The 68,981-nt window shown below is 53.7% G+C and overlaps 2 protein-coding genes and 1 long non-coding RNA gene across 11 annotated transcripts in view; 2 read left to right on the top strand and 1 right to left on the bottom strand.

The window, feature by feature from the left end:
- The window catches only part of LOC121137918, a 1,131-nt gene extending 445 nt beyond the window's left edge, over positions 1–686 (top strand). The window contains exon 2 of the long non-coding RNA XR_005875187.1: positions 412–686. This is a non-coding gene — a long non-coding RNA (uncharacterized LOC121137918). The remainder of the gene's footprint in view (positions 1–411) is intronic.
- Positions 687–14,749: 14,063 nt separating this feature from the next.
- Kifc3 (kinesin family member C3) lies at positions 14,750–48,625 on the top strand. Of its 9 annotated transcripts, none has more exons than XM_021232156.2 (22): positions 14,771–14,854; positions 16,658–16,804; positions 18,746–18,950; positions 21,527–21,669; positions 27,278–27,416; positions 29,860–30,041; positions 37,539–37,604; positions 38,049–38,192; positions 38,322–38,561; positions 38,932–39,105; positions 39,504–39,651; positions 39,720–39,850; positions 40,711–40,822; positions 41,580–41,761; positions 42,667–42,771; positions 44,404–44,534; positions 44,910–45,033; positions 45,621–45,750; positions 45,839–46,068; positions 46,290–46,424; positions 46,943–47,051; positions 48,008–48,625. In XM_021232156.2, exons 3-22 carry the CDS (start codon positions 18,785–18,787, stop codon positions 48,031–48,033), a joined length of 2,817 nt encoding a protein of 938 aa, XP_021087815.1. In that variant the 5' UTR covers positions 14,771–14,854; positions 16,658–16,804; positions 18,746–18,784; the 3' UTR covers positions 48,034–48,625. The 9 variants fall into 9 exon arrangements, with proteins under 9 accessions (XP_012974936.1, XP_021087815.1, XP_012974930.1 ...); XM_013119476.3 differs by lacking the exon at positions 16,658–16,804 and adding an exon at positions 16,864–17,034 and having other exon boundaries at positions 14,772–14,854; XM_013119482.3 differs by lacking the exon at positions 16,658–16,804 and having other exon boundaries at positions 14,750–14,854.
- An 803-nt stretch (positions 48,626–49,428) lies between these two features.
- On the bottom strand, positions 49,429–68,602 carry Katnb1 (katanin regulatory subunit B1). Its single transcript, XM_005078628.4, has 20 exons — positions 68,476–68,602; positions 66,996–67,291; positions 62,804–62,934; positions 59,869–59,986; positions 55,037–55,137; positions 54,724–54,765; positions 54,093–54,176; positions 53,799–53,914; positions 53,367–53,438; positions 53,051–53,201; positions 52,756–52,946; positions 52,516–52,646; positions 52,202–52,252; positions 51,336–51,403; positions 51,104–51,223; positions 50,857–51,006; positions 50,545–50,621; positions 50,392–50,466; positions 50,125–50,241; positions 49,429–49,835 (listed from the first exon to the last, which is right to left on the bottom strand). The coding sequence occupies exons 2-20, from the start codon at positions 67,033–67,035 to the stop codon at positions 49,703–49,705; spliced, it is 1,968 nt and encodes a 655-aa protein (XP_005078685.1). The 5' UTR covers positions 67,036–67,291; positions 68,476–68,602; the 3' UTR covers positions 49,429–49,702.
- Positions 68,603–68,981: the final 379 nt, after the last annotated feature.

The raw sequence follows: 68,981 nt of genomic DNA, 5'->3' as shown, positions 1-68,981 counted from the left end.
TCGCAGGGGATGGCAGTCCAGGCAGCAGGAACAGCAAGTACAGAGGTCTGGTGACATGTCTGGGGGTCAGGAGGGACTCTGTGACTGGAGTTAATGGGAAGAGGACTGTGTCTTTGGGCCAGCTTGAGCAGTGTGGTTGGTACAATGAGGAATCTATCGTAAGCTCCACAGGAAGGCACTGGAGCTTTTAAAAACAAAGTAAATGAAAGGAAGGCATGTGCTGTGACTCATGCCTGTAATCTCACCACTCAAGAGGCCCAAGGCAGGAGGATGACCTTGAGTTTGAGGCCATTCCAGGGTTATAGAGTGAGCTTGAGGCACAGCCTATGCCTTAGAGTGATGGGAACTGGTATGAAGGGATTTAATATGGAGATAGGACTTAAGTTTCATCTTTAGGCTTTTGTTCTGAAGGCAACAGAGAAGTCTAGAGTGGAGGCGAGTGCTGCTTGAGTCTTGCAGCAGTCAGAGACGGGGCCTGAGAGAGAGCATCAGCATCACACAACCCCAAGAATCCATCCATGACTCCACAGCTGCCAAGGCCCTAACTGAATCTCTACAACTCACTGGTTAACCTGTTAGCAAAACGCATTCTGAAAACGGCACTCGTGATAGTTAAAAATCAACAAAAAGTGTGGTGATTGCTGCTGGAGATAAAAGTAAAGTAAGGCCTGTTAAGTCATCGGGAAGCTGGGAAAATCATTGTAAATAATCACGTATAATAGTAACAGCAACAACACAACCCAGGTCGCCTTACGTAGCCCAGGCTGGCCTCATCCTTGCTTCTCGCCTTGGTCTTTGCACTGCTGGGAATACACGCGTGTGCATCACGTCTGTGTCTCATGGATCCTTCTCTGTTAAGATTTGCTTTTACGTTTACGTGTGTGTGTGTGTGTGTGCGCGCGTGTGTATGTGTGCGTGATACACGTGCCCATGACCCCAGAAGACAGTGTCGGGAACCAAACTCAGTTCCTCTGCAAAGGCAGTATGTGCTTAAGTAACCTCTCCAGCCCTCCTTGTGGACTCTTGGTCAGATCTCCACTGTGTGACTACTCACACCATTGGCCCTGCTGCCCACAGAAAGTAGCAGGCACCTGTGTGACACCTGAGGAGCCCAGCTAGAGCCTTTTACAACCTTGGCAGGTGTGGCAGAAGTGGATGTTATCAGGACACACGGCAATGCCATCGATCACGCTGGGCCAATAGCTTTCCGACCGGCTTATTTCAGTCGCAGAGTGCTCCCGTGAGATTACCTGGTGGAGCCTACGTGGTAGAGTGTGCCCGACTGGGCCCGACGGACCTGCCACTTACTCACTGTATGAACCTGGACAACGAATGGAGTCCCTAGCAGCACCCCCATTTTCCTTTGTGAACTGTAAACCTGGCCCCTCAAGGTTGCACGGGAGGAGCTTTGTGGGTGACGGACGTGAGGAAGTGAGGAGGATGAGGTGAGAGACAATATTGCTGGATTCCCAGGTGTGGCTGTGTGACCTCTGGCTAGTTGTTGAGCCTCTCTGAATCTCTCGTCTGTGTGACACAGGTAAGAGCAGGGTCAGGTGTGTTAGAGAATTAACATGTGATTTACTGGGTTGAATAATGTATGTGCCCTGAACTAGTGACCGTGACCTTATTTAGAAATGTGATCTTTGCCGATGTATGTGAGGTCATATTGATTAGAGTAGGCCCTTGAGTACGATACGGTCAGTGTCTTTCTAAGAAGAGGGAACTCTGGACACAAGGGAAGCTCAGAGTATGAGACAGAGACAGGGACAAGCAAGAAGTATTCTTTCTTCCAGCCAAGGAAAACCAAGGGTTACCGCAGCAACCAGGGAGGCGAGGGCTCCCTGCTAGAGCCAGCCGAAGGAGCAGGGCCCTGCTGGAGACCTCGGCTGGAGACCCCAGCCTTCAGGACAGTCATTTTTTAGCTACCTGCTTTGTGGAAATTTTGTTTCAGGACCTTGAGACCTGGAACAGCACAGAAATGTGTGCAGAGCCCTCCTCGGCAAGGGGCTGGGACCAGCAGTTGTCATTGCTGTCACTGTCCTCCCTACTCATGGCTCGAGATTGACCACAATGCCTGCAGACTCCTCTGGGGAGTCCTCCAACTCCCTGACCCCGTGTCTTACCGGCATGGCGTAGGGTGGTAGCCTGGGGTCACATTCCCCTCTTTGCCTTGCCTGGAGGAGGTGGCTGACTTTTTTTTTAATCTCATTTATTCTGGGGGATATGTGTATGCCATGACACATGTGTGGGGTTCAAGGGACAACTTGTGAGAGCCAGATCTTTCTTTCCACCATGTGGTTCTGGGGAGCTGCAGGTCACCATGCTTGGCAGCAGGCACCTTTGCCGCTTGAGCCGTAGCGACAGCTCAGAGGTGGTGGCTGACTTCTTTGAGCCCTCAGAGGGTGTGTTGAGGTTAAGGGTCCTGCATGCATCCTTGTATGAGGGGGTGGGGGTTGTCCCAGAACACCGCCCAATGCAGCGCAACCCAGCCTGGTTTCGGAGCTGGGATGTTTCATAAACCAGTCTGGCAACAACATTCTTCCAACACCGAGCTGTCACTGTGTAGTCCGCTGTGGTTTTGTGAGGCAGCTCAGGCTGCTAACCCATGAAGCCAGCTGTGACTCACAGGGACCTCAGAACTGGGAGCCGGTCTCCCCGGTGACAGTGTCCAGAGAGAGCCCTTGCCTCTCAGCCTGGAGAGCTCAGATACTAAGGTTGGGTCTCGGAGGTCTTCCTCCCTAAGACAGAGGGGGGACCCCTGGGCTGACAGCTGGGGGAGGGAGATCACCTGGGCTGAGGGGAGAAACAAGCTCAGAAGACCCCCTTCTTGTCCTGGTCACAGTTTTAAAAATTAATTGGTGGTGTGTGTGTTTATAGATCAGAGGACAACATATGAGAGTCTTCCACCATGTGGGTTCCACCTCAGGTCATTAACCTTGACATCAGTCACCTTCATTCACCAAACAAACATCTTGTTGGGCCCAGGTCATCTTTTAGGGATTTGGCTTTTCTCACTTGTATAGGGATTGTTTTTTGTTGTTTTGTTTTTTGAGTCAGGGTTTCTCTGTGTAGCTCTGGCTGACCTGGAACTTACTCTGTAGACCAGACTGGCCTTGACCTCAGAGATCCACCTGTCTCTGCCTTCTGAGTGCTGGGATTAAAGGCGTGCTCCACCACTTCGCCAATACCAGCTGGGCCTTTTTTTGGTAGTGGTAGGTTGAGACAGGGTCTTTCTGTGTAGCCCATACTGGCCCCAAACTCCTTATGTAGCCTAGGTTAGCCTCAAACTCATGAGCTTGCTGCCTCAGCCTCCTGAGTGCTGAGATTACAGGTGTGCCCCACAGGTACAGCTTAACGAGAACGAAGACTTGCTACTAGAAGTAGGGGCACCCTTTCCTCACATTTTCATCTCTGTGTCGTTTATTAAGTAGCTGCAGGGAGTAGGTCAAATGGCTCAGATCTTCCAGGAAGAGAGTTGCCCAGCATCCTTTGGGGAAAGGGAGCAGGACTCCTAAAAGCCCTCAAGGATGCAGACCATTTGTAGCAAGGTGCCTGGCCAAGTCCAGGTGTGAATGGCATCGGGGACACTTGCAGCACTTGCGATGGGGTACAGACTCAGTTTAGGTACCCAGCTCTGTGTGGGTGTCTGTGGCAGGGAGTAACAGAAAGTCCGGGGGTGTTTGGGACATTTGTGGTAGGTCAAAGGAACTTGGTAGCACAATGACCAGGCTACCTTGCTGTGGACCAAGCCATGCTGGGCATTCCCAGGCTCCAGATAGACAGTTCTACATCCTGTCTCTCAGAGTTGGAGCCTGCACCTCCTGGGGATGGGGTCATGCATCATCACGACATTGAAGGGCATCCTAGTGGAAGAGGAAGGGCAGCAGGCTGATGTGGTCCAGCCTAGCTAGGTTGGAAACTAAGGGAAGAGACCCGTGGAAGGAGCCCCTGGGGCTTCTGAGAGATGGTTGGAGATGACAAGTGACTATGGGAAACGGGAGTGGGCCTGGGGAGGCGGCTCAGCGATAAAGTGCTTGAAGTACAGCATGAGGACCAGAGTCTGGAGCCCCAAAGCCATGTAAATGTCAGGTGGGCGGGTGGGATTCCCCAGAGCTCGCTGACTAGTCAGCATGTCATGTTCTGCGTTCACAGGTCAGAGACTGCCTCAATAAGGTGGACACTGACTGAGGACGACTCCTATATCAACCCAGTAGCTGCATGAACACACATGCGCCCACACACGTAAACACACAGAGCGAGAGAGACAGAGACAGACAGAGACAGAGAGACAGAGAGAGAGGAGATGTGTACGGGTGTACGGGTCATTCTGTCTCTAAGGCCTTGAGCTGGCAGCAGCTCCCAGAGCAACTGTGCTCACTGATGTGACTTAGACCCTCAAGGCTTGGTCACCACTGATCCAGCCAGCCTGTCTGCCTCTGGCTTTGCTCACTGCACAGCTGGTGTTGGTAGAGACTGTGGTGAAGACAGGGCTGATGGGAGAGGCAACAGCAGGTCACTCAGGTTCTCAGCTATGGTAGTCCTCAGCACCACGCTCCAAAGATGGTGGTGCCCCAGCCAGGTCAGCGCTGATTCAAGACTACCCCCCAAAAAAATCCCCCGCATTTTACCTACATTTGAATTTCACAGAATTAGAGTATTATTTATTAAAAATTCTCTCTCTCTCTCTCTCTCTCTCTCTCTCTCTCTCTCTCTCTCTCTCTCTCTCTCTCTCTGTCAGGGTCTCCCTGTGTAGCCCTGCTGACCTGAAACTCACCACATAGACCAGGCTGGCCTCAAACTCACAGTGATCCACCTGCTTCTGCCTCCTGAGTTCTGGGATTAAAGGTATGGCTACCACACTTGATCTAATGAACATCTTCATTATTTGTTTATTTGCATTTTCTTGAGTGTCTTTAAACCATTTTAAAATCAATTTTTATTTACTCTATTTAATTTGGCCATGCTTGCATGCATGTGTGCGTGCGTGCGTGAGCATGCCACGGAGCACAGATTGAGTACAAGTTGTGGGAGTCAGCTTTCTCCTTCCATGGTGGGAGTCCCAGGGGTTGATCTCACATGACCAGGCTTGGCTAGCAGGTGCCTTTGCCTGCTGAGTTGTCTCATAGGCCTGAATTTGAGGTCTCCTGGGGGTTAGCCTTTGTAGCAGGGTTAGGAAATGGTGAGGATGATGGTGGTGGTCCTTAGTAACAGTGATGCCCAACTCTAACATGGACAAATAGCACTATTTATTCTTGTTTCCTTGTTACTGCTGTGGTAAAACATGGAGGAAAGGATTCCTGGCTTATGCTTACAGGTCATAGTCTATCAACGAGGGAAGCCAGGGCCGAAGCCCCGTATGAACCTAAAGCAGAAGCCAGGAGCAACACTGCTTACTGACTCACACAGCAGGCTAGTGCATGGCTAAGCTTACTTATATAACCTAGGACCACCTGTCCATGGAATAGTTCTTGCTGCGGTGGGCTGGGCTTTCCGGCATCAGCTCATCAACATCATCTCTCCCTCAGGCATTTCCACCGGCCAATCTGATACAGACAGTACCTCTTCCTTCTCACGTGACTCCAGGCTGTAACAAGTGATGACTAAAGCTAACAATGACATTGCTCACTCTCTGAATGCTTTAAGGGTTAGCACACAGTAAGTGCTCAGTAAACAGTACTCACTTACAACACTGAGGCTCAGAGAGGCTAGCTGCCTTGCCCACAGTCACACAGCAGTGGGTAGGGGTGTGTCTGACTCGGAGTCCTAGGCAGCCTAATGGAGGCGACTCGTTCACACTCTAGCACTAAGTGAATCCAGGGAAGGGAGTCCTGGTAACTTCTGGCTGGGCAGAGTAGGGAAGGCCTCACAGAGGAGGGTTGTATCAGTTACTTTTCTGTTGCCATGGTAAAAATACCAGGACCAAAAGCGACTTACAAAATAATTTGTTTTGGTTTATGGCTGGTTCCAGATGACTGGAATCCATAACAGTAGGGATGGCATGGTATCAGGACAGGAAGTTGAGAGACCACAACTCCACTGCAAACAGGAAGCAGAGAGTGAATGGAAGAGGGACAAGGCAGTGGCCGCTCAAAGGCCACCCCCAGGGACGAATGTTCTCCAGCAAGGCCCTGAGTCTGGAAAGTTCCATAACCTCCTCAAGCAGCACCACTAACTGGGGACCCAGTGTTCAAACACACTCAAAGCACCACAGGGGATATGTTCTGGGGTGGGTACATGGTGAAAGGTCCTGCTAGGACTGGACCAGGGGACAAGGTCTGTTCTGCGAGGTGTGTAGCACAGGTTACAACCTGTGTGGGAACTAGCCTGCCCGGCGGCCGTTGCAGCGGGAGGAAGGTGTGCCCAGAGTATGTGCCTGGGCTGTTTTCTCCCTCTCAGTGTTTGGAGAGCAGCCTGGCCGGCCCTCTGCCCCTTCAGTCTCTGAGTGCTTGGGTGTCTTTCCTCTGGGCACATGTTACGGAAGGTGCTGAGCCCGCCTGGTGATAGCGGTGGGCTCCCTGGGAGTTTCTGGGTACGAAGCTGGAGGTGTGCTTCAGACAGTGACATCTCAGTTTCTTCCATGCGCGTGCCTGGAAGCCATGTGCGTCAGACCTGATGCTTCAAAGGTGAGAAGTGTGTCCAAAGAGCATCTGTCCCCCTGGGACTGCTCCTCTGCAGCCTTTGGCCCAGGAGGGAGTTTGAGAGGGTTAGGTCTGCAGGGCAGGAGGTCTGTTCTGGCTTGTGAGAATGAGCTGGTGAAGGCCAGGACTCTGGCCAGGACAGGTGCATTCTGGGTTGTCTTCTAGGGAAATTCAGATAGCCTAGGATTCTCTCTCAACAGGAAGTACCCTGACTGCCAGGGTGGTGGCATCTCCAGCCTCTTACTGGCCCATGCTGTCCTGTGTACCTGTGCTACTGGCTTGGGGTCAAGTTTGAGCTGGCGTTGTCCCGGGGGGAGGGGGCTATACCTCTCAGCAGTTCCCAGGGTTGTCACCACGGGGGTGTGCCAGCAGTGGCCTTTGGGAGCTGCATGTGCTTCTGACCTGCCTTCTGGAGTGAACCGAGGGTCCTGCTGCAGGGATTCCAGCCGCAGCTCTGTTTTCAGGCCCTGCCCTGATTCACCAGATCTCTCCTTTCAGGCCCCCTCCATTTCCCAGCTCCTCCCCACCCCAGGCCCATACACACCAGCTCTTGAATACCCAGAAAGGCAAATAGTAGAAGCAGGGCAGGGGCATTCCTGGTCCCAGTTGGCCACTGTCACTGTTGCCTGCTCTTTGGGTGACTTCACACACACCCTTCTCCAGTCCTAGAGTTGGGGCATATGGGGATGGTCACTGGAGTGGGCTAGGGGCTGAGCCCTCCCCAAAGACGGCAAACCTTAATGGCATCTTTGGCTGACATCTGGGTAGGCCTCTCTCTCTTCTGGCCCCTTTCTTCTCCCCGCTTTTCAACTGCAGCCATCCTGAGTGGTCCGTTGTCTTCCTTGTCACTACAGTGCTGGAAGGGTCACCAGCCTGTTCTGCTCTGCTTCTTTACCAGGAAGAAGGAGCAAGAACAACCAGAGGGTAGGGATTCACACAGTGGGCCAGGAGACACAGTGTATGTCTTGAAATGACCCCCCCTTTACAGCTTTTTAAGCTATCTTCCAACAGTGTCCCCCTCCTGGCCATTCTCACAATGTAGCTCCTCAGTTTCCCCACCTTTAGAATGGGAGTGATCATGCCTGCTGCACATGCCCCCAAAGGATGAGGTAAAACGTGCAGATAGAGTCCAGGCTGTGCTGGGGACGCTTGTCCTTAGGCGGATGACAGCTAAGCTGGCATTCCAGGCCCTGGACGCCTTGGCTGTGAGGATGGTTGAAGTTCATCCCTCCTCTCCCCTGGAAGATGGAATACAGAAACTACAGGGTTCCTTGTAATTTCTTCCCTGTCACCTGGAGGCTGGCAAAGTCCCATGCGGAAGGTTGGGACTTGTAGGGATGACTAAGAACTGGGTGCCGTGGGAGGCTGGTTAATCAGCAGCGTCAAAACTTCCGTTGATGTTTGCAAACAAGGGCCACCCCCAGAGGAGGAGGACAGGCTACAGGGAGCGGCTGGCAGTGGCGGCCTCAGCCAGACGATGCTGCAGGTTAATACCAGTGGTGACTGAGGCAGCCATGTCACAGATTGGCAGGGTTGTCAGGCACAGAGCTATATGTTCTAGAAGAATGAAGCCTCCTTGACCAGGTGCCACCCCTGGCCCCAGCCCCCAGGGGTTTCCTTTACAGGAGTAATTGACATTTTGCAAGAAGTCAAAACGTAGTGCCAGGGTGTTATGGGAGCAGGAATGATGTTGCTGGTGGCGGCCTGAAAACTGTTCCGTCCAGGATTTCCCTGTGTGCTCCTGGATCCTGGCTGATGGGATGTCACATGACCATCTGGGAAGGTGGCGGATATAAAGAGCAGGTGGGGAAGGGGAACCTGAGCCAGTGCCCTTAGCCAAACCTTCCCAACTCTGGTGACAAACACCCTCAGCCTCAGTACCTGAAGGCTCTGCCAGCCTGACACACCCTACTCTTGACAGCCAGTGATTGCTCAGCCTTCTCTTCCTGTTCCTCCTCAGAGAACCCGGCAGGGAGGGCATTCCAGAGCAAGGGAAGAGCTGTACATCCTAGTGAAAATGTTCTTCTCAGAAAGCACTGCAATAGAGCAAATTTGGTACAGCCCTCCTGAAAGCAATCTGGTGGAAAAAACAACAGCAAAATGCTCAAACTCTGTTCCAGAAGATTCCCTGAATTTGATAGCCCCTGCTCCTTACTCCTGCCCCAGGGGGATGCATGAGGTAGAGGGGGGAGTGTGGAGAGCATGTTCTTTATAAAAATGAAAAGGGGGAGCTTTGGGGAGGTAGGTAATAACTGGAGGACCAGGAGTTCAAGGCTGTTCTCAGCTACACATTAAGTTTGAAGCCAACCTTGACTTCAGGAGACTCTCAAAACAAATAAGGCAATAAATTAGCCAGGCAATCTGAGCAGTGGTGGCACACACCTTTAATCCCAGCACTCAGGAGGCAGAGGCAGGCGGATCTCTGTGAGTTTGAAGCCAGCCTGGTCTATAGAGTGAGTTCCAGGACAGCCAGGGCTACACAGAGACCCTGTCTCCACAGCAACACCAATTAGCCAGGTAAGGGTGCACATGTCTGTCATTTCAGTACTTGGGAGGTAGAGGCAGGAGGATCAAGAGTTCAAGACCACGCCTAGCTAGAAAATGAAGTTGAGGCCAGTCTGTGGAGTACATGAGATCCTATCTCAAATAACAAAACACATAAGACAGTGGTAGATGGGCTGAGGGTAGAATGCGTGAGGTTCTGGTTCAATTCCCAGGACCCCAACTAAAATAAAGCAATGATCCCTTTCATTAGGGCCAGTGTTTCTTGGGACCTGAGCCTCAGGCTGTACGGGGTTAAAACAGAACTTTTAAAAAGTGATGTGGAAGCCAGGTGTGGCAGCACTGATGGATCCTAGCACTCGGGAATCTGAGGCAGGAGGATTGCCAGCTCTAGGCAGCCTGGGCTATGTAGCAAGACCCTGTTGAGAAACAACAAAAGAATTACATGGAAAATATTTTAAAGTAAGAGTCCGGAGTAGAAAATGGAGTCTGACCTGTCTCCTATCAACTGCAGTGTGGGTTTTGGTACTGCTGAGTCCTGTGCAACGATGGCCTAAGGTGTTTCACGCTTGATCACATTTCTGTTCACAAATATAGTACAACAGTACAACAATAGCCCTGTGTTCAGAAGAAACTGAGTCAGGGAGGAAGAGGAGCCTTACACATACATTTGCATGCTCCTGGCCCCTGAGCCCACTTCTAACCATTGTCTCTGTCTCCTCTTGCTGTAGATCAGTATCATCTCACAGTCCAATACCAGCAAGAAATTCTAGAACAATGACCCAAGTAAAGGGTAGTGGGATTTGAGGACTTTTCCAAACTCTGTCAGCTTCTGTTATAATTATACTTTTTTTTTTTTTTTTTTTTGGTTTTTCAAGACAGGGTTTCTCTGTGTAGCTTTGTAGACCAGGTTGGCCTCGAACTCACAGAGATGCGCCTGCCTCTGCCTCCCGGGTGCTGGGATTAAAGGTATGTGCCACCACCACCACCCAGCTGATTATCCATTTAAAAAATATTCTTTTGCATACACCTGCAAATCCCAAGCATTTGGAGCTGGTAGCAGAAGGATTTCTTAAAGCCAGGGTTTTGAGACTGGCCTGGGCAAGAGGGCAACATAGCAAGTCACTATCTCAAGACAAAAACTTTGGTGTGTGTGTGTGTGTGTGTGTGTGTGTGTGTGTGTGTTGCTTATATATATGCCTGTGCATCATGTGCACGCAGTGCCCACAGTGGCCAGTAGAGGGCATCAAACACCCTAGAATTGGAGTTACTGGGGCTAACAAGTGGGTGCTGGGAACTGAACTCTGGTCTTCTACAAGAGCAACAAGTACTTAGCTATTCACCGTGAATTTCTTTAGCCCCCTCCCATTAAAAAATTCATTCATTTATTTATTTTGTGTGTGGGGGGCATGGGTTTGCCGTGGCACCCTGGGGAGGTCAGAGGACAGTTTATGGGAGTCAATTCTTTCCTTCCACTACGGGTGCCATGGATTGAATTTAGGGTGGGTGGTAAGTGCCTTGATCTAATGAGCCTTCTTGAAGTACCTCTAAATAAAAGCTTTCAAAACACAATAAGGTTTGCTCAGGAGTAGCACCATTTAAAAAAAAGCCCAACCAAACACCAAAACTTCAGATGGAGAGATTCTCGCGGGAGAAATGAAAATGTGAGCATCGAGGCACAGATGGCAAATGTCAAGGACTGAGGCACCGGAAACAGGAAGTGAAGCCAGAGCGTTTGGGGAGGAGCTAGGTGAAGCTTTTGTGCTTGGCTGAGTCTGGGAGGCGCGGTGGGGGGGCAGGGCAGGGCTTGTTCACCGCCTCTCCCAGGGTCACTCCTCGGTGTCTTTATCTAGTTATTCGTTTGTTTTTGAGGCAGGGTCTCACTCTGTAGCCCAGGATGGCCTGGAATGCAGTTATCCACCTGCCTCTGCCTCCAGAGTGCTGGGAGTGCACACACACACACACACACACACACACACTCTCTCTCTCTCACGCACACACACACACACACACCCTTCTCTGGGTCATTCTTGCTAAATCTTTTTATTACCTGGCACTTGAACACACTATGATCCAGTGTTTGCGTTCCTCTCATTCTTTAGACTACCAGAGATGATAAGGGAGAGAAAGCCTCTATTTGAATGCCAAATTCCTCAGCAGGCCAGAGGTAGATTTTTAGCTGCCTTCTTGGGAGTGGGGGGAGTGCCAATTTAATGAGGCCTCTGGGCAAGCGGTGAAAGGCCATGATGTCTGCTCTGCATTAGGTTTGGATGGGGCCAGTGTTGCCTTGTCTCCTGAAAAGGTGAGAATTGTTCCATCCTGTTAATGTGGCTTTTAGAAAGTGGGGACACAAAAGGGTCAGGTAGGGGGTGCAGGAGACAGGTGAAAGGTCTCCTGCACCCTTACCTCAGGAATTCTCAGGCACTGTGGGAACCAAGTCTACAGCAAACAAGGGTAGGAGGACTTTATACCCTGGCCCAGAGTGGTCCAAGCCCCTTGTCTCTGTGTGCTGTAAGGAGCTTGGCTTCTAATATGCTCAGGCTAAACATACTGTGGGACTGGGTGCAGACTGCTCTCACCTTCACACGGTCCCCTCGTTCCATGTTCATGATGGACAACCTCAGGAAGATGTGAGTTTCACTGGAGAGTCAACTCTAGAATGTTCCCTTACTTCAAGGGTCTGTTACCTGAGTACAGAGGCATGCTCCTGTAGTTACAGCTCCTTGGAAAGCTGAGGTAGGAGGATTGCTTCTGCATAGGAGCTTGAGGCTAGTCTGGGCAACATAGCAGGACAACCCCTCTCTGCTATGTCAAAGCAAAGCCCAAATAAACTAAAGTTTCTCCAGCATGAAGGTGATAACTTTCCCCAGATGCAGGGGCTTCTTCCTGACCACACTGAAATAGCTGTCTAAGCATCCTTCCGTCTTCTAGGAATGATCCTTCATTTGCATGGGAGCAAGTCTAATGGATGTGTTTCCTGCATCCTGCTCTCCAAATTCTACTGACCTGTGCATACTCGGTTATCATGTCCCTGACGCTAGACACCAGGCTGAAGCTTTTGAGGTTGTAAAGTCTAGAAAGGACCCTGACCTCAAGAGGGGAGTGGTGTTGACAGGACAGGCCACAGTGATGGCCCTGGAGGGGCCGCTGCTGGGGATGGGGAGTCTTCCGCAACTGGCTGGTGCCTGTGAAAGTGAGAGGAAGGCAGCTTGCTGGACTTGCAGAACTTGAAGGTCATCTAGAATTGATGAGATAAAGATTGGGGGAGGGGGTATAAAGGAATGAGGCCTCCTGGGGTGTTTGCACAGGCTGGAGGTGACTGGCCAATGGACTTCCAGAGGTTGCAATATCTTGTCGGCTTATCTGTGGTGGACTTTGGCCACTAGGAGAAAGAGAAAAAGAAATCACAGCAGAGTTTTCTCCATTCTCCTTTCTGCTTCCCTCTGGGAAGAGCTCTTGGACCCTTGGCTACTCGGATAGACCTGAGGGTTATGGCTTTCATGTCCTTTGAGCCACGGCTGCACCCTTTGCCCTGCAGATGTGGGTGTAGGTTTGCAGTGTTCTGGCCACTGCCTTTATCTGGCCCTAACAGCGCCATCTCTAAAGTGAGCAGGAAGCATCAGGGCCAGGGGCTGTGAAGGCCTGACCTGGTTCTCATGGCCAGGATTCTGGGAAGTCTTTTCCCAGGGTCAGGAGAGAGTTGGCAGCCTCTATTGAAACCACCCGGGAAAGGGAGTTGGTATGCAGTTCCTGGTGATACCAGCAGACTTTGAACTTAAGTCCTCCCACCAGCCTCCCGGGTGGTTAGGATGACAACAGGCCACCAAGACCAGCAGAGTGTGAATCCTTAAATCCTTCATAGTCGTTGAGCGATTTGTTTTTACATTTCAAGCTAGAGCCCTGTTGGAATTTTAAGAATGCTTCCTCCTAATTCTTGATCTCCGTTTTTCCGTGGCCGGCGCTTCCTATGTTCATTTGGAGGCACCCTATGTACGGTGCATGTGCTCACATCTCTGCTGGACCTGGAGCCTCAGCTCTGACACATTCTGGGTTTGCCAAGGAACCTTTCCTCTCTTGAACAAGTTCCCGGGCTGAGCAGTGTCAGACAGGATCTTGTGTCTAAAGAGCTCAAGCACAGTGCCTGGCACTATGCTCACTCTGAATAAATGGTGTCTATTATATGCACGGGAGGGGAAAGGCTGTACTAAATAAAGTGTTGGCAGCATTTATTCCCAGTGGGCGGGATTATGGTTACAATGAACACCCATTACTTTTGTAACCGCAGAAAAGGGAACAATAAATGTTTTTATTAATTAAAAAAAAAGAGCCTTGACTTTGGCTTTGCTAGAAGGAAGCTGAAGTTAATGTCAGTGTCCCAAACCTTAAGCAACACAAGGTTTCTGCTTTTATACTCAAACTTTAATGACAGACAACCCCCTGCCCCACGAAAAGAGCCTCCAATAAAGTAGACAGAGCTTGCTTCCAGCTGTAAGCTTACTGTCCTGTTCCAGGAGCGGACACTCTGTGGGGCCTAAGCCCTTGTCCCTGTTTTTGTTTTGGTCCAGATTCTTGACTCCCAGTCGCATGTCTCAGCAGCAGAAGCTGGAAACAGCCCGTCTGAGGCTGCTCTAGTTCCCTCCTCAGCCACCCTTGCCAAGCCTGAAGGGGCAGACCCCCCCACGCTTCTCAGGTCCTCTGGGGACCATCAGCCTCAGCTGGATAGGCTCCTGCGCCACTGTCTCCTTCCGCACCCTCGAGTGGGAACACTGGGGCTGAAATAAATGCTGCTCTGTTTGGGAGACAAAGAACAGAGTGGCTCCTCTGGGTCAGCTGTCTCTCTTGGCTGGCTGGGCCTGCTCTCCCCCAGGCCTTTTCTCAAGCTCCCAGGCGCCCCAGGAGGAGCGCTTCAAGACAGATTGGGGGCTCCTGCACTCTGAGCTTGTTTGGCTGGAGCTTAAGGGAATGCGTTACCTTAACAAACCCCCGAGCAGGCTTCTCAAGAAGATGCTCATTGGCTGGGGAGCAGGGGCGCAGCTGGAGAGGCACTATGGCAGGCAGGGCGAAGACAGAGAGTGTGCATGCCCGTGTAGCAGAGCATGCTTGATCTGGTGTGCAAGAGTATGCGTGTGAGCGTGCTAGAATGAAAAAATGCACTCCTAAAATGTGAGCCTGTCTGCCGGATGTTTGCGAATCTTAGCTGGAGTGTGTGAAACTTCTGCACCTGGGTTAGGGGGCGGAATGCCAACCATTTGAGGGTGAGTGTGAGCAAATGTCAACACCTGGGTGGGAATGAGAGGCCTGCGGTCCTGCAGGCTGGGTAAGGGCAAGTGTGCAGGCACCAGGTGTGCGCAGTGGGGGGCGTGAGCCTGATCCAAAGGCGCTGGCAGGTGTGCCAGGGCGCGTGCACCAGAGGGAGAGCGCATAAGTTGTACCAGCCTGCGTTGGGGGTAGGAGTAGAGGGGGCATGCGCCCCGGGCAGGCGCGTGCGCGAGACTGCGCGTGCCCCCTCCCGAGCCCGTTGCCATGGGAACGCGCCGCGGCCCGAGTTAATCATTTCCTGTGGAAAGTGCGGGAGGGGCGGGCGCGGGGCGGGCGCGGGGCGGGCCGAGGAGGCGGCGGCGGCGGCGGCGTGGAGCTGCCTCACGCGGGCGGGCCGGAGCGGGCCGGAGCCCTGGGCTCTGCGGCGACTCTGTGATCCTGTCTCCGCTAGGCCGGTGAGTCGGGGTCCGGGCAGGCTAGGACGGGTTGGGACCGGCTCCTCCAGGCGCGCCTGGTGGGCGCCGCGCCCACCCTGCCCGGGGTCCCCTCTGTCCTGATCCACAGAGGGCGCGGCGACCGGGCCCGAGAGACCCGGCTATGCGTGGGGTCCCACTGCGTCGTCCAGATGAAGAATCCCGCTGGGACCTGGGCTTGAGGGTGGCACGGCCTTTGGGGTCGCGCTGCCTAGACCCGCTTCGGATCTCAGTGGTGGGGAATGTGCAGAGCCTACCTGGGAGCTGCGTGTCAGCCAGCGCTCCCCCTTCCCCTGCATGGGTCGCTCCCCGGGAGGCTGCAGTTTGGCCCTCCCTCTGTGTTCCCGGGTAGTTGCTTTCTCTGGCCAGGCCCAAGGTGGGGTGCGCCAGTCCCTAGGTTAGGAGGAAAGGCCTCAGAGATAACCCTCACAAGCCCAGACGAATCAAGTCATTGACAGCTGCAGCTGAGGAATCCCGTCAGGGAGGGGGAGCCCAGAAGCTGTCTGTCCCCTTTCGGGCTTCCTGCTGCAAGTGACAGCGGAACTCTGGCTGGCTGACACAGTGAAAGGCCCGGTCCTGAGACAGTTTAAAGAGGAAGCTGGATTTTAATTCTTAAGTACATTTGTCACTCCACCCCACCCCCTTTAATGCATGTGTCAAGCTTGGGCATTGGGACTACCCCTAGCTTCACCTTCCTTGGTGTCCTTCTGCCCCAGACTGGGCGAGTGCCCTTCCTGGCCTGGTAGGATTTTTCCCCTGTGCCCTTCATAAAGGGGCCGTCTCCTTGGCCAGAGGGAGTCATTTGCTAGGAATGCAGCCCCAGAATGGTTCTGTGTATTTGTGAGGCTGGACTTCAGGATTTGGGGTGGTGAGTGGTGAGGCCTGCTGTTCGTATGGGTCCCAGGCAGCAGGGAATTTGACATCTGGACTCCCCAGAACATGTTCTGTGTGCCAGGGAAACCCTACCGCAGTCTAGCCACCCCAAAATGCTCACCCAGGAGAACCAAGCTGTCTCCAGCAGTGCTGTATAAGCGACTACGAAGTCTACCCCTAGTCTTTGCACTGTCTCTGGTCTAGAACAGGAGGAAGGCGGCTCTACCATCCTGGCCTAAACCCAGAGAGACCCATGCCCCTCCCCCAACATGCCTCTGCATTCACTCATTAATGGGACAGAACACCAAAAGATAGCCGAGCTCTTTGCACACTTCATATGGGTATTGTCTGATATGTGTGCCAACCCTATGAAGTGCAGCTCTCCACATGGAGATGATAAGACAAAGACTAGGTGATTAATTCTCCTAGGTGGCAAGGGCCAAGGCCTGGACCACTCTCGTAGCTCTACTCCATGAATTCCAGATGAGTAGGAGGCCCCCAGATGAAACACCTGTGTAGGAGGGCCTGTGCTGCTGTCTCAGCCTAGAACCCTGGGCTTGATTGAGATTCCTTGATATTCCTGACCTCACCCCGGGGTTTCCAGCTGCTAAATTCAGCTGCCTTTTCCTCTTGAGGGTCTAGCACACGCCCTTCCTCTTTCTTCAGGCTGCCTGTCCAACTCCCCGTCCTGATAGCACAGAAATAGGCTCTCCAGCTTCTGCCCTCCTGGACTGAGCAGATGTCCCCTAGAGCCCTCTGTCCTACTCGGTCTCTCCTGTAGGAGCACCTACAGAGGACGGTCCTCTCATGGTCCCCGTTGGCTACAGCGTTGGCTCTGTGCCAGCTCTGTCCAGCCAGCTGGAGAGGGCATTTGGTCCCGCCCTTCTTGCCTCTTACACCTTACGTCTCAAGGCACCAGCGGCGTGAGGCTGCTTATATGGGCGAGCATCTTCCCGACCTTCGTCCCACATTCCTGTCCCCGTCCCGTTGTGTACCCCACGTTGTCTTCAGTCAAGGAAGGAAGGGACCACGACCCCACTGTCCTCAGTACTTGGCCCTGTGAGTATCAGCCCTCAAGACTTCCATCTCTGACCCCCTTGCTCCCCCCTTGCTTCTAGATGCTTTGTTCCTGCCCCTCTGTCTACCCAGCATGCCACTCTCCCCGTCTCGGTTCACCTCCTTCCCCCAAAGAAGAAAACAGCCGCCTCCTCGGCCCTCTCCAGTTCCTTGAGCCACTTTGAACTTGCTTTGCAGCCTAGGCTGGTCTGGAACCTTTGAGTGCTGGGATGGTAGGTGTGTGCCGCCCCCCGCCCCAGGGTTCTCTCTGGCTTTCTTGGACTTTGCCATGACCACCTGGCCATCCTACTTATCTTCTCAGTCGCTTCTGAGGACTCTGCATGACCTTGGCAGTTCCTGCCACCTCTCTGACCTCCCTCTTGTTACTGTTCCCATTCCCACCCTTCCCCCTCCACCCCCCCTCTGTCCCCTGTCCACCCCCCCTCCACCCCAGCCCTGTTCTTACTTAATGCTGTCTCCCATCTTGGTCAACCTTGCCGGTTTCGAAAGCAGTGGTAGCCTTTAGTTCTGAGTCTTAGTGGCTAGCTGGTCCTCCTCTCCAGGCTTTGTGTGTGTGTGTGTGTGTGTGTGTGTGTGTGTGTGTGTGTGTGTGTGTATGTGTGTGTATGTATGTATGTGTGTGTATGTGCATGTGTGCAAGCCCCTCACTCACAGGGAGTCAGAGAGGGTGGGAGAGATTGACCCTGTTCAACACATGTTCCTGCTGCCTGGTAGGAGGTGGTCAGTGTGGTGAGGGATGGGAAAGCGGTCCAGGTAGCTCTGTAGGATGTCCCTTGGTGTTCAATTCAGTCGTCACATCAAACTCCACGACGCCTCTTTAAGCCGACTTTGCTTCTGCAACTGGCATCGATGCCTGAATCAAAGTCTGGTCAGCTTAAATGTTCTTGAGGCTAACCCGCACACAGTAGGAACTCAAGAAAGACTTTTGAGTGAGGAAGATGGTGATTCAAGAACTGCCTGATCAATATAGTGAGACCCTGTCTCAAATAACCAAACCCAAAACAAAACTCCAAATCCAAAAGTTTGCGCTTGAGCTCTGTCCATTTGTTCACCTGCTGTCCCGGACCGGCGTTCTTAGCACACTTCTCTAACCTCCCTGTGACCTGTTTGTACTGTGTACGTTCGTTTGTTTTCGAGACGGGGTTTCACAAGGTAGCCCTGGCTGGCCTTGAACTCATAGAGATCAGTGCCTCTGGCATGTTGGGATTAAAGGTAACCCTTTACCTAACGCCGTGAAGGTTTATTGAAGGTTTGTTCTCTTCCGACTGGACGTTTGAGGACCCATTTCTCCTAACCAGATGACTTCTGCTAGAGTCCAGTACATAGTAGGCACTCAATAAATGATTATGAAAGAGAACTGAATGAATGCCGGGCAGGGTGCCTGCCACACCCTCAGTTCTTAGTCACTTGAGTGAGTGAATGAACTGGCTCTGAGAATTTACTGAATGTAAACCCAGCTTGCCCCTGGCCCTAAGCCAGCCCCTTCTGAGCCCCTCCTCAGTGAGACGCTAACACTCAGGAGTTTTAGCTGCGGAGCCACTGGCTTGGGACACAGCCCGAAGGCTGAGACTTAAGCAGGCAGCTGAGTGCAATTAGAAAATGAGATGTCACGGAGGAAAAGGATTAAACTTACCAGTGCTTGAAAGCATAGGCTTGGAGCTCCCTCCACGTGGAGCTGCTACCCAGAGTTGCCCCCGCACCCATCTTCGCAATGAGTGGCAGAACACTGACTGGCCCCTGGCGCACTTGGAAGTGCCATAATCAGTACCGAGCACCCTCCAGGGCCCTTAGGGGTTGCTGCCCTTGGTTGGGGCTGCTATCCTGGGTATCGGGGGACCTTTGTTGGCACACCTTCCAGAAGGCACCGCATGTGGGCTACCTACCCACTCCTCTTAAACTCCTTAACCCTTGTTCTCCCCACAGGCTGCCCGGCACCCAGAAGAGGTTGCTGAGCCCCGGGCCATGGTCCCCTCTCGCAGGACGTGGAACTTGGGAGCCACGCCTTCACTGCGGGGTCTGTGGAGAGTGGGCCGGGTCCAGGAGCCCAAGCCTGGGATGGCTCGCCCCGCCCCAGCCAGCCCAGCCGCCCGCCCTTTCCCACACACCGGCCAGGGGAGGTTGAGAACTGGTGAGTCCGCATTTTTAGAATGCCTCTTCATTTCCCTTCCTTCCTCCAGATCCCAGAGATGAGACTGAGGTTTCTCGCGGTTCCTAAACTCAGTCAGAGCTGTCAGGTAATTACAGGGTAGCCAGCAACTCAGAGCCGGCTGGGCGTGGAGCGCAGTGCAGCGTCACCGGGTGCTCGTCCCTGCGTCCAGCCTGGGAGGAGGAGGAGACGGCTGGGGCCGGTTAAACTTTAACAGTCCATAGCACGGTGGCGTCAACAACGTTCCCGCCAGCCAAACCAGGTCAGGGACTCTGAGATCTCACTTGGGTGCTCCCTAATCTCAGCTGGAGGCCGGAAAGCAAGGTAGGTGAAGCGGCTGACCGCCTGGGTGCCCTGCTCAGCACCAACACCTGATTGTGCCAGGCTGCCCTGGTCCCGAGTGAGGAGTGAAGGCAGGCTTGCTCGGAGTGTTACCCGGCAGACTTTGGATGCCAGGCCCTGGGTTTTAGGTGTGGGTCAGCGAACGAGGCTTTCAAAGCGACCCCACGAGCAGGTCCATAGCGGGAGGGTCCTGGAGCCTGGGCCATTGCTGTACCCTGGGGAGCTGTCAGCAGTCAGCTTTCTGGGTCATGTCCCAAATGCTGAGCCTGTCAAGGAGCCAGCGGCTTCTCTGTTCTGGGTAGGGGCTGAATGTGGGGTGAGGAGCGGCTTTGACCCTTTCCCCAGCTCTGTGTGGGCAGGTGGGCAGGGTGCCCCGGCGGTGTGGGAAGGCAGGGTTATCCAGAGAACTGCCTTCAGGGGCCGGCTACCTTTTCACTCCTGACCTACCCGGGGAACTGTTCCAGCCTGGCCCTCTGAGCCGTGAGACCATGGGTTATGACCCCCCTGGTACACAGAAGAGGTGATAAGCTGAGACTCCAAGAAGGCTGGTAACAAGTTTCCTATTGTCTCCTTTCCACCTGTAATGTTCACTCTGCCAGTGGTAGCCAGGCAGTGCTTAGAAGCTCTCCAAGCGTCTGTGATCGCTCGGGTCTGCCAGGGGCTCTGTGGGGCCGTCAGAGCCGCCTGTTTGAAAGGGGCAAAGGATGGTCTCTGCAAAGTTGTCCCCAGGGTGTGAGTGTAATAGAGTATGGCTTTTCTGGTAAAACAAAACATGGCACCTTGGAAAACTCACTAAGTTCATCTGCGTGTGTGTGTGTGTGTGTGTGTGTGTGTGTGTGTGTGTGTGTGTGTGTGTGAAATGAGTACAGTGATCTTTAGAAATTTCTAGCCACTATAAGCTTGTGTGTGTGTGTGTGTGTAATGAGTACAGTGATTTTTAGAAATTTCTGACCACTATAAACTTAAGCTAAAGGTCCAGTGAATCCCATGTGTGACAGGCACAGGCTTGGCACCTCAGAGTCTCAGTCAACAAGTGCACCCCAGCCCTCTCCATATATCCCCCACGAGTCTTACTGTCATCCCGAGAGAGATGGTCAACCAGGCTTGGTTGGTACATGTGGTCTGAATACAATCCCTGGGTGACACTAGGCATATTGCTAACCATTCAGGGTCTCTGGTTTTTGGACTAGGGGGATGACCTCCTCCGCCCTGGGTGGTTGTGATGGCTATTGATAGCCTAATGGCTAATAGCTGTGGGTCCTTGCTGTGCCTAAGTCCTCTTTGATCCTCAGCATGGGGTTATGCCCCTCCTCTTTTTAATGCAGGGCCTTACTATGGCTGCCTGGAACTTGCTTTGTAGACCAGGCTAGCTTTGAACTTACTCTGCCTTCTGAGTGCTAGGGTTAAAAGTATGTGCCTAGAGAAAAAAACTTCCATTTATTGATTTAAAATTTTTATTAGTTTAATTGTTGTGTTATTTATCTGTGTGTAGTTAAATGTACATGATGCACAGAGTTCAGAAGTATTAGATCCCTTGGAGCTGGTCCTATAGACAGTTGTGAACCACCCAGTGCGGGTGCTGGAAGAAAACTCCAGTCCTTTGCAAGAGCAGTGTGTGCTCTGTGGCTGAGCCATCTCTCCAGCCTGGGGCTGTGCATTTTGACAGTGAGGCCTGTACTGTTCCCCACCTTTGGCCAGGTTGAGTGGGTGAGGGGGTGTCCTACCCCAATAGAGGCTCCAGAGGATGCAGTTAGCTGTTCCTGGGGGAAACTTCTGGAAACAGCAGGGACCAAGTCACCCAGTGTGGGTTTGGCCTTAATGAAGGCAAGGGAGAAATTGCCACCTAGAGGCAGCCTGGGTAATAAAGCCATGTCCCCGTGTACAGTGCACTCAGTGTCTTGGCTTCTTCTTGCCTCTGTAGAGGAACTGATGAGCAAGTGTGGACCCCAGAAGCCACTGTGGCAACTGGGGCAGGGCCTTGGGTACCCTTCAGGAAAGAATCTCAGGGTCCCTTTTGGTAAGAAAATCAGATAGCCCCATCCTGTCGCTCCCTGTGCTCCTGTGTGGAGAGAGCCTGTGAGACCACATGAGGCCCTGCCGGCCACACCTGGGCAGGTTGGAGGGGGCAAAGCTGAGCTCAGCTCCCTTTGGCCAGGGGTCTTTGGCCAGCAACCAAGTATGTCATCTCACCTGCCTGTCTGTCTGTCCTGGAACAGGGCGTGGAAGAGACACCCTAACTGGTGGGGAGGAAGACTCGTGCGCCCGAACTGTGACTCGCCCATCCCTGGCACAGTGTCGGGCCCTCAGCGTGGACTGGCCTGGCCCTAGGAGTCCCCATAGACTCTACCTGACAGTTCAGGTAAGCGTGGACTATCAGATGCGGGGCGAGGGTGAGTGTGGCCAGGGTGCTGGCTCCTCTGGGCTCCAGCAGTTGGGTCAGGTAGGGAGAAGAGCTGGGGACCTGCCAGGCACCTGTTGGCTAGCTGTCACAGCCGAGAGCCTGCGTGAAAGCAACAGGTTTCATCTCAGCTTATCTCAGGGACGATCTCTCAGGAGGTGACAGGAGCTTTTCAGCCACACCCTGGCTGAGGTGGGAGATGAGGCCTTTGCTAAGATGTGCGGAGCTGGAGGAGATATTGGGAAAACAGGCCAATTTGGGGGAGCTGTTTATATCTATGTAGGCAATGCCTGTGTTCTCTTATATGAAAAATCAAAGGGAATGCCAGGCTGGGCTTGGTGTGTGCATTTAATCGTAAAGGAGGCAGAGGCAGGCAGAGCTTTTCTGTGAGCTTGAGCCCAGCCTGATCTACAAAGCAAGTTTAAGACCAGTCAGGTATACAGGGAGACTGTCTCACAAAAGATGGAAAAAGAGTCCAAAGGAAGATGTCATTGACTTTCAAAAGGCATACTTACTATATATATGGGGAAGACTTTGATTGCAGAGATAATACAAAGGATTGGTGGCTTTTATTCAATGCCGTTTTGGAACCCAGGCATTAGATCTCATGTCTCAACAGAAAGATACTGTTTTGTGTTGATAGACTATTATTTGAAGTTGTGTGACTTTTGTTTATGCTGCATTTGTTTAACTCTGTGAAGCTGTGATTCTTTGCCTGTCTAAAACACCTGGTGGACCTAATATAGAGCTAAACAGCCAATAGCGAGGCAGGAACAAGGTTAGGCAGGGCTGGCAGGTAGAGAGTATAAATAGAAGGAGACCCGAGAAAGAGGAGGAAGGAAAGAACAAGGAGGGGACATCAGGGTGCAGCCACCCAGCCAGCCACGGAGTAAGAAAGATAAAAGCCCAGAGGGAAAAGGTAGATGGGATAATTTCAGAAAAGCTGACTAGCAACAAGCCAAGCTAAGGATGGGCGTTCATAAGTAAGAATAAGTCTCCGTGTGTGATTGGGAGCTTGCTGGAGGGCCCCCTCAAAAGGCAAAAGGCCAAAAGAGTAAAAAAAAAAAAACTTCAAACAACAGTTCAGTATGGATTTTATAGATGAGGACATGGAGGCTCAAAGCCCAGAGAGGTTAACTATCTTGCTGCTGGCTGCACAATCGGCTGAGATCCGAACTTCTGAACATGATTAGCTTGATTACGATGGTGTAAAGAGGTGTAAAAGGCGGTGGTGGCGGATGCCTTTAATGCCAGCGCTCGGGTGAGGGGAGAGCCAGGTGTGTCTCTGCGTTTGAGTTCAGCTTGGTCTACAGAGCAAATTCCAGGACAGCCAGGGCTACACAGAGAAACTCTGTCTCAACCCTCCTCAAAAAAAACCCAAACAAACAAACAAACAAAAAACCCAAATGGTGTAAAGAATTCAATTCCTAAAAGCTGTATGCCCCTTATGTCCTTCGTTGAGTCCACTATGGAAGGTTCATCTTCACAGTTTTCTTACTTGTACCACCATCAATTATATGGCTTTCCCATTTCCTTTTACATATTCTATGATGTGCTGTTTCCCTCACAGCCATCTTGGAGACTTCTTCATACACATCAGTCATAGAGAACCATTCTCTTATCCACTGCATAATATTCTACTTGAGACTTTACGGTAAACTTTAATTGGGCTGTGTGTATGGTTTAGCATCAGAGCACTGGCCTGGCATGCATGAGGTCAGTTCATCCCATCACTAACAAATAATGACGATGCTGGTGATGGTAAAATCCTCTGTATTTGCCCTGGGCGTTATCTCTGATTACAGTGAGCTCCTTTGACATTCAGTTATGACATTAATATTTTACACTCATTGTGTGTGTTTGTGGGTGAGGGTTCATGGGTGTGGGTGCAGCACAGTGGGCCTGTGGAGGTTTGAGGACAGCTTGTGGGAGTTGGCTCTCCTTCCACGGTGTAGGTTTCTGGGGATGGGAACTCAGGGCATCAAGTGTTTTCGTTCATTGAGCCATCTGGCTGGCCCATATTAGTTTGTTATTGTTATTTGCTTTGCTTTTAAATGGGATCTCACTATTTAACCCTAACTGGCCTTAAACTCAGAGATCTACCAACTCAGTCTCCTAAGTGCTGGAATTAAAGGCATGTGCCACCATACTCAGCTGTATTAGTTTGGTATGGCATTTGTTTGCTTTTAGATTTTCTGTTTGACTGTTTGCCCACATATATGTATGTGCACCATGTGCATACCTGGTACCTCCTAGCTGAGGATGCCAGAAGGAATCAGATCCCTGTAGCTACCGTGTGGGTGCTGGGAACCAAATCTAGGTTCTCTGTAGATCTTCAGATCTGCAGACACTCAGGTCTAGAACTAGTTACCAACATGAATTCCCATACAGGTGCTGGGAACAGAACCTGGGTTCTCTACAAAAGCAGCAAGTGCTGAGCCATCTCTCTAGTGCCTATGTCTTACTTAGGGTTTCTATGGCTGCAGCAAAACCATGACCAAAAAGCAATTTGGGGAGGACAGGGTTTATTTGGGTTTACACTTCAGCATTGCTGTTCATCACTGAAGGAAGTCATGACAGGAACTCACACAGGGCAGGATCCTGGAGACAGGAGCTGATGCAGAGGCCTTGGAGGGGAGCTGCTTACTGGCTTGCTTCCCGTGGCTTGATCAGCCTGCCTTACAGAACCCAAGACCAACAGCCTAGGGATGGCCCCACCCACCATGGGCTAGGCCCTCCCCCATTGATCACTAAATGAGAAAATGCCTTACAGCTGGATCTTACAGAGGCATTTCCTCAGCTGAGACACCTTCCTCTGATGGCTCTATAGCCTGTGCCAAGTTGACACACAAAACCACCCAGTACAGGCTACATTAGTGTATTTTTTAAGATTTTTATTTTTATATGTGTTTGCATATATGTCTGTGTACCACGTGTATGTCTGCTGCCTGTGGAGGCCAGAGAGGTATTGGATCTTCTCAGACTGGAGTTACTGATGGTCGTGAGCCACCATGTGGGTATTGGGAATTGAACCTGGGTCCTCTGGAAGAACAGCCAATGCTCTTACCTGCTGAGTAGTGGTCTCTTCAGCCCTCCTGCACTGGTATTTTAATATGTGTATTTGCTGAACAGATGTTTATGGATTGGCTGCCTTATGCCAATGCATCTAGCACAGGTGCAGGGGTGCGGAGAAGGGAAATCGGGAAGGCAGCCCAACAGAGAGCCACCAGTGACCTCAAATGCATGAATACCAATGGGAATACCAGGAACACAACTTCAGAGGATGAAGTGCCAGGGTTATCTGGGGGCGTTACCCAGATTTCCCTGAGAGAGGACTCAAAGTCCCTCCTGGCTTCTTTCTTTGTATTTGTTAGACAGGGATTCCCTCTGTAGCCTAGGCTGGTGTGGAACCCAATGGCAGATACTGCTGCCTCATGTTCCCATGGTTATAAGCGTAAGCCACCATGCCCGGCTTTTTCTCCCAGCTTCTATGGCCTCATGCACACACCCTGCCCTCCCGAGTGGCCTCTGAGCATAGCTGGGATGAAGCAAGTGCAGATGGTAGTCAGGATGGGTACTGGGGACACACACTCCTTTGAGCTGTCCTTCCTCTGGCAGCTGCAGCCCTGGGCCAGCGCTCTGGGCAGGACCCCAGGGGCGATGGCGCTTCAGGCACAGCCTATGGTTCACAGTTTCTTCGTTCTGGTGAGATTCTTCTGGGAGCTGAGCCGCCCACACTTTTGTCCTTTGTGAGGTCCGGGAGGAGAGCGGGTCTGGTGAGACAACAGTTAAAGAAACCAGAGGGAAGTTAAATCGGGAGGCTGTGGTGAGGAGCTGTAGCTCAGCTGGGTGGTGGCCCTGTTCTTGATCTTTGATGATGGGGTGCTGGGCTGTGGCTGCTGGGGAGGCCTGGGCTCAGCACTTCTGCTGACGCTCCACTCAGAAGCTGATAGTCGCTGGCCAAGTTCACATCCTTCCGGCCCCTGCCGAACTCTGCCATGTTTATGGGTATGGATATGTGACAAAGTGTGTCCCGAGCACAGGCAAGCGACCTGCAGGTCGTCACAGACTCAGTCACTCCAGCAACTAAAGCCTGAGCTGTACCCCCAGAGGCAGTGCAGAAATTCCCAGCCCCTGGGGGCATCTGTCCTTCCTGTGCTTCAGCCAGCAGCCCAGAAATAGTGTAATCTTTGCTCCCGTCTGAAGGCAAATGGAAACTTCCAGCTGCTGCCACCCCCACCTCCTCCAACCTGCTTGAGATGCTGTGCCAGTAAGGGTGGGGACAAAATCAAACTGAGCAGAATCTCCCTGAATACGAAGATGAGGGGGAAAGAGGCTAAGGTGGTGCCTAACCCGGCACCTGACCGATGCTTTTCACTCGCGCAGTTCTCTCGATTGGCCTTTTGATGCTCCAAGGAGAAGAGTGGAGACTAGGGAGGAGGCAGAGGCAGATAGATCTCTGTAAGATCCAGGCAGCCAGGGCTACAGAGTGAGACCCTGTGTATATAAAAAAAAGAGTAACACTTGACTTAAGAGGGCACAAAGATACAAACGCTTCTTCCCAGATGCATCCGTGGACATAAGCCAAACCAAACTGTGTTTATAAGGTGAAAAATTCAAACCCCAGACGTCTCCAGAATGACCGGGAAGGCTCTGTCTGCTCATCACCTTGCCTCTTCTCCTGGGTTCTCCAAGTTTAAACTGCATTTGTTTCTATCCCAGTACACACCCCACACAGAGCACACACAGAGCACACACTGAGCCTGTGAGGTCTCCGGTTCATTTTCACCAGTACACACCCCACACAGAGCACACACTGAGCCTGTGAGGTCTCCGGTTCATTTTCACCTGTATCTTGTGTATGGCTCTCAAATGGGATCACGCTTCCCCACACTGTTCCGACCCTTGCTCGGTGTCATTCTCTGGGGGCTACATGGGCTGTCTCTGAATGAAGCACCCCTTTCCCACCCTTCCGCTTGCCCGCTCCAGCCCATCTACCTTTGCCGCAGTCTCTGACCAGCACATGGGGTCACATTGCCCCTGGACAGCCTCATGGGACAGAACCTGAAGGAGGCAGGGCGGTCACTCTGCTGGCCCGATGGAGTCACGTGCAGCCTCCTAGTCTTGGGAGTGCCATCCTTAGGTGGAAGGCCGTCTGCCAAGGTGTTGCAGCAAATGACACTACAGGGGAGTTGCTCCCTCTACACAACCGGATGTGTGTAGAGCAGGACTGGATAGTTGCCTGTGATGAGGAGGCTTGGTGTGAGCCAGCTGTTCACATGCCAATGACCCCACGGAGCCTGCAGGGATAGCACCAGCTTCACCAGGGGACCATAGAGTCTCCGAACCTCTTTTCCTGGTGTAGAGACCGGTTACTGTGGGGCCCAAGGATAAACCACCACCATCTTCCTGTGGGGTGTTAGTCTGGCTTCCTCAGATCCCAGGCAGGCACACCATGGGGGTGGGGACAAGCTGCTGGGCCAGGGACCAGAGTGCTCACCATCCCTGGGCAAGGGTCCCTCCTCAGCACAGTCCCCTTCACGAGAGGATTCTGGTTGTGTCTTGGCAGCAGGCCCTACAGGACAAGGGGTGCGAGAGCAGGAGTCAGGGGACGAAAGAAGACAAGCTCCCGAAGAGGCAGGCGCTGGCCCCCAAGCGGGACCGGGAGGCCCCGGAAGCTGGTGGCGCCATGAATGTAGAAAACACAGGTAAAAGGAGGTCAGCCCACCATCTGTCAGCACACCCGGCTGCGCTGGTGCCGGACGGACGGACGGACGGAGCGGGGTCCCAGCTGGCTGGTGCTCTGCCCCTCGGCTGCAGGCCTGGCCACCTGACACGAACTTGAGACCCTAGACAGCCTCCTCCATCCAGGGACAGCCACGTATCTGTCCTCTTTCTTATCCTGCCCCTTGTCCCAGGGCCACCAGGGCTCCACCCCGTGATAAGAGACCTTGGCCACTGGAGGCTGGGGTTGGATTTCCCTTCTTTTTGTCTTTTCCAAGCACCCATCTAAAGCAGGGCCCAGGAGCAGCCTCCCGGACGCCACTGGTGCCTGCTGCTGAGGACTGGCTGTGTCTTTGTGGTCAGAGGGTCTAAAGGGCAGGGATTTGTTCCCTTCCTTCAAGCTGAGGAAACAGCTTGTGGTTCCATTATCCTCTGCCCATGGTGGCACCCAGAGCTGACTCGTTGTAGGAGGTTGTCCAGGCCCCTTTGCGGCCCTCTGGGTTTTCCTTAGTAAGCTCAGGCCAGAGATCACAGAGAGAGATCCTCCTCCTAGGAGGCAGCCTCAGGGCAAGGCCAGCGTGTGAGGGAAAGGTACCGCTTTCCCAGAGTCTGCTTGTCTGAACTTGCTGCGGTTGTTGGAGGAGGTCACTCCCTCCTCTGAGTCTAGGCTAGTGCCTGCTCTGCATGAGCCCCGGTCCACCTAGATTCAGGGCTCAAGTAGGGCCTGGCTGAGCAATGGGCAGCCAGGGCTTCAAAATGGCCACCATCTGGCCAGCGAGGTGGGATAGGCCCAGGGGAGGGAGTCTGGGTCAGTACCTGAGCCCTGGGCCCGGTGGTGGGTGTGCTTCTAGAAACTGGCCTGTCTGTCAGGTGGTAGCTCCCTCAGCACAGGGCTCGTTGTGCTCAGGGGCCTCACCTCTCCTCCCATTCTCAGACCTCCCTTAGCTTCAGGAGTGTTTTCTTCACTCTCCACGACTCTTGGGGCGCCACCCAACTCGTGGTCCTGCACAGGGTACCACACTGAGGTCTGGGACTGGGCCTCCCAGGACAGGAGCCCCGTCACGCATGACAGGCCTGCGACAGTCACCCACACCTGCGCTACCTATGGGGTCTCAGCTCCTCTCCCAGGGTAGCTTTGGGGTTCGGCACATTGTAACCCCGTTTCACATAGGAAGAGCCTGCAGGGTCCCTCCCTTGTGACTCAAGAGGCCAGGCCAGCTCTCAGCCGAGACAGCACATTTTGTCGCGCACCCATGCAGTCTGTGGCCATGCTGATCACATGGCACCCGTGGCAGCCCCGTGTGCTGGCCTGGAAGCATCGGGCTGCCCCTGTTGCCTCTAGAATAGATCCCAGAGGCTGGGCCAGCGCTGTGTGACTTTCCTGCTGTGTCACATGCAGAGCCACACGGCTGAGGCCCCTGGCCGAGCACAGATTGTCCAGCCCCAGCTCTCTGGCAGAAGGAGATAGCAGCCCCAGCCATGGGAGCAGAACCCCTTACCCAGCAGCCTAGCCGCTGCTGCTCAGGGGCTTTGCAGAACTGTAGTCGTGGGTGGGGGGTCAGACACAGGGAGGCCCCTCACCTCTGGAAACCAGGAGCTAAGGTCTCATCCAAGTGGAAGGCTACCAGCTAGCACCAGCCCTCCTCACTCCAGACACTTTGCAGGGCTGAGGGGAGAAGGCAAACCCTTGTCTTGTCTCCTGGACTGCTGCTGGCTCCTCAGTTCATAAGCCATGCTCCTCTTCAGTGCTTTGGAACACTGACCATGGCCCCGATGCTTGTCTTGTCCCCTATTCTGGCAGAACAGTGGAAGGTGTGGTGTAGGGAGGACTCGGCTTGAGGCCCTGCCTGCCTTGGCGTTTGTCCCTTTCTGGTGCATGTGTGGTCCCACATGCAGGCATAACCTAAGACTGTGCCTGGTTGCCCCTGCCCCATGCGCTGGTCTGTCAGTGCCCTGATCGGTTGCGCTTGCACCCCCCCTTGCCCCTCCTCCATTCACGGGTGACCCCTGCCCACAGAGCAGCTGGGAAAGCCCATTCTCCCTGCTGTGCTTTTGAGAGGCCTTGACTTAGCAGGAAGAGACATTTCTGAGTGAACCTCCCTTCTTTCCCAGTGGAAGTTGCTGGCCACTGGCTGCTGAGAGGCACCAGCCCTTTAGGCCTGGAACACATGCTTTGAGGGGATTCAGTAAAAACTGCTTTCCTAAGTCTTGGTTTAGACAGTTCTGTCCCCAGAAGCTGCTTACTGCTAAAGTGACTCCCTGAAGGCAGACCTGGAGGCCCCCTGCAAACCCAGTTTGCTGTAGCCTTCAGACCTCATCCTAGCCCCAGCTGCCTGCACCCTCTGAAGCGTGCCCTGTCGTGATGGCCACATCCCTCCTCCAGGTGACCTCCGCTGTCCTGCTGATCAGCCACTACTTTGCTTGTAGGTGGGCGGCTCTTTGGCATCGGGAGGTGCTCAAGCCTGTCGGGGTCACCAGGCCCAGACCCCGTGGTACATAGGACGGTGGAGGCCATGTCCCAGCTTCAGGAGGAGCTGGTGGTCCTTCGGGAAAGGCTGGCCCTCCACGACACTGACCGGCAAGCCACAACTACCCAGCTGCAGAACCAGGTACCTGGGGAGGCAGGGACGAGCAGAGGCCACTGCCTACTGTGGAGCAGGTCAGAGGACATTGTCAGGGTACCTGGAGCCCACAGGAGTCAGGTGGTGACATTCTTCTGGTTTGGGAAGATGTTACAGGGTGAGGAGGTGCAAACTCTCCGGTTAGCACCTGAGCATCTTCCCAGACAAAACATTTCCCCCTTTAACTGATGAAATCTCCTTGCTTATTAAGGAGTACATTGAAAGTGAAGTACCCAGCCCTTCTGGTGTCACTAGCCCCACTCTGGTGTCCCTAAAGCCCTACTTTAAGGACAATCTTCAACCCACCCTCAGGCCTCAGATGACTTGGGAATTCAAAATGGTATCTAGCCTTTGCCCAGGTTTACCTGCGAGCTCTTTGATTCTGTTTATAAAAATGTTCCCCAGGGATGGTTCCTGAAGCTCTGTACCTATGAGCTGCTCTCTGTAGGGTCCGATCCCATGGAGACATGGCCAAACTCCTGGACCTGGAGCTGGGAGGAAACCCTGACCCCGGGGCAGTACTTATGAGCCCCGTGTCCCCGGGCTAGGTAACTGCCAGTCTGCTCCAGTTCCTTACCTGAAAACGGTCTTGACAAGAGAACCCCAGTGTGCTGCTCTGGGCTTCACCGCGTCCTAGGGGCCGGTTGGACTGCGGAAATACACCTGTCTGAGGCTGTCTTGACTGTAGGAGCGTTGTCTATCCTCTGAACCCCGTCTTCTGGTTTCTAGCCAGCTGATGCGTGTGGCTTTGTGGGTATCAGATGGTCGGTCATGAGCGCGGGCAGGACATTGATTATGAACTATAAAGTGTGGTGCTATTCCTGTGGTCACTTGTCTCCCTGAGCCTCATGGTAGGTTTCATTGTTGTTTTGTGGTGTTAGCTGGTTTTGTTTTGTTTTGGTTTTTTTTCTGAGACAAGCTCTGGACCTAGCCCGGTGTGCCCTGGAACTCCATAATGGGCAGTGGGCACGTGAATAGGACTGCTACCAACAGCCACGTATAACTGTCCCTTCAAGTTCCTGCTTTCAGTTCTTTGGTGTATATGCCGAGAATTGGAGTTACCGAATCATGCAGGGTTTCTTTCTTTTCCTCTTTTCCTCAGTATGTAGCTCTGGTTAGCCTGGAACTCCCTATGTAGACTGGGTTGGCCTCAAGCTCTGAAACTTGTAGAGATCCATGTCTCTGTGCCTTGCAAGTGCTGGGATTGAAGTTGTGTGCTACTGTGCCTTACTGGGACAGGATCTTGATACTAGCTCAAGCTGCTGTTGACCTTGACGTGACTTCCTGCTTTCCGCCCCCTGAACACTGATGTTACAGGTGTAAACCACATACCTGACTCAATTTATTATAATTACCATCATACTTTGTTTTTCTTAGAGTCTTGCTATGTAGCCCTGGCTGGCCTGGATCTCACTGTTTAGGCCAGCGTGGCCTTGAACTCACAGACAATAATCCCGTCTCCGCCTATCGGTGTGCACCCCCAGGCCTAACTCAGTATTTGTTTGTTTGTTTTGAGGATCCAGCACACTGTTTTCACAGAGGCTGCACCTTCCATTTCTCAGTCCACCAACAGTACCCAGGGCTCTGGTGTCTCTGTATCCTCATTGACACAAATTTAACAGCCATTCCTGTGGGTGTGCGGTGGTGTCCCCATCCAGGTGATTTGATGTCTGTTAAGTTGTAGAAGTTCTTTGCTTCATCTGGTACTAGGCTACCTTTCATTCTGCTTGGTGTCTGTTGCAGGGATGTTAACCTGAAACTCTATACCTGTGACTTTTTAAAAATGTCTATCTATGTGTGTTTTGCCTGCATGCATCACATACATGCAGTACCCGCCGAAGCCAGAAGAGGGCATTAGATTCCCCTGGGACTGGATATACACTTTGTGGTCGCCAGGAATCAAATCTGGGTCTTCTGGAAGAGTGGGTGCTTCAGTTTCTGCATCATCTCTCTGACCCTTGTACTAGTGATTTTCCTTGAGTTGTAGAAGTACAAAAGTTAGTTATTTCTTTTCTTTTACTGTTCATATTTTGGGGCCCATATTTAAAAAAAATCGCTGCCAAATTCAGTGTTATGAAGTTTTTCTCTGTGTTTTCTTCCAAGAGCTTTGTCGTGTAATTTCTTGCGTTTAGGTCCACTTGCTGTCCATTTTGTATATTGCTCTCTGGTATGTGGGCGAGGGCCCAGCTTTATCACTCGGCATGTGGAGAACCCGTTTACCACCCCCACTTGTCCACAGGGTTGCCTTTGCCATTGCATGGTCTCGGCACACTTTTCAGAAATCACTAGCGCACGTGTGTGAGGCTTATTCTGAACTCCCTAGTCCTTCCTGTCGTCATGTCTGCCTTTCTGCCACACTGCTTTGATTGCTGTAGTGCTGAAGTCAAGCACTGATGCCCACCTTCGCTTTTCCTGTGCGGGACTTCTCTGTTTGGTGTCCTTTGAGTTCACATAAGAATTTTTGGATGGATTTTTTAAATGTCTTTAGAAAATGCTGTTGAGGTTTTTGTAGGAATTATCTTGGCTCTCTAGATTTCTCTGGGTATTGTTGGAACCCTGTTTATTGAGTCAACCCTGACTGCAAGATGCTTTCTCTTTTCCGCCGTCTTTAATGTCCTTCAGCAACCTTGGTAGTTTTCCTTATGCATTCTTACCTTTTTGGTGTGTGTGTTCATGCGTGTACGTGTGAGCCTGCAGGTGCATGCACACGTATGCAGGGTGGAGGCTGACATGGAGCGTCTCCTTTATGGCTCTCCACCTTAGTGTTTGAGATGAGGTCTCACTGAGCCCGGCGCTCACCATTTCAGCTACACTAGCTAGACTGGTGGCAGACAAGCCCCTGGGATCTGTCTGTCTGTCTGTCTGTCCTTCCTTCCAGCACTCGAGTTACAGGTATGTGCTGCCATACCTGGATTTTAATCTTTTATTTTTATGTGGAAGGGTGGTCTGCCTGCATATATGTCTGTGCGCCACACTCATGAAGGAGGCCAGAAACGAGTGTCAGATGCCCCGTGACTGCAGTTACAGATGGCTGTGAGCCGCTGTGTGGTTGCTGGGAATAGAACCCAGATCCTCTGGATGAGCAACCAGTGAGCCGTCTTTCTGGCTTCCCGCCTAGCTTCTTACATGGATGGTGGGGATCTGAACTAAGTTCCATGCGCTTGAACAGCAGGTACTTCACCAGTGAGCCATCTCCCCAGATCCTCTGGTTTAAATGTAGCATGATTTTATTCTCTCTTGATGCTACTGTAAGTGGGAAGATTTTATTTTCTACTTTGTATAGTCTGTTGTTATAGCAACACAACTGCTTTTCGTGTTGATTTCATATCCTGCAACTTTGCTGAAGCTAATAGTTCTTACTGATCTGATTTTAAAATCACATCGCTTGCCAGCTTTAAATCTCAATTTGCATGAAAATCTGCTCCCTCCCCCCTGGTGCTGGGTCTATGCTAGACGAACGCTTAGCCACACCCCAGTGCTGGCCTTCACTTTTGTGGTTCCCTTGACATTCCCACCTGGCAGCCTCTGCATGAAATCATGGGCAGTTCTGGTCTTTAGTGGAGTGGGCATCCATCAGCCCACCCTAGCCCAATACCATGCTGATGGCTTCATGCTCTGTGCCAACTTCACCGAATTCAGCATCCGTCTACATTTACTAAGAACCAACCCAGCGAAAGGCAGTAGGAATGCAGCTCTGAGGGTCACTACAGAGCTCTTGTGCTAGCCCAGGTGAGCATCCCAAATCCCAAATGCTCCAGAGTCCAAAGCCCTATATCAAACACGATGCCACTCTGACAGTTAAGCCTGAACAAAGTCTATTCCGTGCATTAAAATGTTATTAAGATACTGTAACAATTGTCTCAGACTATGTATATAAGGTGCATGTGACACACAGGTGAACTTTGCTTAGACCTGGGTCCCATGCCCAAGATGTCTCGTTGTGTATAAGCAAAGCCTTAAAAATCTGAGCTACAGAAAATTTCTGGTCCTGAACATTCAGATGCCAACCGCCCAGTCTGTAGTGGAATACGTCATGTGCTGGGACCTTGGCAAGCACATTGCATAGATTTCCTCAGCCTTTGAAGCCTTGATGAGGTCGCCTCATAGGACAGATGAAGTAGAGAGGCATGGTGAGGTGGGGGACTGTCTGTGGTTACCCTGGTGAGCTGTCTGGCTGGGTTTGAGATTCTGTGTTCCCAAACACTACATGGCATTAGACACAGTCCTGTCAGGGGCGCTTCGAGGCAGAGTGGGTGAGGGGGTTGTGGGAGGGGTACTTGCCTCGATCCCCCAGGGGCTCCAGGTGAAATGCCAGCTCAGCAAGGCTGCGGAACCCTTGGCAGATGGCTGCTGCCACGCTGCCCGGGCATGGTGGGAGGTAGAGAGGTAATCACTGGGTTGGGAGCAGACAGCTGAGAAAATGCAGACCTGAGCGGGTACCCCACCTCTACCCAGCTGCTTCTGCTGTGGTAAGTATGGGTTTGTGTCACGTCAGTAGACAGACAGGCCCCACTCACTCTGACCCCTGCCTCAGTTTCTCCAGATCAGTGGTTCTCAACCTTCCCAGCACCGCGACCCCCAGCCATAAAATAATTTTCACTGCTACTTCATAACTGAAATTTTGCTGTTACGAATTGTAAAGTAAATATTTTTGGAGATGGAGGTTTGTCTCGATCCACAGGTGGGGAACAGCTGCACTGACTGATGATAACCTTAGGTGGGACGGGCTGTTGCCCAAGGCCAGGCCAGCGCTCCTGTCACCTCTGGTAGACTCCCCGCTCTCTGACTCAGGTTATGCACACTTCCCTCTGCTGAACCGCACTGAGAACCTGCTATCTTCCTGGCCTTTGTGACCCTCCCAGCCTTGCTAGTGTGTGAGCGGGAGCTTGCCGGGTGTGGTACCTTGTTGTCTGCTCTTCTGTTCCTGTCTGGGCCTTCTGTTGGTTTCAGGCACTTGCTTATTCTACCCTCAAGCCCTCTTGAAGCAGAGCCTCCCTCCAAGAGCAGGCAGGCTCTTCTTCCGGCATGCAGGTTCTAACTGCCCTGTCCCAGGCAGATGCAGCTGATCCTGGAGGGGAGGGGGGGCGAGAAGGAGTTAGTGGGTTGTGCCTGATGGGTGGCAATGGCCATCCCTAACAGGGTGCCCTTCAGACCAGTGGAGTTAGGTTCCCCTGCTCTGCTTCCCAAGATGAGCTCACAGGTGACCTAGCGTCTGACATCTCCCTGTCTTCCCAGCATATCCACCGCCCATGTCTCCTGTTTGTCCCAGCAGAGCTAGCAGCACTTGAGCTCCCATTGTGATGCAAGAAGGAGCTAGGCTGTAGACAGGCCAGAGGTCCCAACTCCCAGGAAGCATTGCCAGCCCCCACGTTCCCTACAGCAGGGCTGAGAGCCCAGCATCAGCCAGCATTGGAAACAGCCAAGGTCAGAACTTAAGACTAGGTGAGGCAATACGGAGAGGTGGAGAGTAGACCCTCTTACTGTAGGCTGAGGGAAATGCAAGAAAACTCCTGCACTTCACACCTGACTGGAAATCACTTAGAATCCGTCAGCTGTGATACTACAGCCTGGAGGCCCTGCTCCTTCATCCTCTCCGTACAGATGCTAGGAAGCTGCCGGAGGCCGGCTGCAGGGGGCAGGGCAGGGTTGTGAGAAAGGACTGGGAAGACCCCTCTGGTCAGAGATGCTACCCACCAAGTGCTCTCTGGGCTTGTTGGGGCCAAAGGCAATAGGTCTGGGAGACACAGCCGTAAGGTAGCACTTCAGACTTCAAACTTTGCCGTCAAAACACCAGTGCGCAAGCACTAGCTTTACAGTTGCATTGCAGACAAACATCACAGTTGACCTAGCTGTTCCCAATGGCAGGACTTCTGACCAGCACGGCTTTCTGGCTGCCTAACTCTTGCCTGCAGGCAAAGGGCGCACACTCACACGCACTGGGTTCTCAGCCCCATGTGTGCAGTGGTAGCTTGTGGAGAAACGGCATGCATGGGCTTTGCTTTCCTGCTGGGTCCATGGCTGGGAGTGCCCCTAGGAAGGAACTTACTAGAGGTAGGGACAGAGATGAGTAAGTTTTCTCAAGTTTTAGCTTTTAGGTCACCTGGTTATCCCCTGGAGGTATGGGCTGCCTGGCTGGACTTTATAGTCTCTCAGTGGGGTCTTTGGTCACCAAGGGTTGACCTGCAGAAGTGGAGAAGGATCTCAGGGTCCTCTTCTCTTGACTGGAGAAGCTAACTTGCCCAGCTAGCCAATCTGTCCAGGCCTAGGGAACAGTGACCTCTGAGGCTACATGCTACCCAGAGACTTGTCTCATCTGAGATTTTACACATCCAAACATCCAGGCCCTACTCGTCTTTGAGACAGGGTCTTACTGTGTAGGCCTGGTTGGCCTAGAACTCGCTATGTAGACTGGACTGGCCTCAAACTCACAGAAAGTTCCCCCTGCCTCTGCTGGGATTTAATGCGTGCACCACCACACCCAGTATTAGCCTCTCTTGTGAGGTAAGTTTTGAGGTGCTGGGTATGAGTTCCCATCAGATTATGGCCCATGGGGACCACATTTGAGATGCTTCTTCTCTGGGTGGTGGTTAGGTATCCAGTTCTGTATGCATGGGGGTGGGGTGGGGTCACCTGCTTTATCTGCCTGGTGCCTGTAGGCAATATTTCTCTTCACCTCAATTAGTAATCAGAGCCCAGTACTTTTGTGGTCAAGTTGTATAACTTCCTAACCCACCAGAGTCCATCTGACTCTCGCCACACCGTTTCCAAGGTGACACAGTCATCCAGGATGTTGTGAGGAGAAACCCAACATGCTCTGGCAAATTCTGCTGCCAGGGCTCTTGTCTGTCAAGTCTGCCCCTGGGGAGGCCTCCTGGGGCAGAGGAATGTAGGATCAGGGTCTGGGGCCTGCAGGGAGGGTAGCCTGTTGGGGGCGCTCCGAGGAAGGGTCACTGTCCTAGGATTTTTATCCAAGGCATTGTCACCACAGAGGTCCCCCTCACCGAGTGTCTTGTTCACTCCCCTTCCTGGCCACAGTTCTTCAGGTCCGGCACATGGCCTGGCTGCAGAGACACAGTTTCACTGCGGAGTCACCAGAAGCTGCCCAAGGGGGACAGTGCTGGGGGCTGGGCAAGGCTGAGCCCAGGGATTATACTGTTCCTGTGACTTCAGAGTCCTCTTAAAGCCGGAGAATATTAATTTTTATTTTACAGAGAAGTAGACAGACCCAGGGCTTCCTAGAGGGGCCTGTGCCAGTGAGGGCCCCGAGTTTCCCACGAGTGCCTCTCCAGGTCTTCCCGCAGAGCCTTGGCTGGCCATTCTTTTAGGGAGTAGGCACTGTAGGCCATTGAAAACAGGGAAGTTTAGGGAAGCCTGAGGCCCTGGGGTCAGAGGGGCCACGACCGCTGTCACTGGAACTGGACAAGAGGCCTGGGTGTGGCTGGTGATGAGGACCTGGGTTCACAGTGCTTGGCCTTGTGCCCACAGGTGGAGAATCTAAAGGAAAAGCTCATTAGCCAGGCCCAGGAAGTGAGCCGACTACGATCAGAACTGGTGAGGCCCCCGGTGCCATCTTGTGGGGCGAGGGGCTGGATGCCAAGCTGAGGGTCCCACCCCCCGGGGTGTGGCTATCTGAGTCCCCCATGCCTCACCTGAGCTTTTTGTTGCCTTGCCTCAAAGATTTGTCACTTCTCACCGCCGAGCAGGGGGCTGGATCTCTTTTGCTGACGTAGAATAGGAGTGTGAACTCCGTGCATCAACGTGACTTTGTGTGACTTTCACACTCGGGAAAATAGTCTGAGCTGAGCAGGAGCAGCAGGGAGTGTGCCTGCCTTGCTTTGCTGGCCCCCTTTCCCGTCTGTCTCTTCCTCCTGAGGCACTGGCCTCTTCCTTTCCCTGCCTGCCCTCCCCTTCTCTCCCCCCCTCTGCTCTCCTAGCTCCATCTCCCCTCTTCTGGCGTGCCCTTGCTCATGCCTCTCGGGCCCCGGCTCTCCACAGGGAGGCACCGACGTGGAAAAGCACCGGGACAGGCTGATGGTGGAGAACGAGCAGCTGAGGCAGGAGCTGAGGAGGTGTGAGGTACAGCTGCAGGAGCTCCGGGCACAGCCGGCGGTGCCCTGTGAGGGCTGCGAGCACAGCCAGGTAAGCTGCTGCTGCCAGACAGACAGACAGGCAGGCAGATAGGCAGACAGACCACCTTCACCCTGGGTCAGCGGGTTCAGCTGCTAGACAGGACCCTGTTCCCATCCTGGCTGCCTTGGCGACCTGCAGGAGAGCAGCCAGCTCCGCGACAAGCTCTCCCAGCTGCAGTTGGAAGTGGCGGAGAACAGAGGCATGCTGTCAGAGCTGAACCTGGAGGTGCAGCAGAAGACCGACCGGCTGGCTGAGGTAGAGCTGCGCCTCAAGGACTGCTTGGCTGAGAAAGCGCAGGAGGAGGAAAGGCTCAGCCGGCGCCTGCGTGACAGCCATGAGACTATCGCCAGTCTGAGGGCCCAGTCCCCACCAGTTAAGGTGAGCTGTACGGTTGGCCCTGAAGGAATCTTGGGCCCAGGGCAGGGCCTGCCCCTGAAAGGGCCGCGTCCCAGTGAATAGCCTGGAGTGCGTGGCTGAAGGGCTCCTTCCTTCCTCCCTCGCTGCCAGGGCAGGCTCCCTGAAGGTGCTCCCTGTGTGCTAGGCGCAAGTGTCCTCCCTGTCAGTTTGTGCCCAGCCTGGCCCGGGTGGGACTTCCCACTGGCTCCCCTTAGGAAGATGCTAGCAGGCCCTGTGGCATTCTGCAGAACCAAAACCTTTCGGCTCCTGGAAAGAGCCTCTGTTTTACCAGCAGCTGCTGTCGGGAAGGCACCTAACCGATGCTCTGCCCTGTCCTTCCCTCTCTCCACAGTACGTCATCAAGACAGTGGAGGTGGAGTCATCCAAGACCAAGCAGGCCCTCAGTGAGTCCCAGACGCGAAACCAGCACCTGCAGGAGCAAGTGGCCATGCAGCGGCAGGTGCTGAAGGAGATGGAGCAGCAGCTGCAGAGCTCTCACCAGCAGACAGCACAGCTGCGGGCTCAGGTGTGCAGGCCAAGAGGGCCGAGGCAGGGACTCCACACAGACTGGCCACCCGCTTCTCCTTTCCCCGGCCTCCTCATCTATGGCGTGAGCCGGTCACAGAGCCCCTTCACCGTGGGGACACGGGGAGATGCTCATAAGGGCTGTCCCCGGCAGCCCACGGGCATGCTCTTTCCACTCTCCTTGCACAAGTGCCTTGGGGGTACGTGGCCTCTGACCCGTTGTGTACACACACCACCTGGAGCTGGGGCTGACTGGACTAGTACAGACTCACAGCCCTGTGGGGGAAAGAGAGCAGGCCCTTCCATCCGTCTACGCCCAGGGGAGGGGGGCTTCCTCCCCACACTTGCCCACCGCTCTCTCACACCGCCTCCCGAACCTTTCCCTGGCCTGGCCATCAGATTGCCATGTACGAGGCGGAGCTGGAGCGGGCACACGGGCAGATGCTGGAGGAGATGCAGTCCCTGGAGGAGGATAAGAACCGGGCCATTGAGGAGGCCTTCGCACGCGCCCAGGTGGAGATGAAGGCAGTGCACGAGAACCTGGCAGGTAAGCCGGCTCTGCCCGCCCCCAAGCCCTTGCCTCGAAGCCAGATGTCCAACACCTGTGCCTCACAGGGGTCAGGACCAACCTGCTGACGCTGCAGCCTGCTCTGAGGACCCTGACCAATGACTACAACGGGCTCAAGCGGCAGGTGCGGGGCTTCCCCCTGCTGCTGCAGGAGGCTCTTAGGAGTGTCAAAGCTGAGGTGAGTTAGCTGGCAGATGCTGGTCACCTTCATTCAGAGCCCCTAAGCAACAGTTTCGTGCCTTGTTTCCAAAAGACATTCCTCTCATGAGCTCTCATCCATGCTACAGTATCCTTATATCTATTACGTTTGTTTGTTTTTGAGACGGGGGTCTTGCTACCTAGCCCAGGCTGACCTTGACTCCCGATTTTCCTGCCTCAGCCTCCTGAGTGTTGGAATTACTGGCACCTGCCACCATGTCTAGGCTCACTGTGTTTACTCTTTCTTGCTATGCTCAGGACTGAGCCCAGGGCTCACACCTGGTAGGCAGATGCTCTACCGCCAGACTCCATCCCTAGGTGCTCATTTTGTTTTTAAAGCCATCCTCACACCGTGTGAGAATAGTTAGTGTCTCTTAAGTGCCTCCCATGTGGCTGAGCCTTTTATAGCCGTTGGCTTCTCAAGTTCATATGGCAGCTCTGTAGAGACAGATATATTCTGGGAAAAGGAAATTGGTTCTTTAAATAATTATGTCAGTAATGCATGGATGTGGTGAAGAATCAAACCCAAGACATTCTGAGCATCATGGCATCCATGAACGTCCTAGCTCCTTGGAACGGTTAGCTCCTGGAATCTCACTGTTGCCCAGTACTCAGGTTCCAGGTCTTTGCTTAGTCTTTGCCTAGAGCTCAGTTTTCCTTGTCTATAAGATGGGGCCGCTGGCTGTACCTCCTCAGGGATTATTGGGAGAAGTTGGTCTGCTGTGATAGTATGTGTTGGGTACTCAGCCCGAGCAGGTGAGGGTAACACCGTCAGGCCGGGGGCCACTGAAGGGAAGCTAACAGAGTCTGGCCTCTGATGGCGATGTGCATGCTCCCCAGATTGGCCAGGCCATTGAGGAGGTTAATACCAACAACCAGGAGCTGCTGCGCAAGTACCGCCGGGAACTGCAGCTGCGCAAGAAATGCCACAATGAGCTGGTGCGGCTGAAGGGTGAGTACCTTCAACTGCATGACAGTTACTCTTAGAGCTGTACCCGCTGCTGCTGTTGAGCAGTCAGGGACCCAGAACACACACCTAGTAAATGGTCTGCCTTGGATTTGAACTTGATTATCTTTAAAGCTCCTTGCCCATGGCGGGCTCCTCCCAGGCCTGAAGGATGTGGCAGGTCACTATGATGTAGTAGCACCTGTTTCAGGTTGGGGCCTCACTGATCTCTCCCTTGAGATCTAGGGAGTACCTATTCTGTGCCAGATGCTGTCGTAGACACTGGGGAGTCAGCTGTGTCCCCAGATCACAGCCCTCGCCATGCTCATGCTGGCTGGGAGAAGAGAGTGATTACCCTACAGTGTCTCATCACCAGGACTGGGAACACATGTATAGTTGTCCTACTGCTGTGCCTTCTGGATACACTGCCAAGCCCCCTTCTCTTGCCTTGTGCTTTTTTCCCCATCTGGTACCCAAATCCTGCCTAGCATTCCCCTGTGCCCCTTTAGATTAATAAAATAAATCCCTTGGGTCATGGAGTCCAAGCTCCTCCTTGAATAGATGAGGAAACTCAAGTTCACAGAGAGTGTTACTAAGACACAGTGCCTGAGTCACAAGGTAAAGCACCCTGAATTTGTCTAAGTGAATTCATACAATAGTCTGAGTGATGAATAAAAAGTTGGTGGGACCCTCGGCCACTGGTCCCCCTGGAATTGCAGTCTGGCATTGATCTGCTCCATCTCTCTGCCTTCAACCAATCTAGGAAACATCCGGGTGATTGCACGTGTCCGGCCAGTCACCAAAGAGGATGGGGAAGGACCCGAGGCATCCAATGCTGTGACCTTTGATCCAGATGATGACTCCATCATCCACCTGCTGCACAAGGGCAAGCCTGTGTCCTTCGAGCTGGACAAGGTCTTCTCCCCATGGGCGTCACAGCAGGACGTGAGTGTGGCTCCATGGGCAGGGCATTTGCAGGGACATGGAAGGAGCAGCAGAGGAAAGGACAGGAACAGAGGACAGGGGTCAAGGCTATGTTTTTTAAAAAAAAGTCTGCCGGGCGGTGGTGGTGCACGCCTTTAATCCCAGCACTCGGGAGGCAGAGGCAGGCGGATCTCTGTGAGTTCAAGGCCAGTCTGGTCTACAAAGTGAGTTCCAGGACAGCCTCCAAAGCTACAGAGAAACCCTGTCTCAAAAAACCAAAAAAAGAAAAAAAGAAAAAAAGAAAAAAAAAGCCTAAGTGTGGAGGAGCATGCGTCACTTCCATCTGGAAGGAGAAGGGTGGTACAATTGGAGGTCTTAGGGAGGGCATCCGCCCAGATCCTGCTTTGCCCAGGGACCATGGCTCTGCCCATTCCAGGGCTCCTCCACCTCAAGGCTCACTCATCAGCCATCAGGCCTGGGGTGGCCTCCCCTGTCCTGAGTTCCTTTCTTATAACAGTACCATGGGACTTTCTAGAATTCCCCACTGTCCCTGACCTCCCCAGTGCCAAGGCTGAGCAACACGAATGCCATGGGAAGGGGGGTCACAGCTTCACGTTCCTTTCTGCTCAGAGATCCTTCTAGATTTGTCTGGTCTACATCTCTTTCTTGGGGTCAGGCAGGTCCAAGCCAGAGAATGTGCTAGACACACGCTATCCTTTGCCTTGGTTTGATCAAGTCTTCCCTGAGATTGAACAAGCTGGGTCTGGGTCCCAAACCCTGTGCTGGTGATAGTGGTTAAATCCTCTGCAGTGATCTGGTTCTCACTGATGGAGACATTAGCTGGAAGGTGGCTGAAGTTGGAGCTGTGAGGCCCCATATGCCAGCAGCACTGAAAGCCCTTTGGTCCTCGCCCTGTGTCCCCCCAGGTATTCCAAGAGGTGCAGGCCCTCATTACCTCCTGCATCGATGGCTTCAACGTTTGCATCTTTGCTTATGGCCAGACGGGCGCTGGCAAGACATATACGATGGAGGTAGGTGTTTGCCCAGTGGGGAGGGGCTTAGGAGCCTAGCTTCCTCCCGTGATCTCTGGGTTTTGCAGTTTGTGCTTTGTCTTATTCTCATATCCACCCTGGGCTGCTGTTCCTTGCATTAGCTCCAGGATTGCAAAACAGCATCTTCTCCCCGGGAGCCTGCACCGTAGGCGTGCGTGTCTCCTGGGGGTTGGGGCAGATGTCAGAGGACTCCCAGGTCAGAGGCCAGGCTCTTCCTTTGCTTGTATTCCCGGAGCTCTTTCCTGTGGTGTGGCTGCCTCAGATGAGGCCTGAGGAGTCCCAGGGTATTGAGATGAAGGAGGAGTGGCATCAGCCCTGGGCCATGGGACAGACGGGCTACCTGCATGACTATAGTGTGGGAAGCTGGGCGCTCAGAGAAGGGCTTCGTCCATGGCATGTGCCAAGAGATGGCCTGGTAAGCAAGGACTGGGCACTTAAGGAGGAACATTCTTATTTTTTATTTTGTTACTGTTTTGAGACAGGGTCTCTATGTAGCCCTGGAACTCACTATGCTGGTTAGGTTGGCCTTGAACTCACAGAGATTCTCCTGTCTCTGCCTCCTCAGTGCTGGGATTAAAGGCCCAGCCCAGGGTTGAGGAATCTTGACTATAGAGAGAAATAGAAAACTCAAGCCCTATGGGGTGTTGCTTTGCCGGTAGTTTTCTGGCTTTCTAGGGGCCGCTGTGGACTCCCCCACAGGGCTGGCACACAAGGGCCTGTCAGGTCCTGCTGGGCAGGCGTGGGTACCTGTTAGGGACGTCCCCTCAGCCCTGAGGAGAGACTGGTTAGAAGGGCGGGGCAGGTGGACCAGAAAAGTACAGTGGGCGGGGCAGGTACAGTGGTTGCCAGTTACACAGCTCCGTCCTGGTCTGTGTGGAGTTCAGGTGACTGCCAAGAGCCCCAAGATGTCAGTTCTCTGAACTCTGCTGAGGCCTGAGGGACCTGCTGTGACAGAACAGTCAGTGTGTCAGTGGGGACAGCAGTGAACACAGGAAGTCAGCAGGTGCCAGGGGCAACAGCAAGGTCAGAGTGAAGCTGCAGCAGGAATGGGGCACCCAAGTTGCTAGGGAAACAGGGGCAGCACAGGAGGCCCTGGAGGGGCTGCTGTGGAGAACTGCAGACCTGCAGGGCCTTGGAGCACGCCTGGCGGCCAGCACACAGGAATGGCGTGAGGGAGGTGCCTTCAAAGGAGAGGGAAGGCCTTCAGGGCCCAAGTGGGGCCCCAGATTTCTCCTGGAAGGTGGCTAGTTCATCCGGTCGCAGGTACTTCTCCCACAGAGCTGACTTCTGGCCTCCCTGACAGGGAGCCTCCCTGTGGGCAATGGTTGGCAATTGTTCATTCCGACTGCCCCACAAGCCTGGTACTCGGCAGGGGTAGGCATCCTAGGCCCTTTGCCCCTTCAACTGTTTCATTCTCAGCAGCTTCCTGGCAGCAGGGATGCTGCCTTAAAGGTGGGGAGCCTTGCTTATTCCTAGAATACCCAGGTGTTCTGAAAGCAGACCAGCAGGCAGTCTCACAGGGAGGCTCTCCTGGGAGGGCACCTGGAGTATGGGGTGGCAGATGCTGTGTGAACATCTGTAGGGTCACTGGACATTTCCTTCTGCCATCAGGGGACCCCCGATAACCCAGGCATTAATCAGCGGGCTCTGCAGCTGCTCTTCTCGGAGGTGCAGGAGAAGGCCTGTGACTGGCAATACAACATCACCGTCAGCGCGGCCGAGATTTACAATGAGGTCCTCAGGTGGGCCTGGGCCACAGTTCTGTGGTGCTCATGGGGTGATGGGGGGGGGGCCATGTCTCCAGGTCTAGCCTCTAGCCTTTGACCAGATCTAGGAGGTGAGCTCACCTCCCTTATTTGGGCTCCTTTTCCTTTTGTGGGCTGCACTTGCTGGGTAGGGATGGGGGTGGGGATCCCTGCCCAATGGGGGGGTGTGCCACCCTCAGGACTTGTGTGGAAGTCTTTTGTACAGGGGAGAAACAGCGGTGAAGAGGCAAGGCCAGCAGCCCCGTGGTCCAAGATCGATTGTGGGTTCAGATTCCAGGCTAGGCATTCGGTGCGAGGCAAGCGGAGGCCAGAAGTGGGAGGGGAGAAGTAAGGTCCCGCTTGCCCCTCCAGGGACCTGCTGGGGAAAGAGCCTCAGGAGAAGCTGGAGATCCGACTGTGCCCAGACGGCAGTGGGCAGCTCTATGTGCCGGGGCTGACCGAGTTCCAGGTGCAGAGCGTGGATGACATCAACAAGGTAAGGAGTGCCGGGGAAACGCTGGGAGACCTTGACCGCGAACAGCTGCTCTAGGAGACAGACCCAGGCTCAAATGTGGGCTGTCACCGCCTGACTGTGCAGCACGAGCGAGCCCCAGGCTTCTGGAACCTGTGTCCTGTCTGAAAGGAAAGGCGCGAGGGTTGTGAATCTGAAGCCAGTCCGCTACCTAGCAAGACCCTGTCTTAAGAAAATTTCACGTGGTCAGACACACACCTTTAATCTCAGCACTCAGGAGGCAGTGGCAGGCGGCTCTCTGGGTTTCAGATCCATCTGGTCTACATAGGGAGTTCCAGGCCAGCAAAGACTACATAGTGAGACCTTGTCTCAAAACAAAACATAAAATTAAAAAGTTGCCAGATGTTGATGGTATACCCTTTTAATCCCAGTATTTGAAAGGAAAAGGCAGGCAGATCTCTGTGAGCTAGAAGGAAGCTTGATGTACATGGTAAGAACTTGTCTCCCCCCAAACCAAACAAGAACAAAACCCAAATAAGCTTCAGTGTATAAGTTAAACACACAGGGCGGCATTACCCTTCCCAAAGGAGCCCCATTGCCTTTGCCCCCAGGTGTTTGAGTTTGGCTACAACAACCGCACCACGGAGTTCACCAACCTGAACGAGCACAGCTCCCGCTCGCATGCTCTGCTCATCGTGACAGTGCGTGGCGTGGACTGCAGCACAGGCCTCCGCACCACGGGTAAGACACACTGGGCGTCCATCCCGGTCAAGCACTCTGCGCCACGCTAACCTGAGCAGCAGTCACCTGCCTTTCGCCCTGCCTGCAGGGAAGCTGAACCTGGTGGACCTGGCTGGCTCAGAGCGTGTGGGCAAGTCCGGGGCTGAAGGCAACCGCCTTCGAGAGGCACAGCACATCAACCGGTCACTGTCCGCCCTGGGGGATGTCATTGCTGCCCTGCGCTCCCGACAGGGCCATGTGCCCTTCCGAAACTCCAAGCTCACCTACCTGCTGCAGGACTCCCTCAGTGGCGACAGCAAGACTCTCATGGTGGTGCAGGTGAGGGCCTCCCCAGGCTGTCAGCCCCCCCAACCCCAACATGGACCCCGCTAACACTCTCATACAATGCCCAAGTCTCTCCCCATGCCTCTGGCCTTCCGCCATTTTCATTGCCTGCAGTGTTCTCCAGAAGCATCCTCTAGTGAGCATTATGCCGCCTCCTGTGCCGTGGGGCCAGACAGCTGGCATGGATTGATTAGACCTGAGCTCTCTGTCCCCAGGTGTCCCCAGTGGAGAAGAACACCAGTGAGACCCTGTACTCCCTCAAGTTTGCCGAGAGGGTTCGCTCTGTGGAGTTGGGCCCTGGATCCCGCCGCACAGAGCTGGGCTCCTGGTCAAGCCAGGAGCATCTGGAGGTACGGAGAAGAGGGGGGCAGGTCCCCCTGGGCCTGGCTCAGGCTGGTACTGAGTAGGGGGTGTTGTCAGGCTCCTGTGGTGGGAGTGGAAGCTACCACAAAGGTGGGTGGAGAGAGAACCCAGTGGTTGTTCTGGTTTTGAGGCAGGTTCTCACCATGTACCACTGACTGGCCTAGAACTTGCTTCGTAGACCAGGAAGCCTCAAACTCAGAGAGATCTGCCTGCCTCTCTTCTCTAATTGCTTAGGTTAAAAGCATGTGCCACTATACCCAGCTCCAATGGCCCCTTTAGGCCATCTTTATTTGGGGGGCCAGCAGTGGCCCATTGTAGATGTACAATACAAATTAACTCCCTCCTTCATGGATAATATTCCTATCCTGACTTCTCAAGGCAGGAGTGTCATTAGTCCCCTCTGTAGATGAGGGGACATCGTCAGGAAAGGGAAACAGTGGAGGGGGGAGAGGGAGGAGCTAGGATAGCCTTGGCTCCCACAGCCCACGGCCTTCTCTGCTCACAGTGGGAGCCCGCTTGCCAGACACCGCAGCCAGCACCACGAGCCCACTCTGCCCCTGGCTCCGGGACCAACAGCCGCCCGGGCTCCATCCGAAGGAAGCTGCAGCCATCGGGTAAGCCTGTCTGGGAGAGGACTGGATGGGAGGGCTGGAGGTCACAGTGCCACAGACTGCCCTTTCTAGATAAGGCTAAGCTGGTTTAAAAAGGGAAGAAAAGGCTATGAGCCAGGCCTCGTGGCCCACCTATAACCTCAACTATGTGGGAGGCTGAGCCAGAGGGCCGAAGTTTGAGACCAGCCTGGTCAATGCGGCCTCAAAGTAGACTTTTACAAAGGAGGTAGTTAGGCATGGTACCTTGTGCCTGGCCCTAGCATTTGGGAGGCAGAGGATTGCAAGTTCTGGGCTAGCATGGTGTGCCCAGTGAGTTTCAGGCCAGTGAAGCTTCCGTAGTGACACTGTACTCCCCAAGGGAAGCTGTTGCCTAGCATATGGGAAACCTCGGGCTCCGTCTTCAATACCACAAAAGCATGTTTAGAACTAGTCTCTCTCCCTCGCCTGCTCTGGATACAAGTCAGAAGGCAGAACTGTTTTTACTGAGTCCCAGGACCCTGGAGAGGGTGACAAAGCATCTGGCCCTAGAAGTTCCTGGCACATGTTCCCGACTCAAGGCCCTTGCTGTGTAATAGGGGCCCTCACCCTGGCGGAAAAGAGGCCTCCCCACAGGGCTGTGACCTGGGATTCCTGCCCCCTCACTTGGAGGCCAGGCCCCTCACTGGGTCCAAAAGGGGTGGTGGCGGTGGGCCAAAACCCGGCAAGTGAGATGTCTATCACTTTGATTTCAGCCTGACGGCTGGGGCTGCAGTCTCCAGGTGAGTGTGGGCCCAAGGCCTGGGGCGGGCTGCCTGCCTGCTGTCTGCTGTCGGTTGCAGGGCTCTGCCGGGGCTCAGCTGTACAGAGCCGGGCCTGTCCTCCGCTGCCCGCTGCCCATGTGCTTCTGCTGGCCTCTTGCTCTGCACCTGTTGTGGGTACACCTGATGAGGCAGGAGGCTGAGAGCACCCTTCTTTTTCAGGGAAGTTGAGGCCAGTGCCTGTGTGAGGATGTGCCACGCTGCCAGGCCTGGAGCTGGGCCCTGTGGTCTGGCTACCTGCTGTAACACCCACCATGAATGCAGGAGACGGAGGCCCAAGTGGAGGCTCTCCTGCCCTGCCTCTCCTCAGAGATGAGAAACATGTTCAGAAGGAAGCGAGTGTCTGTGTGGCTCTAGGCACTCAAGCATGGGCTTCTGGAAGGGTGGGGATGGCCCTCTGCCTAGTAGGCTGAGGCCACAAGGCCATGGAAGTCCAGCCCATGCAGGGATGGTGGCCCCTACTAGTGGGGAAGGCTGAGGAACCAGCTAAGGGTTAGGGGGAGTAAGAGCATCTGTTTACCCTCCTGAGGAGGGGACCCCTTACTGGAGTGTGTATATAATGTTCCAAGGTGTATATAGGAGCCCTCGCCCTGTCAGGGGTCTGGGCTGTATTTATGGCTGGCAGAAGCCAGTGGACAGGGCTGGGTCCTGCTCATCTGCCTGACACCAGGTACTGTCCCTGCCCACTGATTCTCAACATGTTCCTCCCCAAAATCCTATTTAAGAACTTTTGGAAGCTTAGCCATTTTTACTTATTAAAATGAATGTCTTTTTACACAAGCATAGTCTGAGTCATTGGTATCGGGACACCCTGTGTGTGGATCATGGGGAATGGACATCTGTATGCCCTGTTACTCTCCACTGCTGGCTGACCATGTAGACTCTAGAAGCTACCACTGAAGACCATGTGTCCCCCACCGGGAGCCAGGAGTCTTTCTGTCCGCATGCCTTCTCTATCATTTTGGTTATGGTCTCAACTATGAAGACCCACTGTGTGCCTGTAACCACTGTCCCATCCCATACTGATGCCATTTCCATGTTACAGATGGAAAACGAGGGCTTCCGGAAGCTGTCAGGCTGGAAAACAAGGCCCGCAAGGGCTCCCTCCCTCTTGCTGTCCTGGAGGGCAAACTCTCAGGGATGCCACCAGGGCAGAGCTGGCTCTCATCCAGCCAGGAAGCACAGACATTCCTGTGGGCTGTGAAAGCCACTAGTCTTCCAAGGTCATCCACCATTCTTGTCTAGTAGTCCCTCAGAGTATCCAGAGGTCAGAGGGAGGGATGATGGCTCTTAGCCAACCTCGTGGTACTTAGCCATGAGGCTGGGTTCCTACCACCTGGCTATGCAGTCACTGGACTGGGCATCCACTGCCCTTGAAGGAACCCAAGGACAACTGGAGTGTGGCTACGATACCTATGGCGTCACCTGTTCCTCCTCCCCTTCTCCAGAGCAGAGCTTACCAGGTAGCCCTTTGCTGTGTACCTGACACTCTACTGTCCCCTGCTGGCCACATCCAGAAGCTGCACTGGGAATTGGAGGAGTATGGTCTCAGCCTCTCGAGAATATCTTATAGGGAAGCCAGGAACAGTTATACATTTAATAAATCTGCCTGATAAGTTACAGCAGCAGCTCCGTGACTGGAGTTGCCCTGAGAAGCAAGACTGCGCAGCTGCTGCTGCCGGAGAGGAAGTTGTGAGTCCGCAACTGTCCAGTGGTCAGTGGGCTGGCGACGCTGCCTCCAGGATGGCCATCAGGGCAAGAGTGGAGGCCAAGTTGAGGCGCAGGGGCCACGGGCATACAGCGAACTAGAGAGTGAGGCCAAGCCGAGGGCTGCTGGTGCTCCCACCCACAGGCCCCTCAGTCCAAGCTGGCCATAAGTAGGTGCAGCTCACGGAAGGCACTGCCATGGCGGCCACTCAGACTTGACTTGCTCTTGACGAGGCCACTGATGCTCTTGAGTTGTTTGAAGCACAGTCGGCACTTGTGCAGCCTGTAGGCCAAGAGGCAGCGCCTAAGGATGGAGGCCACCCCACCTGGCCATGATGCCTGCCAGGCCTAGGGCTTGTGCGCCCCAAACCACTCCAGTCCCTCCTCAGAGCACAAAAAGTCCCCCAAGCCGTGCCTTTCCGTGTGCATGGACAAGCAAGACCACGGAGGGACGCATGCTTTGACCACACCCATACATCCCGAGCCACTTCCCAGACGGTGTTCTTTGTGAGCTGTTTGGGCACAGCCACCCACAAACAAGGCTGAGGGGTAGCATGCACCATGCCCCTTACCTCTCCTCTCGGCTGATGTCCACACCCACAGAAGGAGGGGCTGCCAAAATGTCAGTGATGAGGGGCAGGAAACGCTGCAGGATCAGCTTCAGGGAGGTGCACCCCGTCTGGACATAGCTTCAGGAGCAAGGTAGACGGAGTCACAATAGATGGGCCCAGAGCCAGAGAGAAGACGGGAGAGCCAGAGGGACCCGCCACAGATGGGGCATATGCACACACATCCCTACTTCCACTCTGGCGGCTCCGGGGCATGGCGGGGCTTCGTACCTCTCATACTTGCTTTGCAGCAGTTTCTCGATCTGTGGCAGCACCGTGGTGCACAGGTCCAGCTTCCACAGGGAGCTGCGGAGAGAGAGAGCTGGGTGTGATGCCATCAGCCAGCCCTCACCGCCCCCATCTTCTCTTCCTGAGGCCACTTACGCTTTCTGGTTGATAATGTTCAGGAGGTCCACCACCACAGATAGGTCATTGATGGCCACTGCAGAGTCCACTGATGTCTGCAGACAAGCTCCATTAAGAGGGTAGGCAGCGCGGGATGGGAGTAGACAGGGTTGGAGGGATGTTAACAGACTGCACCAACAAGGAGGGCGGGGCGCAGCCTGACATCAGTACTCAGTTGATGGAAGCTGGCTACGCTAACACCACAAGGCTGCTGTGCCCCAGGGCTCCACTGTGGCCTCTTCTCTGTTCAGCCTAAAGCCCAAGCAACAGGTGGTAAGAGGTCACCCTTACCTTGATGTCACATGTGGTCCACACAGCTCGTACAGTGTCCAGGTTCTTGTAGCGACTGGTGAGCACCACACACATGGTGTCGTGGCCTTTGCGAATCTGTGACATGGCATCCTCATCCACCAGCTCTGCCTGCTGGGGGACCTTCACGGCCTGCGAGGATGGTACCCAGATGCTGGCACGGGGGCAGATAGCACACCCCATTCTCCTTTCAGCCCTCAACCCCACCTCTTGGGCAGGTCCCACTCACGGGCAGGAAGTCAGAGGCCTTTAGGCCAATGGGCTCGTTCCGTGTGGCAGGGATGATGGCTGGCTCGCCCTTAGGTGTGGGCGTGGCAGTCAAGACTGGAGGCCGGGCTGGGACCTCGGGCTGCAGGGAGTAGAGGATCAGCTAGCACCAGCCGGAGTCCTCCCTCAGCTCCTGACAGGCAGGTCCCAACCCTGACTCAGACCCATAGGATGCCCTCTCTGTTCAGACATACATTTGGCACCGGCAACTGCACATCCATAGCTGGGCTGGGTTTTGAGGCCTCCTTTGCTGTGGCTGTGTCTAGGAGTAGAAAGAAGAGCTCATTGTCAAACTAGAAGGACCTGGTAGGAAGAGGTCAGAGGTCAGGCTGGGATTCCATGGCATCTGCAGCCGGGAAGGAGGTGCAGGGAGAGCATCAGCAGGTGGGGTCCTGGGAGCTGAGGCAGGGGCTGTCCCTGGGTGTGAGCTTCAGGGTAACCCTGCTGTTAGGAGTGGAGTATGTGAAGAGTGCAGCGGACGGGTCAGGGAGGGGGACGAGCAGGAAACAAGGAGAGGTTCTCAGAAGTCTCACGAAGATAAAGCAGCAGCACCGGTCCCCAAGGGGAGCCAGGACAGAGATGCTATGGATGGACCCTTTGCCAACCCAAAGCTGACTGAATAGTCCCTTTTTTCAGTCCCCAGACTCCTGGCCAGGGCTCTACGGGTCTGGTCTGGAACTTGGGTCTCTGGCTCCCGCTCCAGGTCTGGGTCCTGACATCCTCTTGTTTCCCCCCCACACCCCAGCTCTTCCTGCCCTCTGCTCATCCGCCCTTGGCCTCTCAGAGCCTTGCTTCTCCATATCTGCAGTAGACCCAGTCCTCAGTAGCATGTACCCCATGTGCAGGCCCACGTGTGTTTCCGTTTCTCTTCAAGCACTCAGACATGGGCTTGAAGGGGGCACTGCCTGCCTTGCTTATGCTGCCTCCAGGGCCTTCCCTGGGGCCAGGCACAGGGTAGGCACTTGTAGGTAGGTACAGGGACAAGATCTAATTGGGTTAGGCTAGGGGTTGCACCGAGAGAGGCAAGGCCTGGTCGTCAGGCCAGCTCTGCCCAACTCACCATCCTCTGGGGGCGCTGGGAAGGGCTCACTTCGCCGGGGCGGCGTCCGACCTGCCAAGGCAAAGGGGGCTCTCTGGGAAAAGGCCGGTGTGTGGCCAAGGTCTTAGTCAAGATAGACACATGGCTGGAAGGTGATTCCCAGGCGGATGTTCCTGGCCCCATGAACCCATGTGCACCTCTAGGCCCTCTGTGCTTAGAGCAGAGGTTCCCGCTTTTAGAAAACAGCCCGGTACAAGAATGTAGAGACCAGGGAAGGCTTAGGGGATACAACTACAGCAGGATGCTGGCTGTGAGGTGGGAGAGGGTGGCCTCACTGATGCTCTTCTTGGGCTGGAAGATCTCATTGTAGTCCTCCGCGTTCTGGATCTCGGCCCGGGACTCGCGCTCGTCCCTGTCATCCTCGCTGCTGGGGCTGCGCCGCTCGCTCTCCGAGTTGTGCTTTACCCTAGCGTGTGCAGAGTTGAGCAGAAGAGGCCAGGATCCTCAGTGAGGCCCGGGGTTGCGTGTTAGGAGCTTCTTGGGACATACACCCTGCCAGGGCCATGAACACCCACCTCTGAGGCTTGCTGCAGGTTGTGCTGGGCCGCTCATAGATGCGGCGGAGGGAGACACCGGGGTTGGAGGTCTGCTGTGTGAGAGGCTGGCTGGCCTGCACAGGGTCCTGGGTCACAGTGCCTGTCCTGGTGACTCTCGTCAGGTCCACCACGTAAGAGGAGACATTACTCTGGGAGAAGGCCACACCTATCTGCGGGACATGGCAGAGCTGGTGTGGAGTGGGACCAGACCCCAGGAGGCCCAGTAGGTTGGGAGCGTGTCGCGGAGGGTGGGGGTGAGTGACTTGACCCTCACCAGCTGATCATTGCAGATGGCCAGGTCAGCCACCTTGCCCCAGTTGACGAGGACCACATCAAAGCAGCGTTCAGGCTCCCAGCCATAGACACGCAGGGAGTCCTGGCAGCCGCTGTACAAACAGCAGCCATCGGGGTTGAAGAGGACACTCCTAGGCCAGATGAGAGTAGGCTGTCGGTCCTAGGGCACCCAGCTGGCACCCGACATCAGGAAAGCTGGCGAGCCCAGGGCAGAGGAGAAGCAGAGGCAGGAAGATCACCATTACCAACACCCCACTACTCGGGTGAGGGGCAGAGGGTCCATGCGCTCTGCGTACCTGACAGGCCCTGGCTCCCCTTCAATGCAGCTCACTACCTGGAACTTCTCCAGGTCCCAGAAGCGGATTGTCCTGCAAAGATGGCCACAGGAAGCCAGTCCCTCATGCTGTCCAGGGCCTCTCCAGGCCCCTCCCTGCAGGGGCACTAGGAGTGATGTCTGGGGCAGGGATGGCCCTGTGCATGCAGAGAGTGAAGATGACCTAGGTTGCTCCTGACAGCCCTGCCCCAGAGCTAGCTCCACCTTCCAGGGGCCTCCCTGCACTCTGCCCCGGTAGGGGGTGTGGGTCCCAATAGGCCAGGATACTAGCTGAGGAGGAATGGGACCAGGAACTAACCCTGGCTTAAATTTAGCCCGCATAGGCTTGCAGGCACATGACGGGGTAAGAGAAGATAGGGACAACTGTCAGGCAATGTGCCTTATTCTTCCTCACCTGTCAGAGCTGCCAGAAGCTAGGAGATACTCATTGGGGTGAAACTCCACCACGTTGACAGGCCCGGTGTGACCAGGGAACTCAGACATCATTTTGCCAGCTGTCAGATCCCAGAGCTGGAGCAGGGTGGGAAGAGGTAAGGGCCAGGCTGGGCCCTAGGCTCCAGGCCTGTGCTCCCTCTACTCTCAACAAGTTTGGGGGCCCATATGCCCAGGTAACAGGGAGGCGAGGACACAGTCTGGGTATGATCGACATACCTCTGGACCCAGCCTGCACGCCCAGGTCAGGAGTTACCTTCACTGTGTGGTCATCTGCTGCTGACGCCAGCCACTTCCCATCAGGGCTAAACCGAAGACACCGCACAGCCTGGCTGTGTCCCTGAGGTAGACGAAAAGAACCAAGCTCTTTGGAGAGGCCTGGGTCCCACAGCACTTCCCCATCCTCCAATGCCTACCCTGAAACACAGGGCCTTCCTAAGGACCAGTCACAGAAAGGTTGGAGGGTCACTACTGGGAGACAATGAGGGATACTTTTAGGTGGCCAGACTCCCAGGCCTCCAAGAAATCACAACTGTGCAGTCTGTTACATGCTAAAAGTGTTCTAAGGCTCTTGCAGAAGCCCTTGAGAAGGATTCTGTAGTCACAGTGCTGCCACACACCTAGGAACAGGAAGCCCTGTGCCCAGGGACACCAGTTACCTTACTACAAAAGCAAAGCATGGAATTGTTTAATAGATGTGGCTCTGGGGATTAGCAGAAAGCTGGGGGTCCAGACAGACCACCCAAGGCATTGCACTTCTACTCCAGGTCTGTTTCGAGGTTTAACCTGCAATGGACTGCAGCCCCCCCCCGTCCTACTGTGGTGTGGACTCATGCTGTGATTGATGTCACATAAGGTCATAGGTAACAGACACAGGCCATGCTTACCCTATATCTGAAGACACAGCCTTTCCTCCTGATGTCCCAGAGCTGTAGGGGAGAGAAGCAGGGGTGTGGGTAGGGAGGATAGATCATGAGAGGTTGTGATGGCTCTGGGGGCTAAGCCAGAGGGTACACTGCAGAAGAGAGGACTCGATACGTCTAGGTCATGACAGCCCCAAAGAGAAAAGCTGGAAGGTTTGCCCAAGCTGGGCATCCCAAGTTGAAGTGTCTGGCCAGGTCCATGGGTCCTCTGTCCCAAGGATGCTGATGTGGAGCAATGATTTCCTTACACTTTGACATAGGCAGAGTGGTGCCTTACCTTGATATTTGTGTCCTGGGAACCTGAGGCCACAAATTCACCATAGGGGTGGAAATCCAGGCTGCAGATGTTAGCTTTGTGGCCCATGAGTGTGCGGAGAACTAATGAAACAAAATAAAGCAGAAGCATCATGTAAATGTTGGCTGGCCAGCAGCACCCTGCCAAGCCCATCGTGCGCACCCTTTGGCACAGAAGCTGGGATGCAGTATGAAACTAGAGATCTGCCAGTGCCCCGCCACCCCAACAGTTCTGCAGCCATTTCTGTCACTACTTAAGTCCCTGGAAAATGCATGCCATTACCCAGAGCTTGTGTGTGCCAAGGCCCCTGGGCAGCAGCAGTCACAACAGTGCTTGGTCTAGGCCATGTGGCCACTGGGCTATTATGCAGGGTAAATGACCCCCAGGACAGTACCAAGGATTGAGCAGAGGGCTGTAAGAGGGGAAGCTGCTTGACTAAAGAATTCAGGAGACAAGGGACATCATCAAGTGGAGAGTGACCATGGGCAAGAGGAGGAGACAGCTGAGACTCACAATGCCCAGTGGGATGGCATCTGCACAAGTGACCTTGAGGATGCAGGGGAGATGCAGGGGAGCAGACAGACTTATCATCTGTTCTTGCCCTGGTGACACATCTAATCCGTTAAGGTGACAAACTTGTGTCTCAGAGTACTGTAGGTAGCTTTTTAGAAGATTTGTATTTGCCCAAATAAAGCTTACCAACCCATGAATAGTAGGCCACAGGCTATAGAGTTCAGCTATCCCTAAATTGTACCAAGGTTTAATAGGTACTGAGTTCTCATGTACACAAAGGTCCAAGCGTAGATGAACCGAGTAACTACTGTAGAATCTGTCCATCCATACTAGGCCATGTGCTTGGCAGTCCGACAAAACTAGGATCAGTTCTGGCTCTGGTTCTTAACTACTGTGACTCTAGGCCATCCCTTATCCTCTCTGACCTTCAGGCTGGTTTACGATGAGAACTAAGAAAATGAACACCAAGTACTTAAGAGTGAGGCTGCAGGTTTCAATGCTTTAGTTTCCTCCAGGAGGCCTGCCTTCACCTCTTCCAGTCTGTCCCCTCCACGTCCTCCTCAGACCTCACAGCATGTGTCTTCTCCCTCTCCTGGTCCCAGCGAGGATGCTCTACTCCAAGCTATGGGGAGCTAGGTGCCTCCTGTCACTGCACATTTCTGGTGTTCAGCAAGCTGATTCTATACATTAGCTCGGAGTCCCTCTGTCAATGACAGGAGGTGGGTGGATGGTGAGACGTCCTGCCTGAGGCTGACCTGCAGCAGGCTGGACCACAGTTCCATCAGGTCCTGCATCTGAAGCACCACCTGGGCCTCAGGAGTCAGCTGGAGTCAAAGCTGCCCAGGCAGGAACGGCTACTCTAGCCAGCACCCGCCCTGAGGAGCAGGCCCACTGTCCACCTCACCTCTGTGCTTAGTTTCTGACGGGCACCACAGCTGGGATGACGCCTCCTTCCCATGCCTGAGGCTTTGCCAAGGCCCCTGACTCATCCCCAGTGTGGATGTCCAACTCCACTACACCCACACTCAGCCCTTGGCTTCCCCTGCTCCCTGGCTGTCTTGAATCACTAGAAGTTCTGGAAGCCGAGGTAACATGCTGCCCTGGCCACCTTTTGCCTTATTGCCACAGCAAGGGAAACTCAGACACAAGAGGCTGTGGTGGGGCCTACCCAACTCAGGCCAGCTTCTTGAGGTGTGGCTGCCTTCCTGTGGGATCCACCGGGCCTTCGCCCTTACCTCCCAGCTGCACCATGGAAAGCGGGCAGGACCACATTCTTCTGCCATGACTTCTGCCCTTACTCGTCTCTCCCAGGGGATGTCTAGCCTTGGTCACAAGCTCTAAGGCCTGCAGAGTGAGGGAGGCATGGACCTGCCTGCACATGCGGGGACCTCCCTGGCCCCCAGTGGAGTGGTTGTTCCTCCAGTGTTAACTGTGGCTCTCTCCGAAGCCCGTGTCCCTAAAGTTTCTCTGGGTTCTCACCCCTGGTGCCCATGTCGTGGGTAGCAGTGGCCCTGAGACATCAGCTCTCTCTCCTGAGGGCCAGCTTGAGAATCACCAACTAGAGGTAGCATATGGACAGCAGAGAGCACTGGGGCAGGGTCCCGACACCAGGGTTCAAGAGCCAGGCTCTGCCGCCCCCAGACTCAGGGTTTCCACTGTGCCTCTGCTGGTCTGCCTGCCCCATCTGTCAAAACAGGGGCCCTGGCAAGCAGGCTTTGTCGTGCACTTCCCCTGCACTATGTGACGGGAACACTCTCATCTGCTGGGTGGAGCACTGTGGCTGTGAAAGCCTGGGGTGGGCTGTGTCTTCGTAGCTTTTCCCTTTGGCCCTTGGCTCTTTGGGGAGTCATGAAGAGTAGTGATCTTCACTGGGATTCAGTTCAGGTTTCCTGGGGACTGACTGCCTTCTCTGTCAGAGCATCACACCCTGGCATGGCCCTCCCTGCCTCTCACATCCAGTGATAAGCACAGCATGCTTTTAGGCCTTGCCAAAGAACCTCTGCTAAGATGCAGTGCACGGCTCTGTTTGTCATAAAGGTGTCCTGGGGCTCTTTGTTCAACACCATCAACAGTGCAGTCACTCCCAAGAACTAAGGGATACCATCTTTCCTGAGGACCACAACACAGAAAACACCAATGTTTCTGAACCAAGTTAAGCTCACTGCCAGGCACACAGGCCAATGGCTTGTGTTCCGCAGTAGAGCCTGTCCCAGAAGGGCCTTTTAGGTTCAGGCAAGCTCAGGGAGCTCTCACTGGACCAGGAAGGCTGGAGCCTCTGAGCTGCAGCAGGTGGCCCCAGAGACAAGCAAACCAGCTGTACTCGGATCTGCTGAGGTTGGCCTGGACATGGATGGTAAACCATGCTGAGTTAGCTGGCAATACTGCAGAGTGAGGAGGGGGTGTAACACATCAAATTCCAGATTCTTCGGACAAATCTGTGGGGCTATTGGGGCTCGTGGCATCCACAGAGAAGGCAGGACTCTATGTGGTCACACCCCAGGACGAGAGTTTCCAAGCTCAGATGTGAGAACACACCCACAGAAGGGCTTGTGACCAGGAGGCCAGGATGCATCCTACAAACAGAGGGAGGAAGAGGAAGAAAGAAGCAGAAAAACAGCATCGGATTCCACCAGCAACTCCGAAACCTAAAAGCAGTAGGGTGACACCTTCAAAATCCCATTAGTAGACTATTTCCAATGGAATTCTACACTTGAACTCTAAAGAATGGAGATAAAGTCACTTTCAGCCAACACTGTGCCTGCCATTTGACCTTAGTGCCAAGGGTCAAACCAGGGCCTCATACAAGCCAAGCAAGGTCTCTACCACTGAGCTATGTCCCTTGGCCCCACAATTGATATAGGATGGGCTTGAACACGCCATCTTTCTGCGTCTGCATCCTGTGAGCTCGGACTCCAGGTGTGCACCCTTCACCCTTTCATAGTTGATATGGAAGAAGGTATTCCATCTGGAGAGGAGGAGGTCACAGAAGAGGACACTGTAGGTCTCAGGCAGCAAAGATAGGGATGAGGAGGCCAGGAGTGTGACTAAACTGCAACCCCAGGGCTCCCAGGCACTGGGCCTGAGGAAGAGAGAACTGGATTACAGGAGAGGTTCAAAGCTGACTTGTGACAATGGTTAACAATGATCAGTGATAACTTTACCGGGATTTTGTAAATGCACATGGAAAAAGGAGCGATTGTTCACCCCAGGGAAAGCCAGTGACACAAAAGAAACCATCTGGGGTCCTCACAGCACAAACACTGACCATGTATATGGTGACACCGCATGAACAGGAAGAGGAGTGGGGACAATGGGCTCAAGTCTGAGGCAGCTGCTGGGAACCAAGTCCTGCCTCTCACTGCAGGGGCTACCTTTTTTATTTATTTGTTTGTCTGAAGTGGGCTAAAACACCATAGACTAGGCTGGCCTTCAATTTCACAGCGATTCCCTTGCCTCAGCTTCCTGAATGCTGGGATTTCAGGTAGGCACTGTGGGCACTGTGAGGGGCCAACCCGTTAGTTTTGTTGTCTGAAAGAGAAAAGGAAGCGAGCGCAGTGCCATAGGTCCAGGAAAGGGTGGTGGCGGGGATGGGCACAACAGCGGGGAAGGGAGGCCAGGCAGTGGTGGCGCACGCCTTCAATCCAGCACTCGGAGGCAGAGGCAGGAGGCCAGCCTGGTCTAAAGAGTGAATTCCAGGACAGGCTCCAAAGCTACAGAGAAACCCTGTCTCGAAAAACCAAAACCAGCAACAACAAAACAAAACAAAAAACAGCGGGGAAGGGAGAGCAGAGGCCCTTAGAACGGGACGGATGGGGCAAAGACTTCCCAGGCCATCAAACTTCATGCTGAAATGGACTTCTCAAACATGTGTTATTCCTGTCAAGGTGAAAATTAATGAAGACAGAGGAAAGGCGACCAGAAGACCCAGACACCTAACACTACCCTGAGGTGGGAGGTTCCACAGTATCTTAATGGCTCTTCCCACGTGGCCATTACTTATTCACCTGCCGCAGGATACCCCTCGTACCTGATGTCCTCCCAGCTTCCAAATACATATGGGCACATGGACACACACCTTACTGTTCATTACTTGGGCACCTCCTCATGTTAGCACTTGGGGATGGCGGTGCCCACTGTTGCTGGACTGATGGAGTGGCATAGACAATGTGACACCCCCTCTGGTCAGCGCTTGGGGAACAAAGCACCCAGACTTCCTGGAGGCAGCAGTCCAATGCCCCAAGTCTACCCTCCCCCTCCCCCTCCCGCCCACACACGAAGGAACAGTAAGCAGGGAGGCCTACTTTTGGCAGCTTCCAGGTCCCAGACGCGGATGGAGCCTGACTGGGAACCGGCTACGATGAGCTCCTCGGGGGTGTTGAGGCGGACACTCTCCACAGGGGACGTGTGACCTGTCAGGCTCTGCAGAGAGAGGGCGGCAGCTCCGATGAACTGTAGGGGTAACCCCCAGTTACTGTCCTAAATTTAGGGTCCCTGTGAATGGCCTCAGTAAGAAACAGTATGTGGTGAGCTGTTCTCGGGGCCCAACCACGCGCCAACTCAGTTGAGCATGGCGGCTCATCAGCACAATGTATAAAGCAGCCCTTCAAACGCCTGGGACCCCAGCACTTGGGGGGCAAAAAAACAGTGAGTTCCAGGCCAGTCTGAAATACACAGTGAGATCCCAGCCAGCCTGGATTACATACAGAGCCCCTGTCTGGGAAAAAACCTCAGGCATCCTTCAACTTTTTCCCTCTAGAGTGCTCCCGACTCCTGGCATGGGCATCGCCTATAGAAATGGCTCTGGGTCACTGGAAGGAAACAGGGATCAGATAAGGAGATGTTGGACCAAGTATGAACGATCACATTCAGGATACCCAAATCTCTACCTACTCTGTCTAATCATAGAGGCCACAGCAAGCTAAGAGCACATGTCTACTAACTGCCCCTATGTGTTCGACTCCCTCAGACTGCCTGCTCCATGCCTCCGGAAGGGGCCTGGGAAGGTCCACTGGACAGCAGGTAAGGTCTTGCACATCCAGAGCACCCACAGCAAGGACAGTTGGGTCAGGTAAGGTGTTGTCACCTTCAGCTTTTAGGAGGGAAGGCCATACCCAAGTCCATGGTGTCTGTCACTCTGCTCAATGCTGGCCCTCAATGCACAGTGACCATTTCACCAGTGTTTACTAAGACAACATTCCTGATGGGGACAAGTGGGAAACAGGGGGCATTCCTCAGCACCAGTGTCTGAAGCCTTGTAGTTACAGCAACTTGTCTGACTCCTTCCAGACAATGGTAGGGGGTCTAAATGACCCAGGCTTCCATGATCACAACTAGGCAAAAACAATCTCCATAAGAAACACACATTCTCCTCATATCCACAATCCAAGACTGGATGTGGTGACATACATCTGCGATCCCAGCAGTAAGGATCATCTCTGGTCTCTGAAGCAGAAGAATCTCCAAGCTCAAGGCCAGCCTGGGCTACACAGTAAGACCCTGTCTCAGAAAAACAATAGCACCACAATTCTACAGGAAACTTATTCTCTGCAAGCACAAACCAGGGTTATTCATGGCAAGAGACAAGAGGCCATGTAAATGTCCCTGACAGTAACCTTTCAAACATGAGGAAGACTGAGTTCCATGAGGCTACGGTGTGTACACAGAATGAGACCACTAGAGGGAAACATGTATTTTGCTTGTCTGTAGACTGAATAATTCTAGGACACAGAAGGCATCTGGAGGCCTGGTCATCTCCAGGAAGGACACAGGTGTCACTGTAGAGAGAAATACTTCAGCATTCACCCTCTTTTCTTTCCGGTGAAATTTTTATTTTATTTTTTTAATATGTAGGCAAGCACTTCACCGGTAAGCTACAGCTCTAGCCTGTGCTGATTAGTTTTCAGCTTCGGGATGTTACTTAGGCATTTTATGGGGAATGGAAGCATTTGAGTCTTACAAGTAAAACAAAACGGGCTGGGGTGGTGGCTCAGTGGTTAAGAGCAATGGCTGCTCATCCAGAGGACCTGCAGTCAGTGCCCAGCACAAACATGGCAGCTACCAACCCTCTTTGCTCCAGTTCCAGGAGATCCAGTGTCACCCTCTAGCTTCTACAGACACTGCACGCCCCCAGTGCATAGATATACGCGCAGGCAAAACACCCATACACACAAAAATAAAATAAACACATCTTAAGGAAAAAAGATAAAAACAAACTTACTGAACCCTGATGTACTGACTATGATCTGAGTGGGTCTCAGTTTTGTGCAATGTCACAAAATCAATGAAATAAGCAAGTTGTCACTCACAGTTATCACTTTCCCCCATCTTCGGTTTACTTGGTCAAAAGTCAAAAGAATGACAGTTGCCTAGGGTGGCAAGGATGCAGGGTACAGCCACATTCTAATGCTGTGGGTGAGAGTGGAAAGTGGCTTCTGGAGCCCATTGTGGCCACTTCTCAGAACTGTGTACTCTGGGCCTAGACACAGTGATCACCGATCCTGCTCAAAAGTTTGAACAAATGAGAATGTTTGACATAGTGTGGTTTAGCAGAACCTAAAAGCTGGAGCCAACAGCCGGCTGATGACAGGGTGTGGCTAAGCTAATTACAGCTCATCCCTGTGATGCATACCAAGAAGCCGTTTAAAAGCATGCTGTAAAACAGTCTTTGTTGACATAGGAAAATCCTCATGACACTATCATTCTAAAGAACCAAGTCACTCAAGAGTAAGATAGTATCTGGAGGTGTGTGTGTGTGTGTGTGTGTGTGTGTGTGTGTGTGTGTGTGTACATGTGCACACGCATGCCTCAGTGCTTCTACTCCATTATCTAGAAAGGCACAGACTTAAAGCCTGGTCATGTTTGGCCAACAGAACTGCCTGAAATCCTGAATTCCCTCCTACTTGTGCTGTCCTGCCTTGCAAAGCAGCCTGCAGCCCTGTATGATGTGTGACCCCTTCTGACCCTTTCCTTAGTGAAGATATACACCCCTACACATTGGCAAGGTGGAGACTGGGGCTTGTTTAATTCCTCCCATGAACACTCTGGAGTTCTGCCCCACATCTGTGTTATCCCCGCTTCCTGAGGGCTAGCCACCAACCCAGCTGTCCTGGGCTACCCTGGACCTTACGGAGCAGATAACTGGAGTAGCACTAATGGAGTGCTGGGCTACTCCAGTGACCTGGGATCACCAGTGCCTGCAAAGGGAGCCCCCACCAGGGGCCCCGGTTCATCACTCACCATGATGCAGTTAGGCTTGTTGATGGACCACAGGTTGACTCGGCAGTCATCCCCACCAGTGGCCAACAGCCGCCCCGACGCCTTGCCCAGCACCAATGAGGACACATTGCTGGCATGGGCGACGATCTCTTCTACACAGGAGAGAAGGGGAAGTAAGTGGTCAGGAGACTTTGGCCATATGGAGGAGGTGGCCTTCCTCAGCCACCAACTCTGAACATGGCATTCGGCTAACCCCCACCAGCTTCAGGCCCGGCTACAAGACAAAGTAGGAGGCAGAGGCTGAGATCACTGTCTCTTTCTCAGCTCCCTGCCCTGCTCTCGGGCCACCTTTCTGAGCGCCTGTTCCTCACATCAGCTGGTAACACTGACGCACTGTTGGCCTCCATACACACACTCTACCAACTGAGGGGATACTTGGGATGCGTGCATCTGGAATGCTGTGCACATGGTGCACACTTGAAAACTCAGCACTTGGGAGGCTGAGGCCAGAGGATCATGAGCTCCAGCACAGCTTGGGCTACATACAAGACCCTGTCACAAAACAAAACAAGCACTTGTACTTATCAGTATGACAGTTCCTCGTTGCTAGTCCATAAACAATATAGTGCAAGAAACATTTAAGCAGCATTGCACAGTACTGAGTATCACAAGTAACAGAGATGAGTCAAGGTACCCAGAGGAAGTGCAGGTTTCTATGCAAACACCTCCTCACCATATAAAGGGCTGCCTGCGTACATGCAGACGCGGCCGTCCATGTGGAGGAGTCCTGGAACCAATCACCACACATACTGTGGGAAGGCTAAGTTTACTTTTAAAAACTGGCTTCCTATTTTTATCTACTTTGTCTTAAGCACTCATATCCAGAGATAATACTTTTTCTATGATAAACAAAAACCATTAAAACTGTTTTTGTTTGTTTAAGTGGACCCACACGTCACCTAAGTGCCTTCAACTCCTCAGGTGCCACCCATAGCCCACTTGGGACACACCTTCAGAAGAATTCAAGTTCTGCCCAGACGGCTGTCCCTACATCCCAGTTCAGAATTCTCAATCAGGTGCTGATCTGAGCTCTGCCAGCTGCGTGGCCTTGGACAAGTCACTCTTGCTCTCAGAGAGGGTCCTTGTCTAGAGAACAGGGTGACCCCGGGGCCAGCTCATTGGAAATGGCCTGAGAGGCATACTGAAGACCAGCAACCAGGACAGAGTGACCCCCAGGGTCCCAGGCAGGTGCGGAGTGGGTTCCATAGGGGTAATGGCAGGAGGCAGCAGAAACAGCAGGAGCTGGGTGGGGAAAAGCTGACCCTGAGAATGGGAGGTAAGGCCTGTGGACAGTCCACCAGGGGCCCTAGCCTGGACCGTGGTGGGAGGGCTGAAGTGGGGAACACAGACGGGGACGGTGGGCCTCATCAGTGCTCCAGGAAGAACAAACTCAGCAGAGAATCAAGAAGCAGACTAGGCTTGCAAGCCAGGCCTTGGTCTCCAACTTCCTCTGGGAACAAGGAGAAAGGAGAGGGCAGGTCTCTCACACAGGCAAGGGGAAAACCTAAAGCAGATACCTAAAGCAACAGATGTCATGCTGTTAGTAAAGCACCCTTCCCCCACCCTAGGTCCTAATCTACCAGTCTGTGTAGCTCTTGTATGAGATGCAGACCATTAGGAGACTGGAAAACAGGCCCAGGAAAGCCCAGACAGTTTGGGCTTCCAAAGACGTCCAGGGTCCCAAGCTAAGACGAAACTTTTGAAGTGACAGCCCCTTCGGGGTCTGGCAAGGCACGGCTGTCCCGGGCAGGGTGAGAGCTCCTGGTAAGCCCAGACGCCTCCACTCTAGGTACTGGGAGACCCGCCATCATGCTGGAGTCGTCATATCAACCACAGCCCCATCCTCTGGACACCTCGGGACAGCTGCCCACAAGCCTGAGGCGCGAGCCTCTGTGGATCTGTCTAAGCAGCAGGAGGGTTGTACAGCTGTTCCCCAGCACTGTGTTCTGGAGGCTCAAGCTGTCTCTGCAGCCACACCCTGAATTCTTCACAGACCCCTGGGCATCTGCCTTGGGTCTCACTCTCCCCAGGCAAAGGGGGAAAGGTCTGGCTGAGTCCCACCTCAGCAAGCCTCTCGATCACCTCCAGAGATGGCCATAAGTGTGTAACAGAAGGGTGTCTGGGCATCTATTCCAGGCCCGGCACTGGGAGGCTGGGAAAGGAGAGCTTCCTGTCTTCAGGCTCCAGGGGATCAGATGGATCCCGGGCAGGGTCTGTAACTCCCCTTTAAGGAGAGGCTGATGGGAACCTGTGCAGACAGGAAGACAGCACAAGCACCAGCAAAAAGGATGCCCAGTCCTCACAGCAGGCTCCCTCTCTAGCTTGGCCAGAACACCAAGCATCAATGGCCCATGCATGCAGACATCAGACTCTTCAGTACCACCTGGCAGGCCAGGCGACGCAGCTGCTGTGCCTGGAGCATAAGCCACCAGGACCTCCCCGAGCCCCCGCAGTATAGCCTGGCACATCTCAGCCGAAGCCGGGGATCACTCTTGGTCTGCCCAGAGGTGCTAAGGGCTTACATACTAGGAGGAAGATACCAAGGACAGGGGTTCAGCAACCCCGCACTGGCAAAGAGCCTTCTGATACTCACCACACACTGGAGCCCCAAGAAGTCCCAGCCTGTATGGCCCCAGGCTGTAAACCCGTAAACCTCTGTGCACAAGAAAACTGTCGCTCCTGCACACACCTCATCATATTGCTGCCTGCTGCTTAGATACTTCGATGCTTGGGGACTCTGACCACAGGGGTCTCGTGGACATGTGCCCTGCAGAACTCACTGGGTTCACCTGGCATCACTTGGTTCCTGCTGATGTGCAGCAGCCCCACAGTCTCCTGTGAGTCTTTCCAACACACAGAGCTTCCTGCCTTGGGGCCCTGGCACTTGCCGCTCATGCACTCCCGTGAGTTAGTTAACCGAATCAGAGCACACATACCGGTTCAGAATCAGAGCAGAATTGGAAACAGGTGGATGTAATTCTGGATCTTGCCCATTGCTCTCCCAAGCCTGAGCTCCTTGGATATCTTGGCCCTCACTCGCTCCCTAGCATCTGGTTCTACCTTCAGGTAGGGTAAGCCATTAAAGAGCTGGATACAGAATGCCAATAAATACAAAGTCACTCTACCCAAAGTATACCTTTCTTGAGTGCCATTGAGAAGGTTCTCCCAGAACACTAGAGCTTTGGAGAGCAACTTCAAATGGTCCCAATCTCTCACTTTACAAATGAGGACACTGAGACCCAGAAAACAGCTCTGCCCAAAGTCTCCTTGTTCACTCTTGGAAACAGCCCAGGGGCAGTCAGAGGCAGAGTGGGACCAGGGACAGCATATCAAACGTGTGACAGCCAGCTGCAGCTGAGGACAGACACATACAGGTAAGATGCAGGTCCTCCAAACACGAGCTAGGGATCCTCGAGAGCCTTTTGTAGGGTCTAAACAAACAAAACTATTATCTTAAATACTAGGATGGTGTCCGCCTTTGGTACTCTCATTTGCTCCAGAGAAGGCTTCTAATATAGTACATACAGATAAATATAACTGTCATAAGCAAGAGCCCTTTAGGATCCTCAATATTTTTAGGAATATGAAAGAGCCTGGCGTAGTAGGGCAGGTCTTTATTCCTAGCACGCAGGAGACAGAGGCACATGTTCCAGACCAGCCAAGATTATAGGGACACCCTATCTCAAAAAAAGGAAAGGAAGAATATGAGTGAGTTTAGACTACAGAACTCAACTATTTTTGCTCAGTTACACCCAGAGTCCTGCCAGCATCTCTGCACACCCTTCCTCCTCCCACAGCCCTAGACTTTCATCTGACTTGGAACACATCTAAAAACCCTACAGCATCTTCCAGCCTTCTCCAAACACTCTGCCATCAGCCCGACTGGAAATCCTCTGCAAAGCGCTTTAACCAAGTTCACGATCTCACCTGAATCTCAGTGCAACTGCAGAGCATACTGCAACTATTTTGCGGTACTGATAAGGCAGCTCGGCCTCCGGAGGATTAAGCCACCTGCCCGACGTGATTTACATCCCTGTCTACCATAAAACACGGACTGTGCCGAGGACAGGAGACAAAACTGTTGTGACCAGCCAGCAAAACAAGAGCAGCTCACAAAACAACACTGTGGTGAAGAAAGACGAAAAGTACTTACGCAACTTCCAGGCAGTCTTGGTGACCACAGGGGTGGCCATGCTTCAAGGGGTGGCACCTGAGACCCCACCCACAAAATGGATTGTGCTTTCCCTGTGGGGTGGGGGTGGATCCCCCCCAGATCCGACAATCAAGTTGGCAGGGAGTTCCCACACATCCAGGCAGAGAGCCCTCCTCTCCTGGCCCAGGACTGCCTGGTGGTTTAGATCATCCACTACCAAGCAGCAGCCTGTACACATAGGTCAGGGTCCCAGATCACGGAATGTCAGGCTTGGGCCATCTCAGCTCAACACTGGGCTAGAACACAAACAGAGGTGACGGCGTGTTAGCAAGTACTTGAGACGCGTTGCAGCTCCCTGGGTCACCAAGGCCACTTGATACAGGCCCACCAGGGCCTGGAGCTGCAGTGCACACTGGGCCTGCAAACCTTAACACCTCTGTGACTTAGAACCCAAAAGGAAAAGACCTCTAGGTAGCTGGACCTGGTGGTGCTAGCCTTCAACCCCAGCACTCAGGGGCACAGGCACAGGCAGGTGGCTCTTTGCCGGTTCAAAAAGGCCTAAAGCAGCATTCCAAGATGCCGCTGTCTTAAGGGTCAGCAACCGCAGTGGGACAGAGAGGACCACGTGTCTGCAGCTCACAGAAAACTGTACCTCATGCATTGGATGGGGCATTGGAGTCTGCGGCTATGTTGAGGGATCCATGAAAGGCAAACACACACAGACACAGACACAAACACAACAGGAGGGAGGGAGGGAGGGAGGGAGGGAGGGAGGGAGGGAGGGAGAGGGAAAGGGAGAGGGAGAGAGAGAGAGAGAGAGAGGAGGCTGACAGTAAAGGCCTTCTGAGAAGAAGTGAAGGAGTGATTTTCGAGAGAGTTCTGGGGGTCCAATCCTCTAGCTCCCTCCTTCCCCAGCTCCAGGTGAGGGAACCACGCCCACCTCTTGTTATTCTCAAGGACATAGCTGGGAATGGGGTCTCACGTCCAGGCGTGAGCTGCAATGGACTCCTCGATTCTAAAAGGCCACACAGCACGGATGGCGCCTTCCACAGCCCCGGACCTTCAACTCTCTTTCTCCTGTCACCCGTGCTGCCATTCCCGCACACCTTCATCTCCCTAGGTGGGCCCCCCTCGCCAGACCCTCTTCACGCCCCTTTCCCTGCTGCTGTCGGAGTGCCCCATTCATTCGCTCCCCTGTTTCTGGAGCCCCGACTCAACGCGGTCCTCCGCACACCCTCAGCTCTGCTTCCGGTCCCATAGCTTTCCCTCTCCGACCTCCACACCCGTCCCGCTCGCTCCTCCACAATCTGCTACTGGTCTCTCAGCCTCGCCTGGCCCTCCGTCCCTCAGTCTTGAGGGGCATTGGCTCCAGCCTCCCCTGGCCCAGAGTCCTCTGCCGGCGACGCGATTGTCCCCTCCAGGCTCGGCAAAGACCAGGGCCATCTTCCCCTTGCCTCCAAGACCCCGAGGGCCACTCTACCTGCAGCTGTAGCTCTGGAGGCCGAGGCTTCCCTCCAGGCGCGACCCCCCACTTGCCTCCATCCTCTGCCCTGATTGGTCGCTGCTTGACAACCGACCCTCACAACAAAACCTCCGGTCTAGAGTCCCACCCACTTCACTTCTTACACCAATCAGTCGCCACGGATGCTCCGCCTTCCTCCGAGATTGGCCAATAGAAGCAAGCGCTTCTGCCGATTTGCGTAGCTACCCGCCTCCCTCTCCCGACTCGGACTAATCACGAGAAAGAAGCGTTTGCAGACCGCCCTTAGGTCTCAAGAACCAATGCGGGCTTCCGAGTCCTTAGTCCCGCCCCTACCAGGGCTAGCTTTTTCCGCCCTTTTCCTTCACTTCCTGGAACCTGGGTTATGTTTGAAAAATCCGCGAGCCGCGCGCAATGGCGGCTGCACCAATCACTTCGGCAACATTCCCTAGCTCAACCAGTCAACGTCGGTATTATTGGAGAACCAATTGCGAGACAACCAATGG

Source organism: Mesocricetus auratus, unplaced genomic scaffold (assembly GCF_017639785.1).
Source record: "Mesocricetus auratus isolate SY011 unplaced genomic scaffold, BCM_Maur_2.0 Super-Scaffold_100714, whole genome shotgun sequence".
NCBI classification, from domain to species: domain Eukaryota; kingdom Metazoa; phylum Chordata; class Mammalia; order Rodentia; family Cricetidae; genus Mesocricetus; species Mesocricetus auratus.
Note: the sequence above shows the minus strand (reverse complement) of the source record. Positions and strands in the feature narration are given on the sequence as shown.

Excerpts from the sequence above, each read along its gene's own strand:
- Kifc3 (XM_013119476.3), top strand. Across the intron at positions 41,762-42,666 it reads CATGGGCGTCACAGCAGGAC|GTATTCCAAGAGGTGCAGGC; the intron begins GTGAGTGTGGCT and ends GTGTCCCCCCAG. Across the intron at positions 46,069-46,289 it reads AGACTCTCATGGTGGTGCAG|GTGTCCCCAGTGGAGAAGAA; the intron begins GTGAGGGCCTCC and ends CTCTGTCCCCAG.
- Katnb1 (XM_005078628.4), bottom strand. The coding sequence starts at position 67,035 with ATGGCCACCCCTGTGGTCACCAAGACTGCCTGGAAGTTGC. Across the intron at positions 52,947-53,050 it reads CCATCTGCAATGATCAGCTG|ATAGGTGTGGCCTTCTCCCA; the intron begins GTGAGGGTCAAG and ends CATGTCCCGCAG. Across the intron at positions 52,647-52,755 it reads ACCTGCAGCAAGCCTCAGAG|GGTAAAGCACAACTCGGAGA; the intron begins GTGGGTGTTCAT and ends TGCACACGCTAG.